The sequence below is a fragment of the Balaenoptera ricei genome, chromosome 4 (genome assembly GCF_028023285.1).
Source record: "Balaenoptera ricei isolate mBalRic1 chromosome 4, mBalRic1.hap2, whole genome shotgun sequence".
NCBI lineage: Eukaryota > Metazoa > Chordata > Mammalia > Artiodactyla > Balaenopteridae > Balaenoptera > Balaenoptera ricei.
In genome coordinates, this window is record NC_082642.1 from 83681259 (window position 1) to 83748867 (window position 67609).

At 37.8% G+C, this 67609-nt stretch overlaps 1 protein-coding gene across 1 annotated transcript; it reads right to left on the bottom strand.

Moving 5' to 3' along the window:
* Window positions 1–42463: 42463 nt before the first annotated feature.
* Window positions 42464–58110, bottom strand: CLDN1 (claudin 1). Its single transcript, XM_059920772.1, has 4 exons — window positions 57683–58110; window positions 49023–49187; window positions 46772–46856; window positions 42464–45059 (listed from the first exon to the last, which is right to left on the bottom strand). The coding sequence occupies exons 1-4, from the start codon at window positions 57903–57905 to the stop codon at window positions 44897–44899; spliced, it is 636 nt and encodes a 211-aa protein (XP_059776755.1). The 5' UTR covers window positions 57906–58110; the 3' UTR covers window positions 42464–44896.
* Between the last annotated feature and the right edge of the window lie 9499 nt (window positions 58111–67609).

Here is a 67609-nt window from a genome sequence, read left to right on the forward strand (position 1 = left end):
AGGGGTGAGGCCCAGCAATCAATCTGTGTTTTAACATGCCTGTCTTGCAGTTTATTCTGATGCAGCTTAAGTTTGAGAACAACACAGGTCTTATCTACTCCTCCAAGCAAGTGTATCCCAGAGGACGTAGACTAGTATTCCTTAGTGTGGGGACCATGAATTATCTACATCAGACTCCTGTTGGCTGTTTCTTGAAGCAGCATCTAGGGGCCCACCCTAGAGTTCTTTAATCAGAATCTTATAGGGGATGGGAAAGATGAGAGTGAAGTAGAAAACAGGGATCCAGTGTTTTCCTTTTTCTCTTTTTTTTAAGTATGTATACCCCAATTTCTCTTATGTATGCAGAAGTTTGAACACCACTGACTGATACAGACTCTGCAGACATTCTTTATTTGTATCACTGACATGGCAAATTCTGGTTCTGTGTGTCCAAAACAACTTTCTGATGAGAAATTGCCTTCTGATTTAGATCTACCTACAGCAGTGTTTCTCAGCCCTGGTTGCATTTTTGAAACACCTGGGGAGCTTTTAAAAAACACCAATGCCTAGTCCCCACCCAAGACCAATTAAATCAGAATCTCTGGGGGTGGTATTTTTTTAAGAGTCCCAGATAATTCTAAAATGCAGCTAGGCTTGGAAACCACTTGCTGGTCAAGGAAAACATTTTAGTTAGTTTAATGCTTCCTATCTCATTACAAATTATGAAAGTAATATTCTGGTTTTTATTTCATTGCTCTGTGTCTCTAAATCCACTCAAGTTCTGAGGATCACAGCTAAATAACAGATCCTGGAATGCAGTCATGTAATTGGGATATTCTCCTTTCCACACCACATGCTGGCATTACCTGTATTCTCCCTTCCATCCCTTGTAAGTCAATCTTCAGGGTTTTGTAAAGTTAATTATACTAGAGAAATGGTTGCCAATTTCTATCTTCAAAAATAAAGACCTTTTAATGTTGATGTAATCAAGCCTTTATATCTTACTTCCAATTCACAGGGAGTTGGGGGGATAGAAGAACAAAACAAATACCCATAAGGAAGGATTTAGACTAACCCAAAAGGTGAACATTTTATAGAATAACTTTCCTGTCTCTTCAAATAATCAATATTATGAAAAAACTAAATAAATAAAATTAAATAATATGATATTAGAAGAAAAAATATTGCAAATTGAAAGAGACTTAAGAGACATAACTATCAATGGCAATGTATGGGCCTTGATTGGATCCTAGTTAGATGAAACAGCTATAACTGAAATTATGGCAGTATTTGGAAGAATTTGAATATGATATGGGTATTAGATGGTGCTAAGAAATTATTCTTAATCTTGGTAGGTATGATGGTATTGTGCTTACGTAGGGAAATATCCTTATTTTTTAGAAATGCATAACAGGGACAAAATGCCACGCTATCTGTAATTTAAACTGCTTTAGTAAAAAAGAAAGATGATACAAATATAGCAAAATATTGACAATTGTCCAATCCAATCTGGGTTATAGACATATGAGTGTACATTATACTGTTTTCTTTTTTTTCATTTCTTGAAAGTTTTCATAATGAAAACTGGGGTTGCAAAAAGAAAAAAAAAAAGCATATAAAGGCAGTTTAGATAGTGGAGAAACCTCTGGAATGGGAATAATACCACCTGGGTCTGGTCTTAACTTTGAGTGGTACCCTCTCTGGGCCTCAGTTTTTCCTGTGCTGAAGGAGGGTGTTAGACCAGGGTCTTTCCTGCTGTAATCCTGGGGTAAATGTCCTCATGCACAATTTTATTAGAACCTGAAACAGTAACTGGCATTTCTAAAAGCAAGATATTGCCCCCAAATACGATTTAAAACCTCTCTGGGTAATAGCAATTGTGGATGGAGAGGTGCGTTTTTGTTGTTGTTGTTGTTGTTTGTTTGTTCGTTTTGGGTTTTTCTGTTTTTGGCAAAGATTTTCTGTTGCTAATATTTCAATAGTGAAGAGTTTACCATTTCTCTTTGAAGTTTATGGAAAACTCGAGTTCTGTAACCTACAGTAGAAAAGCCTCAGATCAAATTTTTTTTAAATTATTTTTTCTTTTTCTTCTAAATTAAAGTATAGTTGATTTACCATGTTGTAGTAGTTTCTGGTGTACAGCAAAGTGATTTAGTTTTATACATATATATATATATACATTCTTTTTCATATTCTTTTCCATTATGGCTTGTCACTGGATATTGAATATAGTTCCCTGTGTTACACTTGTTGTTTATCCATTCTATATATAATAGTTTGAATCTGCTAACCCCAAACTCCCACTCCATTTCTCCCTCACCTCCCTCCCCCTTGGCCACCACAGGTCTGTTCTCTATGTCTGTGAGTCTGTTTCTGTTTCGCAGATAAGTTTATTTGTGTCATATTTTAGATTCCACATATAAGTGATATCATATGGTATTTGTCTTTCTCTGTCTGACTTATTTCATTTAGTATGATGATCTCTGGTCCATTCATGTTGCTGCAAAGGGCATTATTTCCTTCTTCTTTATGGCTGAGTAATATTTCATTGTGTATATATACCACATCTTCTTTATCCATTCATCTGTTGATGGACATTTAGGTTGTTTCCATGTTTTGGCTATTGTAAATAGTGCTGCTATGCACATAGCGGTGCATGTATCAGATCAAAGTTCTTATGTGGAATTCTTAGTAGTGGAAAACACTCAGGGTGCAATCATGTCTAAAGTTGAAAAAAAAAAAAAAAACCTCAGCATTTTATTTTATTCCAGATTTGACTATGGAAAGGATACAATTCTACTGGGGCCAGTGTGCTCTATCAGGGAATCAAGAACAGGCTGTTCTAAAGACGTTCTCAAGGTATAAGCTTCCTCTAAAGTCGGAAAGTGTAATAAAAAAATATTTCAATGCCATTCATTTGAGCAAATCCTCACTGAGCCCCTCCTAAATGGTCTCACCTTAACTAATTGCATCTGCAATAACCCTATTTCCAAATAAAGTTACGTTCTGAAGTTTGGAGACTAGGACTTAAGCGTATGAATTCTGGGGGGGACACAGTTCAACTTTCTTTCTAAGAGGAGAATTGAATGAGATTCTATAATAAAGTGCTTTACAGAGGAACTAAGACATGATAGTTACTTAACAGGTATGAGTTTCCTTACTTTTGTATGATGAAACACTTATTGCTAATTTTTTCCCCAAACACTCCATTCTGTTTCTCTTTGCTATGATTCTTTCGTTCTTTACCTTTACCCTTCGCCTCCTATTATGACCTGTTGAGGCTAATTGCCTCTTCCACTCATTCCCAGAAGAATTTCTGAAACCTAGGATGGAGTTATGTAGGTCCCAAGCCGCACCTTTTATGGGAGAGTGCCCTAGGAATGAGCCCCAGACTATTTTTTCAAGGTCATCCTAATTCCTCCAGCTCTTCTTAAAAAGTGGAGATTGACCACCTTGACCCCAATCACGGAAGTGTCTCAGGGAGTCCCTGCCTAAAAGAGTAGTTGTGAATTCATTAAGACTTGGCCACAAGGAAACGCTCCTGACAAAAATGTCCCAGAGAGGTACCGTCAGAACTTTCTGAGAAAAGTTCATAAACGTGTCCAAGCATGAGGGGGTGGTTTGAGCAGCAGATGCCAGATTCTGAAGAAAGAACAGTTCTGATGGAACAAAAGTTCACTGGGGCAAACAAAGGAAGGGAAATACAACTGCATCTTTTTCAATTCAAGTTTGTCTAAAACCAAGATGTCAGAAGTGCCTCCTCTGGTCTTTAGCTAGTTATTCCTCACTTGGGAGGTTGAAATATGGTTATAACTCCTACAGCAATCTGACATGCCCTCTGGGGACTGTGAAATATTATTTACCAAGAGGATTGCTTTAAAACAACAGGCTTTAAAACTTCTATGGGTAGTTAGGAGTAGAACTTCTCTCAAAATCGCTGCACAGACTATACACTAAAATATGAAAATTAGAGTCCAGAGGCTGGGCAGATCACAGGCCTGCCTCTGATTTGCTGAATACGCCTGACACACATCAAATAGCCAGACAGAAGCATTTCATTATGAGTGACAGAATTCTCTTTTGCGTGTAATGCGTACAGGCTGCCCCAGGGCAGAGAGGCAGAGGTTAATTCTGGGGTAGATGTATTCGCAAGATAAGAGACAGACATTGAGAAACACGTACATTCCCTAAACCTAATCTCAGGCTGCTGTTTGAAAATATTGGGTCACTGGATTGGGAGTACCTTTTATAAGCCTGTGCTTAGGGTCTCGAAACCTGTGTGTCTACATCTCTAGATATCTGTGGATGGGACTGGGGGCATTGGAAAGGCAAGGAAAGCTCTTTTTGATGAAGGGATTCAGTGGGTGGAGTTGAAGTTGGAGGCTAACTCTCTTGGTGCAGGTGTGTGTGTGTGTGCATGTGTGCGTGCGTGTGTGTATGCTGACCTAGGCTTGGCTAGCTCAGCTGTTATCTGGGAGGGCAAAACAACAGCCTAATTCCCTAGCGCACCATCAGCTGGTGTTCCAGCCCCACAGTGCTGGTGGTCTTGGGGATCACGGCAGACCACCCACACAGAAAAGAAAAGAAAACAATATCTAGCCTCTCAAGCAGGTTTTGAACTTTTAATCTCAAAATATTCAGAAGCCGGAAATCTTTTACAGTTTATTATCATGAAGTCCCTGGAACAGGCATCAGCATTTTAGAAGGAGGGAACCTAAGTCAACATGAGGCATAATAATATCAATAGTGTATAGCAATAGCAATGGTAATTCATACTTTACATCCCTCTTTGAAGAATTTTTTTCCCATGGAGATTCCTTGCAGAAGAAAATGCCCTTGGTTTGGAGTGACCTGAGTTACTGTTTTGACTCTAGCATTAGCTCCATTACTTTGTGCAATTACCTTATCTGTGCAGTTAGCTTACCTGAGCCATATTGTCTCTTCAGCAAAAGTGAGGAGAGGGGCTTCCCTGGTGGTGCAGTGGTTGAGAATCTGCCTGCCAATGCAGGGGACACGGGTTCGAGCCCTGGTCTGGGAGGATCCCGCGTGCCGCGGAGGAACTAAGCCCGTGAGCCACAACTACTGAGCCTGCGCGTCTGGAGCCTGTGCTCCGCAACAAGAGAGGCCGCGCTAGTGAGAGTCCCGCGCACCGCGATGAAGAGTGGCCCCCGCTTGCCGCAACTAGAGAAAGCCCTCGCACAGAAACGAAGACCCAACACAGCCAAAAATAAATAAATATATAAATAAATTAATTAATTAAAAAAAAAAGAAATTATTAAAAAAAAAAAAGTGAGGAGAATACTGCCCACACAAGTCAGCCCTCATGACTGGCTAATCACACACACATATATGATATACACTCATATATGTATATATGATAAACTAAATAATTGGAAAAATAAATTGTACTATCAACTATCACTCTGCTTATTTTGCAAAAGCCATGAAGAATTTCATGAAAACAGAAGAGTTATATCCCACTTTGATTCAGCTTTTGAAAATTAAGACTCTCTACTTTAATGTATACTTTACCCAAAATACAACTGGATTTTCATAATCAGCATTAACAAAGCAACTAAATTGGTGTATTTCACTACACTAGAGCTTGGAAGAGTCACTAAAAAGTAATAGAAGATGGGCTAGCTGGAGAGGCAGGACCTATACACAAGAGTCAGGCAGGAAGGAATAATTAATGTGTAAACTCCTAATATCTTAATTCTGAAGGTCCCTCATGTATGATATTGGACTCATTTTTAGACCCTGAAGACACTATGGCCTCCTATGTCTCATCCCATAAGCACCTCCTTTTGTACATTTCAGAGAGTTTTTGAGGATTTATGGCTTCTACATTGCACTATCTTCCTCACTGATCAAGGTGATGATTTTTTTGCTGGCATTGTTCTCTTCAATAAACATTCCTCAGTGGCTCAGTGAGGTATACTAGTTCCCCTTGATCTAGGTTTGGAGAAAGCACTTATGGCAGGAATAGCCCAGGAGGATGGTAACAACATAGCTGCAGAGACTTTGGAACAGGGAGAAGAGATGCTATTTAGAAATTTGGGCAGCCTTTCTACAAAACAAGAAGTTCTGAGATTTTAAGTCTTCATGTATCCTCACTATCTCTAAACATAAATGTGGAAAATAGCAAAAACACTCCATGTTCCAATCGTGCCAAAAACTTGATTCAAGCCATCCTGTGCAGTGTCAAAATAGCCAAGTGCAACCCCCTTAAAGTATACAAGCTCCAGTAACCTTTGGTTGCAGTTGTCACCATGTGGCAGCACCCATGGTGTGCAATGAAACTAAAGATTTCCCACACCCTTCCCTCCCCCTTATACAAGTGTTTGAGAGGGAGGATGGAAGAGTGAAGTGGTCCTCCAACCTTAGTGATCCAAATGAAAGCTTGCTCCAAATGAAGATGCCTGGCCATATCTCCAGAAATTCCCATTCAGTACCCTTGGGGAAAGGTCCAGGAAACTGATTTATTGATACATACCTCAGGTAATCTAATGCAGGTGGTCTGGACACCACACTTTAAGAAATACTAACATAGGATCTAAGAGCTCAAGATTTCAAGTCAGAAAAATCTAGGTTTAAATTCCAGAGCCTGAAGTTCCTTGCTCTTTACCATTGGACGAGTTGTTCAACTGTTTAAGCCTTAGTTTTCTCAACTATAAAACTATGGGAGGTGGAGTACAAAGAACTTTTCTCAGTGACTGCCACATAGTAGGCATTAAATCAACTGCGGCTATTATTTGACATGACTCCATGCCTAACTAAACTCTGGCAACTCTTTAAAAGGTTTGACATCTTGAAGGATCCAAGTTTATTCTTGAGAGGAAGAAAATAATAGTGGAAACAAAAACTAAATTCTTCACAATGATGGTGAAGCACAACAGTACCATGAGTTTATGCCTTTTTTTTTCTAGTCAACTCCAAAAACCTGCATTGAAGTATAACGAGTCAATTTGGACATCAGGGCATGATACGTTCATCCTTGAGGAAATTGTCACATTGTAAGTCAAGTGCTGATAAAGGGTTTTGAGACAGTCATATGAGGGTATTGAAAAATATTTTGGTATTCATCATGGTTTGAAGTAGTAAACGTAGTCTTGGACTAGGGATCCAGGTGGCTGTTCTCCTGGTGATATGTGATAATAGCAGTTTGTCTTGTTCACAGGAATGTAAGAATCATGGAAATGCAAGAAAAAACAGTCTGAAAATTGTGCAACACTAAAATGATAGGATGGTTATGATGAGGCCTCTGCTCTAAAAACAAGAAAAGTTAACACACAAAATAAGTACTAGTCTCCTTCATAAAGAAAGCCCAGTATTATGGGCTGATCATAAGTAGAGTTGCATGCCACTGTTGTGCAACCAGAAGGCTAGATATCCACACGGTAAGAATGACGAAGAGCTGATTCAAGAATCAGACAGGAGGTCCAGATTAAATCATTTCAAGATTTGCTTCTGTGCAGATATTAGAAGATTTTAAGCAATACTCCATCTAATTAGACACTCAAAAAAAGAGAGAGGGAAAATTTATTCCAAATTTTGCCAGTTAAGCTGGCACAATTTCTAGAGAAAAATGTAAAGTAAAATAAGTATTTTTAAAAGCCTGTAGTTTTGAGGCAATAGCTCAATCAAGTAAGAAAACAAAACCAAATTACAGACCAGGTTGTTTACTAAGTGAAAACTCTGGCCTTCATTATTGTTGTGGGATTTGGATCTCCCAGAGCTATCCCACCTGGCTTGTTGAGCAATAAATACCTGTGGCACCGTGAGTCAGATCATGCATTAACTGGCAAGTTGAGAGAATCAGGACACAATCCTAAAATGACATCTTTCCACCTGTATGGGAACAACACTTGCTACCCCAAAGTGATACAGCTTAATGTGGATGGGAAAGGGGAAGGAAGAGGAGGCAAGAGGCCCAGGATTGGGAGCTACTCTGAGGAAGATATCATTTCTGTTGACAAACCTTCAAGAAATTAGGCTCCTCTTTCTGTGTTCTCTCTATACTTTGTATTTATCTGCCCTACATTTTATTTATTCATATAAATCGATCCTTCCAACTAGATTTGAGGTCCTAGAAAAAAAGATTGATATTTGATTTTATTTTTAGGCTCATTTTCTCAGTGCCTGTTTGGTGTATGCACAATGAGTATTTGTTGAATTATTTAAACTATCAAGTTCTAGGCTCTTTACATATATTGTCCCCAGTTAGTATAGCAGGAAGTTGCTTAATCTAGATAAGAAAATGGAATTCTATATTTTTCATAGGGTTATAATTGGGAATGGAAGATCAAGTGTCCCTAAGACATGCACAAGGAAAAGAAAAGAAGCAGATTCTATTCAGCTTCTGGGAGAGCCACAGACTCAAGAAAATAGGGCTGCAACCACTGATGCAAGGGCAGGGCCCTTTTGCTATCTGCCTTGGTTTTATGATCTGTACTGAGAATAACTGAGCAATGACTCATGGTTATTTGCCAGATGCCAGAGAGAGGTTGAAGCAGAGAACAAATCTTAACCTGGAGTCCCGGCACATTCCATGAAATGTCTTTCTGGGCTCCTTGCTGTGGGAATTGTTCAAGCAGAGGCTAGATACTTGCAGGGCAGGGATGCTGTAGGGGGAAACTTAGATGCAGAGTCAGGTAGAATTGAATCAGGTGGGCTTTTAGTCTGTACCTATTATACGTTTTTCCAACTATTTTAAAAATGCAAGCTATATCATTTATTGAGCATTGTGTTAGGTACTGAGCAAGGTACTTACTACATATATAATTATAGCCAACAGTTGCATAGAACTTACTATGTGATGAATAGAGTTCTTTGTGTATATGTATTTCATATACCTTCACACAAGCCTATGAAGTGGGTATTGTTTTAAGTTTCATCCTACAGATGAGGAAACTGAGGCACGTGTGGTTCAGCAACCTGCACAAGGATATTCAGCTAGTAAGTAGGAGAGTTGGGATTTTAACCCCTAGAGTCTGGTTTTTGACTCTACTCATATCCACCATACTATACTGCTGCTCTGAGGTTTAACTGGGTGACAATAGGATTGTTACTTTTTCTTTATAGATGAGAAACCGAGGTGTAAGATATATGTCGTGTGCCTTTGATCAACATGGGGTCCTCTGCAACTTCCCCATTGCCCCACTTGGTTCTAGTGCTGCTCACGCCAAGCCTGAGATCCTGCAAAAGCTTTTTATCTCTCCTTCCAACCTCTCACCCCTCCCACTCGCCCTTTAGATTGCTGCATGACGTCATTCAAGAATCTCCATTGTCTCCTTCTTATCTGTGGCATCATGTTTAAATATGTCAAACTTTTGTGACTTTTTGTAACCTGCCTCCCTTACCTTTTGCAAACTTATCTGTGACTCTTTAAAATATAGACTCTATTCCTATTAGACTTATAATTGTCCTACTCATATTTGTGAGTAGAAACAATAATACTAATATGTCCTTGTTAGGGAACATATTCAGTCTATATAGTCCTCAAATTTAAGTGTCTCTTTCTATCTCTCACCTACATTCATTTTGGCCCCATGTCCCTACACTTTCATCAATATACTCTTCTACTTGACATCACCATAGTCTTAGTTCAGACCCTCATCACCTTCAAATGAATTAATTATATATTTCCTGATTGTTCTGCTGCCAGTCTTGTCTCTCTAAAAGCCACTCTCCATAATGCTGATAAAAAAACCCTTTTAATTATACTAACTTTCTAGATAAACAAAACAAAACAAAACAAACAAAAATCATTTAGCCTAGTGGGCCTTGAAAGCCAGGCTGGGGATTGGATACAGAAAATTTTTATATAGAACATAATAATATTGGAAAAACTTATGCTTTCTTCTGGACAGTATGGCACAGGATTGTGTTATAAACCAAGCACAGGACATTGAAGATGCTTGAGAAAGGGCCAAAGAAGATTTTTGTTGCTATAGCTTCTTTTATTCCTCATTCCTGCTGTGATTCTGTCTCTGGAGAAGATTGGTTTGATAGGGAAAAGTCAAGGGAAACAGAAGAGAATACTGTGGGTGGCAGGGTGGTAGCACAAACAGAGCTGCAAAGCTGTGGCCCTAACCTGTCTCAGATGACCTTTAAATATCATGATGTGAGCTTCTGACTCTTACTGTAAGAGGATCCTACAGCCACCCATTTGCAGGAAAATTCAGATTTTGGAATACACTGAAAAATGAAGAAATCTTATCAATTCCCTTGATCTTATTTTTGATCTATTAAATCTTATTTCTGTTTCATTAAGGTCCTGTGGTTTCCTCATGGCTCCAGTACTTGTACCTTTCCTGCCAGATCATAATTTGAATCCCTCAACTCCATTTTCTCTTACTTCTCCTTTTGGTTTTAAAATTACAAGTTAAACCTTTTGAAAAATTTCCACAGTTCTTGGATATTCTGGGGTTGTTTTATTGTTGTTGTTTTTTTCTTTTCAGTTTGGGAAGTTTCTATTTATTGATCTATCTTCAAGCTCACTGATTCTTTCCTCAGCCATGTCCAGTCTACTGATATGCCCATCAAAGACATTCTTCATTTCCATTACAGCATTTTTTATTTCTAGTACAGTTAGCCATCCATAACTGCAGTTCTGCATCTGTGGATTCAACCAAGCATGAATAGATCAGCAGTTGGTTGAATCCACAAATGCAGAACCTGTGGATACAAAACCTGTGGATATGGGGGGCAAACTGTACTATGCCATTTCATACAAGGGACTTGAGCATCTGCAGATCTGGGTATCCATGGGGAGTCCTGAAACCAATCCCCATGGATACTGAGACATGACTGTTTTTACTTTTGAGTCTTTCTTAGAATTTCCATATTTCTGCTTACATTACCTATCTGTTCTTTCATGCTGTCTACTTTTTTCATTAAATTTCTAATATAGTAACCATAGTTATTTTAAATTCTCTGATACTTTCAAATCTGTGTTACATCTGAGCCTGTTCTGATACTTGCTTTGTTTCTTTAGCCTGTGCACTTCCTCATTGTGGCATGTAATTTTTTTTAAAGCTGGATATGACATATCACATAATAGGAATTAAGGTAAATAGGACTTTAGTGTAAGGATTTATGTTAATCTGCCTAAGAATTGGGTTGCTTTTAATATTTGCTGTAGTTGTAGGTGTCAGAGGCTTCCAATTCCCATACTGTCCTTGTTTTTGTCTCCTGCCCTGACTTTGGGTTTCCCTTAGTACTCTTTCTCTAAGACGGTCTGTCTTATAGCTCTTTCAGCTATAATCTGTTATAATGCTGGAAACTGTTGGTACAGTGGGAAAGTGTGGGGGACAGGAAGAATTCTATAATCCTATGATTAAATCTCAGTCTTTTAGTGTGTCTTTGTCTCTGGTGACGACCTTCACAATAGTTTCTTCAGTGATATAGCCCATCACTACCTCAGGTGATACAGGAAGGCTAGAGGGGACTGAAGTTGGAGACATGTCCTTCCCCAATTGGAATAAAGCTCTGGTAGTCTCTTTCCCTTGAGAGTAGGCCTTTGTCATGGAGAATACTGGTATATTTCACAATGATTATACCCTCCCTTCCCCCTTCCCCACCAGAGACATGAAACCATTTTCTTGGGTCTTTAATTTTATAATCTTATGGGATTCCTGGAGGTAAAACCCACATAACTGTGGGAATCTTTCTAAGACTGCAGCCCCCATTTTTCACATCCCCATGGTTGTCTGTACTCAGCCTCTAGCATTCATCAAAATCACCATTCAGCTTTTCCTATCAGTTTATAACTTTAATGCCTTTTCCTCTAGGTAAGTGGATCTCAGCTCTGTCTCTCTGAATTCATCTGTTTCTCTAGGGTGGTGGTTTGCCCTGCAATTTCACTTCTCTGATGGGTCAAAGAAAAGTCATTGATTTTCAATTTGTTCAACTTCTTCTTGTTGTAAGGACAGGAGTGATGACTTCTAAGCTCTTTACACTGTTGGCACTGAAGTCGGAAGTTGGCTGTGAAATGGTAAAAGAAAGAGACATATATATGCTGTACCTTATTCAACTTTGCCTTAAGCTTTATGCCCAGGAGAATAGAGTAGGAAGCTCAACAGATTGTAAAGTATTAGCGTTGAGTCAACAGAAAGGGACAAACTGTCCCAAACGTCAGGAAACTAGTATACTTAACAAAGTCAGTGAATATTCCTAAGTGTAATAATTACATAAATCATAGAAGAGATGTACAATACAAAGGCATAATAATGTTTTGCAATGTTAGATGTGCATTCCTGAATAAAATTACAATCTTATACCAAGCAGGTTATTATTCATGCTGCTTATAAATCTGAAACTTAAAAGGGAAACCTATAAATTTTCACCAAACAATAGTACTCACACAATTAATTCACATGTCTGCTGGTTCCCAAGCACCAGATTTTACACAGCTGCCTGGAATTTTGGCAGAGAACATCCCAGATGCTGCCAAGGTTGTGAAAGAGGAAATGAGTCTTAACCTAGCTAATTCCAAATTTTAGGAGGCAAGATTGTACGTTTCTGAGTGTTTAGCAAATGTAGAGTTAGGAGGTGAGAACAATGGGTGAGGAGGAGAACATTTCTATATGATTGAGACTAAATTCCTAATAAGTACTCATTAATAGAATGTAGGTTTAAGTTATAGTCCTATGTTCAATAATAAATCAAATAAATATTTTATATGGGTTTAATTGTGTGGTTCTGCCTTATATTTGCCTTCCTTTTCTACTGGCAAATTTTTCACAGTATAGCTATCTTTTTCCCACCCAAGCCATGCAAAACCTGACCATTTCCTTCAGTAATGTTGACTTTTGAAGTTCTATGTTTTTGTTTACATTAATATAAAGAGCTCCTCTGCCATTAAAATTTTACTACTTTTTTCAGGAAGATTAGAATGAACCTTGGGATAGTGGATTCGAATCAGAGATACCAGTATAAACTCCTGGTTTTCATGCAGACACACAAATAGATACAGAAATGAAAATAGATGTGTGTATACACTTGGTCAGTTTATATACATATATTTCTAAGATGTTAACATCAGGGAATGCTGAATGGAGTTATGTGGGAAGTCTATTTACTATTTTTGCAACTTTCCTGTAAGTCTAAAATTATTTCAATATAAATAAAGGAAAAGAGAAGAGCTGTAAGAGTCCATATGACATATAAAAATGTTTAAACAAACGAAAAAACTTGCTATAACTTTAAAGCCTAAGTCAGCGTGACCTTCACCAACATCCCCAGAAGTCATCTGTCCTTCTCCCTATAAGTCTAGAGGCTTGAACCTCTATGATACAATTTCAGAGATATTTTTTCTTATTCCTAATGGGATGAGTTAAGAAAGAGGTTAGATGTGAAGGAGAAACCTGGTAACGCTCTAACAAGTAACTCCTCATTCCTTCCCTGCCGCATTCATGCACTAGAATTCCATTAGGAATCCAAATGAGTCTCAGAGCAAGTATGCTAGTGGTCATTCTTTCCCAGCAGCTGTGGAGCAGAGAAACCTGGCTGTAGTTGTAGGAGATGCACAAACCTGGCTTGAGGCAGGAATTTAGGAGTGGATTTTAAAGGGAGCTCATGCTCCCAGGAAAGAATTTTTTTTCTCAGCATAAAAGAAGAATCAATCACACAGAAATTGTAAATATCTCAAAACTCTTACACTCAGACTTTAAGTTCAGTAAATAATTGTGATGTTTATCCTGGGAAAGGAACATATTATATAGCAAAGGAGTCTGGATCGAGAATCGAGAAAAACCCTTGTAACTCCAATCAGGTCTATAATACCAGATGTGGGCATGCTACAATCCCCCTGTATGCCTATTTCTAATAATTATAAATACCCTTTTCCTGAAAGGAAGATGTATCTACATTGCTGTCTATAGCTATAATGTGTTAATTTTTCACTGTTTAAGGGTTTTCCATTGTATAACTCTACCACAATTTATTTGTCCTTTATTGATGGACATTTGCCTATCATAAATTGTGTCACAATTAATATTCTTGTACCTGTAGCCTATTGCACACATGCAATAATTTCTTAAATCCTAGTTTTTGTTAGATTTTATGGAAATAAATAAAGACCAACTAAATGAGAAAAGCAAAACTTGTTTACCGAGAACTTGCTACAGCAAAGGTGTCAGTCATTGTCACTTGCATTTTGACAAAGATTCAAAGGCAGGCAGAGGAGTGGGAAAGTTTTACAGTAGAAAAAAAGGAAAGGCTACAGGTGTACCATGATTAGAGGCTGTTGGTGTGGGGAAGCTATAGGGGTGCATATTTGACTTTCTCTTGTTGATCCTAAGTTGGAATTGGGGAGTATTAGGGAAGCTGTCAGTTAATAATCAAGTCCTGATCATTTGGGGTCAATTATTACAAGAATTACTGTTCAGCTTACTGGATTGTTACTAGAGAAGAAATCTGGCTTCCTAAAAGTCCTAATTATAGAAGGCTGGCTTCCTGGACTGTTTCTTGTAGATAAAAAGTTGATTTTCTGGGCAGGTTGCTGCAGGTAGTGGGTCAGAGTTCTATTTTTATATATGGTCTGACCATTGTCTATTTGTATATTCAGTCTCTCACTTTTGTGATTTCTGTCAAGTTATCTAGTTTTCTTGAGCTTCAGGGCATAATAATAAAAAATAAATTTCATATTTTAGTCAAAGCATAATAATATGTTGAATACCTACCTCGCTCTTTGACATGTATAAGTATTCTCTCTTCTTTACATCTCTTTTAATTCAATAGATGCTTGAGTGTCTATCAGTGAACTTCAAGCAGCATTGCCTGAAGTGTAGATGTTATAAAAAAATTCAAACATCAAAGTGTTGGAATAGTTATCTTGATATTCTTTCTAATTCCAAGCATCCATGGAAGTGCTCCCAGTTGTAGCATCTTTGTGTTCTTTGTAAAGATAAAGATCCTTGGGTAAGGGCCAAGGACCTTGTGCAAGGTCATATAGCTAGTAAGTAGAACTGAGATTGAAATCTTGTTCTGATTCCAAATTATATGCATAATTTTTTTCTTTCCTGTATATAAATATCTCCCAATACTTTAGATATTTTCCTAACTCATCAGACCACAGGAATACTTGTAAGGTTATAATGTATTAATAGAAATCCAACAGAGAATCATGAGCAATAATAAGCAATTTGAGTACAGTGATAGCTAAAAATGATTTCACAACTGAATTGTTGCCAGCAATGATGAACATTCATTTTTCTAATGAGTTGCCTTTAACCTTATAACAGATAAAAATAGAGAATTCAAGTTATTTTATATTTTGTATTTTATTTTGAGTATTACTTAACATGAAAATCCTATTTTATACATATCCATTGTAGTAAAGAGAAGATGAACCACCCAGTAATAAGCTGATAGTCTTGAATTAGGATATTCTAAACATTATTAATGCTTACATCTTGGAAAGATTATCACTTTTTTAAAACAAAGGCTGTGGTTGTTTAATTTATTTTGAGGAAATCTGAATTTTTGCTTATTTCACTCAGTCATAGTTTGAGAACCTCAAGATTTTGTTTTGTTTTGTTTTCTCCTCTTAGCCACAGAATCTGTTTTTGTATAACTTAGTTATTCAAAATAAACATGTAAGACATTGCATTTTAAATAATGAAAGGATACAAAATATGTTTGATATTTCTTAACATAATATTAAAATTAAATTATGGAAGGAGATATTTCTTTCATTATTTTTTCATAAGAACACCTATTAGCATTTTCTCAAGGACCTTTTAGGAAATACTCTTGTGTTAAAGCTACAGGGACTAAACACTCAGCATAAGTGACAATTAGGATGCATTGAAAATTTCCAAATTTGACATGCTTTTTATAGCTGACTTCACTCTCTTTTTATCCTACCAGCTGTTACTGAGAAGTTGGATTTTTTAAATAGCACTAAACTATAAAGAAAGAGGCATTCAATGTTTGAAATATTCCAACCGGGACATCAGCTTGTTTATACCTCCAACATAGAGTAGTGCTGAAGTTAGCTGATACTTATCACGGAGGGTTTTCTCCACCACGACTTTTAGAAAATAATTTTGTGCATGTCTGATCCATGGAAATTATATGGCATGGAATTATGGAATCCTTTCTACAGCTTAGTAAAACTTGCCACCTTGTTACTGGCCTTTCAGAAAAGTCTAGGCCAGCTTCTGTCCAGCCCCCGTGGAATCAGGCTGGCTCATTCCAGTCACCTCCCTAAAAAGCCTGGCAAACGCTGCAGCTCAGAAAGGTTTTATTCTGTTTGCAAGAGACACGTTTACAACATAAGGATATAGAAAGAATGAAAGCAGACGGATAGAGACAAATATACCAGGCAAATAATAACCAAAAGAAAACCAGTGTAGCTATTGTAATATCAGACAAGATTTTTAACAAAAGAATTTCTAGAAATAAATAGGGTCACCTCAAAATGATTAAATACTTAATTTATAAAGAAGATATAATTCTAAATTGTCTGCAAATAATAATGCAGACAACTAATAACACAGACTCAAACTACATACGATAAAATAAAAGTTACATAAAAAACAACAAAAGTCAATTTCTCAATGAATATTTGAAAAATATAAATGAAAACTTGATCTAATTGACATATAAAATACTATACTCCAAACTTTAGAATATACATTTTTTTTCAATTACTGAAGGAGCATTTACAATAATTGACCAATGCTATACCATAAGGCAAATCTCAGCACATTTCAATGGACTGAGATCACAGTGTGTGTCTTTTAACAAAAACACAATTAAAATAGAAATTAATGATTTTAAAAAAGAGAGATAGAATAAAAAGTTTTACTTTTTAAAAATTAAGGTATGAACTCTAAAATAGCCTATGGATCAATGAAATAACAATGGAAGTTAGAACATGTGTTTAACTGGATGCTAACACAAGTATGACATTTCAAAACCTACAGATTGCAGGGTAAGCTGTTCTTAGAGGAAAATTTTTATCTTTAAATTCATATTTGAGGAAAGAAATGAGACAGAAAAACTCAATCTTAGCTCATCTACCTCAAGAAGTTTTTTTTTTAATAACAGCAAATTAAATTCAAATAAAATAGAATGAAAGACATAGAGAATATAGATACCAATGAAATAAACAAATATCCTATAGAGAAGCTCCAAAAAAAAAGTCAAATGTTGATTGCTGGAAAAGGCAAATAAAACTGTAAATTCTTGGTGAAATTATCAAGAGAAGAAAAAGGCAAGAAGGGGGCTTCCCTGGTGGCGCAGTGGTTGAGAATCTGCCTGCTAATGCAGGGGACACGGGTTCGAGCCCTGGTCTGGGAAGATCCCGCATGCCACGGAGCAGCTGGGCCCGTGAGCCACAACTGCTGAGCCTGCGCGTCTGGAGCCTGTGCCCCGCAACGGGAGGGGCCGCGATAGTGAGAGGCCCGCGCACCGCGATGAAGAGCGGTCCCCGCACCGCGATGAAAGAGTGGCCCCCGCTTGCCGCAACTAGAGAAAGCCCTCGCACGAACCGAAGACCCAGCACAGCCAAAAATAAATAAATAAATAAATAAATAAATAAATAAAGTAGCTATAAAATTAAAAACAAAACAAACAAACAAAAAAGACCTTTAAAAAAAAAAAAAAAAAAAGGCAAGAAGGAAAATAGATTTGTTTCACTTTAATGATTGTAAAGATGGAGTGCGGGTAGAATGAAGAAAAGAGATTGTACTTTGCAAAGCAGCTGTTTATAAATGATCCACTTTTATCCACAGGGATTTACAATACCAGCTGGATTTTCCTTATGAGACTACTTATAAAACTCTCAATTGCTGATTTAAAAAAATAGGTATTGTATCTTCCTCTAACGTGCTAGCACAATGCAGAACATAGCCTCTTTTCCTCCTTGAAGTTCTATACAAAGACAGACAGAAATTCCTCAACTCTATCGGTGAGTGGAACCAAAACACTTGAATTTCTCTCTATGTTTACAATAGGCAAGAGAATGTGATTTGAGTTATTTGTTCTGACATGTCTTGTGGCTTATAATGAAACCAAGCAAATATGAAAACACACTTGGTATGAATATGTTTACTTTTGCACCCAAAGAATTTAAAGCATAAGAAACAATGATTCCTGAAATCTTTTAGTAATAACCTAAGTATCTGTACTTTAAGTAGAGGAATTGGATAGATCTTATGCTTGGATTTTGAGTGTCGTTACGTCTTTTGTCTAAATATTCTAGAATCTGAAACTGGGCAGCAAAATATATGGAAAGATATAAAAATACAATAGTAAACACTGCTGTCAAAGATTTCCTTATTGGCTATCAAATCAGGTGTACATTGTTCATTCTGGTGTTCTAAACATTCCACAAAATATTCCCAATCCCTTTCTCCCTCTTAGTTACTACTACTACTTACAAGAATCCTAAGCACAATCAGACTATTCCATGCTCCCCACAAATATCTCTGACATTCCTGGGATATCTTTGCTCAGACAGTTCATGATGAAACCATATTATCTTTCAAGTCTCCTCCATAATCTCTTTTCTTAATTCCCTAACAAGATGTGATCTTTCAACTCTGCAACATCATAATACCTTTCTTATATTTCTTGGGTAACTGTTTTTTTTTTTAAATTGGACATCATCATTTGAGAACTTGTCTAATTTTTAATTTCTTAAGGGCTGGACTGTGTCTTCAAGATATTTATATCTTTATTATCATGACTTTCACTGAATTGAATCAAGTTGTTTGTAACTAAAAAGATAGTAAATGAGAAGTGAGAAAATGGGAGATGATGAGGAAAAAAACATTGAAAAAACATGTGGCTGGTTGAGAGGGTGGAGTTTGCTTGGTGTGGAGGAGGGAGAATGAGAAAGAAAAATTTAGTGTTTTTTTGGCTGCTCTCATGTATATCAAATCACAAAGGGGAATTGAAAGAACCTGAATTTTGGAGGCAGAAGACCTCGGTTTGAACAACATATCTTCTTGAAAACTTGGTTTCTATATTTGCAGAAGAGGACTAATAATTTATTCCTTGTTTGATTCTGTACATATGACCTTAATGAAATAATTACATATTCAGTTATTTATTATAGAAAGCTTGATTCTCATTTTATGCTTCATACTCGACAGAGGAATATTTTTGATATGGCGGGAGACATTTTCTAATAAAAGTCATACAACGTAAGTAGACATATTATGAATAAAAATGATAATGAGAAGAGAATAACTAACATATATCAAACTCCTTAGGTACCAAACATTGTGGTAATGATTTCACACAAATATGTCATTAATCCTTACAATAATTTGATTGTTATTCCTGCTGTAGAGAGGAAGAAACTGAGGCACTGGGAATTCAAGTTACCCAAGTTTACACTGCTGGTCAGTGTTGGAGTCAGGACTCAAATCCAGATCTCTCAAACTCAGAGGTCATGCTCTAACCACTCTCCTGTATTACCACACCAGAAGCAACACTGAGATTAATTTACTTGTACCTAGAAAAGTTATGGCGAAAGCACGTCTTGGACAAATCATTTCTTCCTCTGAAAACCTCAGCTTGAAATGAAGATAGGTAGTGGTAGAATCAGAGCCTCAATTAAAAAAGACTGTTTTCCCCTCATAAGTATCAAATTATAAACATTGTGGTGAATCTAACTGAATACAGTTTGGGGCCTTTTTGCTTCTTTCTAATTTAGTTGTAATGAGCTTACAGCAAATTAAGTCTGTAAGGAAGGGAGACCTAGCCAGACCCAAAGTATGCTTTCCATGGGATATAAATCAAATCCTGTATATTTAAAAATTATGCTGTGGTTCAAAGTGTTTGGACTGTACAGGGATTTTTGACCACCAGCATTGTTGAGAAACCGCTAAGACTGCAGAAAGGGAATTGTGTGCACTGCAGAGAAATCTGGCAATTAAAGATGAAGCATATACTGGTACCCTTAGCTCAGTAATTGTACAATCACAGAACAAAAAAGGAGTCTCCTCCCTGGAGACTTTCATCTTAACAGCATTTGTGTATTGCTGCATCTGTACCTACCCTCATGTCATCTGTCTAGCCAAGGGCAGATGCTCCCACCAATTATCATATTCAAAAAGAAAGAGTTAAACAGCTAGAGAGAACCCACATGATAGACAATCATTAGTGGTCTATTTGCGGAGGAAACAATTCATATCACGGTTTTTATTTATTTGTTTGTTTTTGGTGTATGTTGCCAATTTTTCCTTCTAAACAGTCCTTATTCAGTGTCAGCGGTGTGCTTGTATTCTTAGCTCTTGCAAAGAACATTCAGCAACAATCTATGATAATAGCTTTGTTATTTTGTGCCCCTAGAATTAATCTTGGTCTTCAGTAGGAGAGCAGTGCTGAGCCCTAAACTTCCTTGGTTATAGCTGTATAATTTTTTTCTGTGACAATTTCCTGTCTGGTAAGAGTCAGCTGACAGTTAACAATTGATGAAGTGGACTAAAAGTCAACAGGTAACAGCAAAGTAACCCAGAGTTAGTAACAGCTGGAATTCTCTAACACACCAAGGCTGGAGGGACCAAGGAAGGAGGTGGTAAACCTGTGCTTGGGGTCCAGGGTCTCCTAGCAGAAGCTGGAACCATGGGGGCTGGTAGCTAAAACCCAGAAGTGATGGAGATAGTGCCAGAGATGCTTCACAAAGTAGGGCAGGAAAGAGGGAAATATTAATAGCTGGTGTCTCCCTTCCTATATCCTCCCATTTCCTGCCACTGTCTACCATCAGCAAAAAGCCTACAGACTCATAACCTGGTTATCACAGTCTGCAAGCGTTAGACTCCTTACAATGTCAAGCAGCACATGGGAAGAGGGAGGGATTGATCTGAGGATAATAGGCCCAGGACTGGCAAGGGACATGGAAATAGATGGAAGGGAGGGATCTTTTTGGAGACATTGAAATAGTTCAGTGGCTTAGACTAGGATAGCGGCAGAGAAAATGGAGAGAAACAGATGATTTGAGGTGTATTTAGGAAAAAAAAAAAAAAACCCTCAGCATGACTTAGTGACAGATTAGGTTTGAGAATTAAGGGAAAAGAAAGTACTGTGAACAACTTCAACCCTTTTCATAGATTGGGTTAGTTTTGTAGTTTCTGCAGAACAATAAGGCTGATACTTAAAATAATCCCTGAGTGATTAACCAAACTGTTCCTCCAATTATTAATAAGTAAGAAAGGGTAGTCAGCAATTGGCTAGAAGTTAGACAACAGAGAAGGAAGGAGATTGGCTGCTGCCATGGGTTGCCATGGTTATTGTTGTTGGTTATTGCTATCAGGAAGCAAAGGAGAGAACAGAAAGTTATATAACCAAGGAACAGAGGATTTATGGAATAACTCAGCTTCTTGATATCACTTGAGGCTGAAAAGGAGTATTGTTTTACAGTATTTAGTTACAAAGACTAACTCACTAGAGAAACGAGACAGCTACTGTAGTAAGCAGTTACGGTAATAACTGCCAGATGTGTGTGTGTGTATGTGTGTTAAGTACTTGAAAAATACTTTGAGGATATCTACAAAGTGACAATTAGCCAGTCCAAAAACAAGGCTTTAAATTCAACATATCAGAACAAAGGTGGAGACTAAGGTGTGGTATAGAGGAAGTCATGAGCCAAAACAAACGGCTGCTGACTTGTCCCATGCAGTTGCCCCTGCATTTAAGCGGGGTGAAGTGGAGAGGGCAAGAGGGCTCAATAGTCACTAGACCTTCCCTTGGCAGCCGTTGCCTGTAAACCATCAGCACAGAGCCAGAACCTTGACACCAGATGCTTCTGTTACCATTAGTTTATAACATTTTAACTTTAGTAACAATGTGAGAAAAAGATAGCAAAATCAATTGTATTAAAAATAATCCAACTCGGGCTTCCCTGGTGGCGCAGTGGTTGAGAATCTGCCTGCCAATGCAGGGGACACGGGTTCGAGCCCTGGTCTGGGAGGATCCCACATGCCGCGGAGTGACTAGGCCCGTGAGCCACAACTACTGAGCCTGCGCGTCTGGAGCCTGTGCTCCGCAACAAGAGAGGCCGCGATAGTGAGAGGCCCGCGCACCGCGATGAGGAGTGGCCCCCGCTTGCCGCAACTGGAGAAAGCCCTCGCACGGAAACGAAGACCCAACACAGCCAAAAATAAATAAAGTAATTAATTACAAAAAATAATTACAAAAAATAATAATAATCCAACTCTATAATGATAAAGTATCTCTGCAGCCCAATAAAGCAACATTACCTAAGTGCTTACCATATGTATGGCTTTGTGCTAGTTCCTGAAAGGACTACAGAGAAATATAGGGCACACTTCAGCACAATCACAAGATCCTTTCATTTTTAATTTTAGTAACACAATTAATTAGCTCTAGCAATACTGAATTCCAAACAAATTCACTTTCCTGGTACATATTGACATTTCGCATACACTAAAACCTCTAACTAAATTTGTGGGGAAAAAGTTTACTTCAAGAACCAGAAAAAGTTAATATATAGGATTTGAATAGATAATTGAAATGTGAATATTATCAAACTAGTGTGGAATGAGAATTTGATATAGACTGAAGAGTTATTAAACAGGTTATATCAAAGAAGCCCCCAAATGTCATCTTGACCTACATACAATCTCTGAAAACTGACAAGAAAACTATTAGAAGCTACATTCCTGTACAAAGAGTAAAAAAAATAATCGAAGGACTAATAAAATAACAGTGCAGAAAAGAAAAAGTATCGAATGTTCTGCACAGGAAAATAATTGAAAACCAGTTAGGAAACAATCAGATGACTTGCCAGAGCTGGGGACCTGAAGAGCAGGGTGCAAATAACATTATAGAAAATATATAATGGCAAATTGACCAAACTATTGAGATTGATTGAGCAATCCCGTTTTTTGGTAGTTATCCAAGGAATTGAAATCAGGATCTCAAAGAGATAGATGCGCTACCATGTTTATTGTAGCATTATTCATAATACTCAAGATAGAAACAACCAAAATGTCCATCAGTGGGTGAATTGATAAAGAACGTATGGTGTGTACATAAAATGGAATATCTTGCATTTTGTGTTTTTTATTAATTTTTTATTGGAGTATAGTTGATTTACAATATTGTGTTAATTTCTGCTGTACAGAAATGTGAATCAGCCATACATAGACATGTATCCACTCTCTTCTAGACTCCATTCCCATATAGGTCATTACAGAGCACCCAATAGAGTTTCCTGTGCTATACAGTAGGTTCTTATTAGTTATCTTTTATATGTAGAAGTGTGTATATATATGTCAATCCCAATCTCCCAATTTATCCCCCCCACTTTCCCCCTTGGTAACCATAAGTTTGTTTTCTACACCTGTAACTCAATTTCTGTTTTGTAAATAGGTTCATTTGTACCATTTTTTTAGATTCCACATACAAGCAATATCATATGATATTTGTCTTTCTCTGACTTACTTCACTGAGTATGACAATCTCTACGTCCATCCATGCTGCTGCAAATGGCATTATTTTGTTCTTTTTTATGGCTGAGTAATATTCCATGGTTTATATGTACCACATCTTCTTTATCCATTCCTCCATCGATGGACATTTAGGTTGCTTCCATGTCCTGGATATTGTAAATAGTGCTGCAATGAACACTGGGATACATGTATCCTTTCAAATTATGGTTTTCTCCGAATATATGCCCAGGAATGGGATTGCTGGATCAATTTTAGTTTTTTAAGGAATGGTAGCTCTATTTTTAGTTTTTTAAGGAACCTCCATGCTGTTCCTGTATTGGTAATGGCTGTACCAATTTACATTCCCACCAACAGTGTAGGAGGGTTCCCTTTTCTCTACACTCTCTCCAGCATTTATTGTTTGTAGATTTTTTGATGATGGAGTTTCTAACTGGTGTGAGGTGATAACCTCATTGTATCAAAGCTATCCTGCATTTTGAATCAATATTTTATCCATGAATGATTGTGTAATATTATGCACTGATCGTTTGTAAAATATTAGTTCACTAAGTTATACAGATTTTCCAAATGAATGGTACTATCATTCCACAATATTAACAAATCAACTTTGTTAACATCACCAATCTCAAAAAGAAAAATCTTTAAAAATTTTTTTATTGAGGTATAATTTACAATGTTGTGTTACTTTCTGGTGTATAGCAAAGTGATTCAGTTATAATGGACATTTAGATTGCTTCCATGTTTTAACTATTGTAAATAGTGCTACTATGAGCATTGGGGTACATGTATCTTTTCTATTAGAATTTTCTCTGGTATATGCTCAGGGGTGGGATTTCTGGATCATATGTCAACTCTATTTTTAGTTTTGTAAGGAACCTCCATTGCTGCTTTCCATAGTGGCTGCACTAATTTACATTGCCACTAACAGTGTAGGAGGGTTGCCTTTTCTCCACACCCTCTCCAGCATTTATTATTTGTAGACTTTTTAATGATGGCCATTCTGACTAGTGTAAGGTGATATCTCATTATAGTTTTGAGTTGCATTTCTCTAATAATTAACGATGTTGAGCAGCTTTTCATGTGCTTATTGGCCATCTGTATGTCTTCTTTGGAAAAATGTTTATTTAGGTCTTCTGTCCATTTTTTGATTAGGTTGTGGGGTTTTTGTTGTTGTTGTTGTTATTGAGTTGTATGAGTCATTTGTATATTTTGGAAATTAAGCCCTTGTCGGTCACATCCTAAAAATCTTTAAGCACTAGAAAGTTATCAAGTTCATAATGGCAGATACACGTTTTCCAAGTTGCAAATAGATATACATTTTCATTTGAAAGTGCAAATTTTTACCATTGGCAACAAATATTCTCAGTTGTTTTCCTTGGAGTGACAGCCTCACTTCTTTTATTTTCAAGAAAATGTTTGCCTAATACCCAAGGTTTATTAACCATAGTTTGTCTTTCAATCAGCTTTTCAAGTAAAAATGGTGTTCCATGAAAAAAGCAGCTGGTTCAGTTCGCAACTCAAATAATCATACAAGTGCTTTTCCTTGAAACAGCTATCACACTTCGGTATGACAGGGAAGTACTTTATGCATATGTCTCATTTTGTCACAGGGAATATTGACAAAGCCTGTAGTCAAGGGCTGTGATCTAATAAAATTAATAATTCTTAGTGTTTCATGAAGGACATTCTTTGATGAATTAGTTACACTGATGTGGCAGAGAAGAATATTATATAATAATTACAAATACACTTTGGTGTCAAAACCTTGATTCATGTTTAGATACCGGAAGTTTCACCAGCCAGTGCTTTTTCACCATCAGTGGAAATGGCACATAATATCTGAGTAGTATTATAAAAATAGTTTTGATTTCAGAAAAGTCCTGAATAAGTCTCAGTGTTCCCCAGAAGATTGAACATCAAACTTTGAAAACCACTAAATTTGGGTGATTTTGCTGCAGAACTGGAAAAAACTAATTTTATGACTCCCTTTATCACATTGACAAGACCCAATCCATTTGTCCAAATATCCAATCTCATATCTGAGATACCCATGAAGGGTAAATGTTTATATTAATACTGAAGTTATCAAATTGCCTAGATAATTGAATAAAAATATTTTATCTGATTATGGTACTATTATTTAAGTGGAATGTCTTCAAGTACCTGATTACCTTTTACTAGAAACATATATTTGCAAAATATTTTATAAAAACTCTATTTGAATGATCAATAACTCAAAATTTTATACTAATTCCAAGAAGTCTCACCTTTTACTTTCACTTCTAAGTGAGAACTTTCACTGGATAAATAGCGAAGAATTCTAGAAGATAAAACTATACCCCATTTTTTCCCCATATCATTATCAAGAAAAGAGTAACTAATAGTGGGTAATGTCACTGAGTGACTACCAGGACCAGGAAGTATAACTATTTATTTAATACTAACAACAACCCAGTGAATTAGTTAGTTATTATTCCCAAGTAAAGCTGAGGAAATTGAGTCTTAGAGAGAGTTAATGACCTCACCAATGTCACAGAAGTAGTAAGTGAAAGACAACTTAATCATGAAGCTATTTAAGTGTCAGTGTGAATCCCTGACTGGTTAGAGTCAAGAAAGCTCATGTTAAAGTAGGTGGCTCCTCATTTTTGGAACTGTTAAGTGGCTTTACTATTCATCAGCACTGATAAGCCTCTCACATAATCTAGTCCTGGTATAAATTCATGACAAAAGAATCTCTCTTGGGAGATTCTCAGTCTCTCTTTGCTATGATCTGTGAGCTGAATCACAGTTACAGAAAGCCTGACAACATGGCCCCAAGGTCTGGAGGCTTGGCAGAGAAAACAGGACCTGATGTTGAGCTTCAGAAATTATAACAGATTTTACACTTGGTTAGGATTGAGACTGAAAGAGGATCTGGAAGTTAGTTCTTTGGGGGACTTAACAGGAAAAATTCTCTAGTGATAAATGGAATATAACCTCTGAAAGATACTCCAGAAGATGGAGCTTATTTGGGAGATGTATGTGACTTATGATATCTGTGGCCCTGTATCAGTGAGAATCTTGTCTTTGGAGGTAGAAGGGATGACCACTTGTCTAGGATGCTAGAAAAAGGATTCAGCCTAGGCTGGGTTGTCCCATTTGACTTCTAGGACCTTATTTAGTCCTGGGTGGAAGAGAATTTTGAACAAAGGAAAAACATTGCCTTTGTCCTCACCATTTTCATTTCCACAGCTCCTTTCCTGTCAGTCAATTCATCCTTGGAGTTCTACAAATGTGTAACTAAGGAGGTATTTCATCTTTTATTCTACATCTCTGCCACCTTACAATGAGTGTGAAAAAATCAGAAATAAAGAATTCTCCTTTTTTTAAGAAGCTGTGAAACACACTGTATGACAATGTTAAAGTAAAAGAAGAAAAGTTTATTATTAATTAATCAAGAAGTTTTTGATTGTCTGCTGTGAGCCAGGCACGGTTATTGAAACTGGAGATACAGCAGTGAACAAAACAGAAAAATTCTCCACTTTCATGGAGCTTATGTTCCACTGGAGAGATGAAAGATATGCACATAAACAAAGAAACCCCAAATATGTATAATATATAAAATAGATATTATTATATTTATAGAAATATGTAATATGCACATTGTATATTTAGATATATATGTCATGATAAGAATTATAAATAAAAAGCAGGTAAGATGTTAGAGAGTGATGAGGGGTTGGGTTATATGTTGTTTTATTTAGGTTGGTCAGGGAGGATTTTTGGACAGGGTGACATTTGAGCAAAAATCTGAATGCAGTGAGGGAATAAACCATGTGAGTATCTGGGGGAGGAGCTGTCTACTCAAACGGTATGACAAATGCAAATGTCCTCAATTGGGAATGTGATTTTCGTAACTGAGAAATAGCAAGGAGATCACTGTGGCTGACAAAAAATGAGCCAGGGAGAGGAGATGATATCAGACAGGTAACTGAGGGTCAGATAATATGTAGGGCCTTACAGGCAATGGGTCAAGGTGTGGGATTTGAATTTTATTCTGAGTGAGATGTAAAAGCCTTGGATGGTTTTGAGCAGAAGAGTGACGTCATATGAATTGGGTTTTAAATAATCAACTGTTGTGTGGAAATTAGACTGTGAGTGAACAAGGATTGAAGCCCAGTGACCAATGAAAAAGTCTAATGAAATATCAGTAATCCAAATGAGAGATTATGTGACTTGGAGGAAGGTGGTGAGAAGTGATTAGATATGAGATAACTTTTGAACTACAGCTGACAGGATTTGATAATGGATGGATGGAGTGCATGAGATAAATAATAAGGCCACTGATATTGTCAAGGCTTTGTCCAGAGCACTGCAGAAACAGAGCTGTAGTTAAACTGAGGAGACAGAGACCTTCTCAAGTTTCTGTTTTGTTTGCTTTGTATCAAGAATTTGGTTTTTCCCTTTTGTAGTTTGAGATTCCTGTTAGACATCCTATTATTGGGTCAGTAGCTGTGTATCAAGTCTGGAGTTCTTGGAATACATTGAGACTGGAGTTTTAAATTTGAGATGGCTTTAGTTGAGAGGGAAATAACAGCAAATCATGAAGGAGAACTAAAGGAAGCTGCATATTGCTTTGAGAGTTGTTTCCTGTTAAGATTTACCCCAGTCTGGGGGATTGTTTAGCCAGGGCAGTTTTTCAGCTGAAAACACTGCCCTCTAAGATACTTGAAGTTTCAAACCATGTCTCACCATCTTTACAAAGCGAAGTGCTGGCCTTATGACTGTGCCAGAGTAGATATCGGTTCACTTTAAAAAAACAAAGTCGCGGGCTTCCCTGGTGGCGCATTGGTTGGGAATCTGCCTGCCAATGCAGGGGACACGGGTTCGAGCCCTGGTCTGGGAAGATCCCGCATGCCGCAGAGCGGCTGGGCCCGTGAGCCACGACTATTGAGCCTGCGCGTCTGGAACCTGTGCTCCGCAATGGGAGAGGCCGCGACAGTGAGAGGCCCGCGCACTGCGATGAAGAGTGGCCCCTGCTTGCCGGAACTGGAGAAAGCCCTCGCACAGAAACGAAGACCCAACACACCCAAAAATAAATAAATAAATTAAAAAAAAAAAAAAAAAAAACAAAGTCGCTAGTATTAGGTAAGTGTTCAGCACATACTATACATAGATTATTGTGATCACTTAATTCATAATCTTGGCTGAATGAGAGGCTGATTGGTATAAAAGGACAATGCATTAATAGTTAAAGTGAAAACATGTGCTTCAAAATTTCAACATAGAATGTAAATTAATTTAATTTTTTAAAATTTTCTGAACAACACATGCTTTTAGTTTGTTTTTTTAAAATTGTTTAATTTTTCTTTTTACATCTTTATTGGAGTATAATTGCTTTACAATGTGTTAGTTTCTGCTGTATAACAAAGTGAATCAGCTACATGTATACATATATCCCCATATCCCCTCCCTCTTGAGCCTCCTTCCCACCCTCCCTATATCACCCCTCTTAGGTGGTCACAAAGCACCAAGCTCATCTCTCTGTGCTATGAAACTGCTTCTCACTAGCTATCTATTTTACATTTGGTAGTGTATACATGCCTATGCTACTCTCTCACTTCTTCCCAGCTTCCCTTTTCCTGACCATGTCCTCAAGTCCATTTTCTACATCTTTGTCATTATTCCTGTCCTGCCACTAGGTTCATCAGAACCATTTTGTTTTTTTTTTTTAGATTCCATATATATGTGTTAGCATACAGTATTTGTTTTTCTCTTTCTGACTTACTTCACTCTGTATGAGAGACTCTAGGTCCATCTACCTCACTACAAATAACTCAATTTCATTTCCTTTTATGGCCGAGTAATATTCCATTGTATATATGTGCCACATCTTCTTTATCCATTCATCTGTTGATGGATGCTTAGGTTGCTTCCAAGTCTGGCTATTGTAAATAGTGCTGCAATGAATATTATGGTGCATGTCTCTTTTTGAATTATGGTTTTCTCAGGGTATATGCCCAGTAGTGGGATTGCTGGGCCGTATGGTAGTTCCATTTTTAGTTAAGGAACATCCATACTGTTCTCCATAGTGGCTGTATCAATTTACATTCCCACCAACAGTGCAGGAGGGTTCCCTTTTCACTACATCCTCTCCAGCATTTAATGTTTGTAGATTTTTTGATGATGGCCATTCTGACTGGTGTGAGGTGATACCTCATTGTGGTTTTGATTTGCATTTCTTTAATGATTAGTGATGTTGAGCATCCTTTCATGTGTTTGTTGGCAATCTGTATATCTTCTTTGGAGAAATGTCTATTTAGGTCTTCTGCCCATTTTTAGACTGGATTGTTTGTTTTTTTGATATTGAGCTGCATGAGCTGTTCGTATATTTTGGAGATTAATCCTTTGTCAGTTGCTTCGTTGGCAAATATTTTCTCCCATTCTGAAGGTTGTCTTTTCATCTTGTTTACGGTTTCCTTTGCTGTGCAAAAGCTTTTAACTTTCATTAGGTCTCATTTGTTTATTTTTGTTTTTATTTTCATTTCTCAAGGAGGTGGGTCAAAAAGGATCTTGCTGTAATTTATGTCATAGAGCGTTCTGCTATGTTTTCCTCTAAGAGTTTTACAGTGTCTGGCCTTACATTTAGGTCTTTAATCCATTTTGAGTTTATTTTTGTGTATGGTGTTAGGAAGTGTTCTAATTTCATTCTTTTATACGTAGCTGTCTAGTTTTCCCAATCTCAAGAAACAAGAAAAATCTCAAATAAACAACCTAACCTTACACTTAAAGCAATTAGAGAAAGAAGAACAAAAAACCCCAAGTTAGCAGAAGGAAAGAAATCATAAAGATCAGATCAGAAATAAATGAAAAAGAAATGAAGGAAAAAATAGCAAAGATCAATAAAACTAAAAGCTGGTTCTTTGTGAAGATAAACAAAATTGATAAACCATTAGCCAGACTCAACAAGAAAAGAAGAGAGAAGACTCAAATCAATAGAATTAGAAATGAAAAAGAAGTAACAAATAACACTGCAGAAATACAAAAGATCATGAGAGACTACTGTAAGCAACTATATGCCAATAAAATGGACAACCTGGAAGAAATGGACAAATTCTTAGAAAAGTACAACCTTCTCAGACTGAACAAGGAAGAAATAGAAAATATGAACAGACAAATCACAAGCACTGAAATTGAAACTGTGATTAAAAATCTTCCAACAAACAAAAGCCCAGGACCAGATGGCTTCACAGGTGAATTCTATCAAACACTTAAAGAAGAGTTAACACCTACCCTTTTCAAACTCTTCCAAAATATAGCAGAGGGAGGAACACTCCCAAACTCATTCTACAAGGCCACCATCACCCTGATACCAAAACCAGACAAAGACGTCATAAGAAAAGAAAACTACAGGCCAATATCACTGATGAACATAGATGCAAAAATCCTCAACAAAATACTAGCAAACAGAATCCAACAGCACATTAAAAGGATCATACACCATGATCAAGTGGAGTTTATCCCAGGAATGCAAGGATTCTTCAGTATTTGCAAATCAGTCATTGTGTTACACCATATTAACAAATTGAAGGATAAAAACCATATGATAATCTCCATAGATGCAGAAAAATCTTTCAACAAAATTGTTGTTTTTTTTTTTTAAAGAAAGAGAGTTCAAAAGCCATCATAGTAAAAACAAGTTTCAACACACCCTGTTGAAATTGGTGAATAAATAAGCTACTTCAAGAGTTAAATAATGCCAATTTCATACAAATGATATATTCAATAAATATTACTTTTATCTCTTAATTTAAAAAAATCTCTAATGTCCATCTGAAGAACATATTTTTTTTTTTTTTGGCTGTGTTGGGTCTTCGTTTCTGTGCCAAGGCTTTCTCTAGTTGCGGCAAGCGGGGGCCACTCTTCATCGTGGTGCGCGGACCTCTCACTATCGCGGCCTCTCTTGTTGCGGAGCACAGGCTCCAGATGTGCAGGCTCAGTAACTGTGGCTCACGGGCCCAGTTGCTCTGCGGCATGTGGGATCTTCCCAGACCAGGGATCGAACCCGTGTCCCCTGCATTGGCAGGGGGATTCTCAACCACTGAACCACCAGGGAAGCCCTGAAGAACATATTTTTAATCTAATTTTATCCCAAGAAGAAAGTCATTTGTTCTTACAGATTCAGGATTTACTCACATTGTTCCTATCATAATAAATAGTTTAATATAAACCATAAAGCACATTGCTTATAAAAATGGATTAGAGTTTTTGAAAATATCTTTAAACAAATCATTAAAAAGTAATAAATATGAGAATTAAAACATAAAGTCTATCAGAAAATTTCATGTTTTCTCTTCTCCAGTAAAATCAAAATATGATGTGGAGGCTACTCTTTTCTAGCTTTATTTTAATCATCTTCTGATATATTTTTAAAACATGGGAATCCAATAGAGGTGATTGTCTCAGATCTTGAAAATTATAAAAATTAAGAAAACTCCCCTACAATCTTTTACAGTACTCTACACAAGACACATTCATGTTTGTATGTAAATAATAGAAGGTATCAAATATCTACTGTGTTCCAGGTACTGAGCTAGACATTTTCTTATAATTTTCTGACAGTCCCATGATTGAACTCGTGGGGTTTGTCAGGTCCACAGTAGTGCACAGAAACAATGATTGGGTTACATTCACCAGGTTGCAGGGAATTAAAAGATTTATGACTTGCAATAAACTGTGGGAGGAAAGGCATGAATGTTACAAGACTTATGAGGAAAAACAAATCTTTATAAAAGCAATTTTTCTTTCTCTAGCAAACCTATAGCTTAAGTTAGATTTAGAGGATTAATTCTGATATTTTCTTTAGAGGATTTGTTTTTTTCCTTTTTTTTCTGAGCTGGACTCCCCTACAGTGAGGTAGCAGTTTAAATTTAAAAAGATTAAATAACCCAGGAACTTCATCTCAACCTACTTAATTTCCTAGGATTCCTGGCTTGAACACTAGGCTGTTTTATAAACGTACAACAACCTAAGATCGTGGGAGGGTTTGAATCTATTTGTGCAGCAGCTAAGCAATAGAGTGTGAAAAGACCAGGATTTGGACTCGGAATATCCAAAGTTAAGTCTTGGCTTCAACGTAATTTTGTGAGTTTGGTTAAAACTCTTCCTTTTTCCAGATCTCAATTTACCTATTCGTATACGAGGAGTTTGAGGATTATACTCGTCAGGACTTTTTCAGAAGCAAATGTCAGAAATTCAAGTCGAAGTGCATTAAGAAAATAAGAAATTTATTGATGCACATAACTGAAAAGTCCAGAGTTACAACTAGCTCTAGGTATGGCTGGATCTAGGGGCTGGAATTATGTTGTCAGGTTCTGTTTTTCTACATCTTGCTGCCCTACTTTCCTCAAAGAGTTGGCTTTATTTATTCATTTATTTTTGGCTCTAGGTTTTACTCTTTTCATCTAGCAACTTTTAGAAAAAGAGGGTTTCCTTTCCTAATAATAATTACAATAAAAGGATGGAATCTTTTTAGTCCAACTTGTTTCATATGCTCTGCCTTAAACTAATCACAATTTATGTGTTTAACTAACTTATTTACTAATTATTATTTGAGCTCTACAATGGGATAGGTACTATGGTCCTAGACATCTGTGATACAATGATGAACAAACATAAAAATATGTAAGTATATAAATACCCCACCTCCAGAGTGGGACAGCTAGGCAGTACACTAATACATGAATAAATATATAATTTTCTGCCATGCTTGTCATGTTTTAAGGAAAAATAAAGCAGGACAAGGGACTAGAGAGTGATAGGGCCTATTTTGTATATGGTGATCAGACAAGTCTTTTCTGATACAGTGATATTTGTGATTCTTCTGGGAGAAAAGTGACTCTGGAAGAAAACAATAAATTCAAGAAGCTTGTTTATTCTGTCACGGAATAGCAAGGAGTCTAGAGTGGATGGAGCAGGATGATTTAGGAGGAGAGTGGTAAGGTTTGAGGATAGGAAGGTGGTGTCAGGTTTTATCCTAAGTTAGAAATTCTGGAGGATTGAGAACAGTAGAGAGACAGGAGAATTATCTAACCTATGTCTTCAAAGGATGACTCCTGTTAGCATTTGGAGAATAGACTGTAAGACACAGGACTGGAAGCAAGGGATCATTTGGGAGGTTATTCCACTGGTATTGGTAGGAGATGCTTGTGGCTTAAACTAGAGTAGCAGGTGGAGAGAAATGGTCAGATTAAGGACAAATTTTGAAGGTAGAGTTGACAGGATTCACTGATGGATTTAAAAATCATCCTTCAAGAGAAAGACCAAGAATCATAAGACAGGAAGAATTCATCAGACACTCCAGTCTTCCTCGGCATGTACTGTAAATATACAATTGGATATGCACGTCTAAGGGATTCTTGGCTATTTTTCTGTATATTCTATAATAACATTTGTAATGATATTTACAGCTCTGGCATGAATATGGAATATACTGATGTTCCTTTCCATTGGAAGTGGATGTTAGGGTAGGCCATTTGAACCACACCTATTGAGAGTCATGTAGGATATTTCTCTGAAACAAACCTTCCTGCTGTTACTAAGGGAGAGTAAATACTGGACATAAAAAAAGTCACAGAAGATGTCTAGTGTAAAAAGATGTTTAGTGTAAAATTATCGTAAACTGTAGAGCTTTTACCATACCTTCCTGTTAATTCTCAGAAAAAAAAAAAAAAGTTGTTTTAATCTTTGTAGATAGCGAAGCACCTACCCAGATTCCTTAATCTGAAATTTGAATCTTTGCATATGCATCATCTCCATTACACTTTCTCTTCGCTTCAAGTACACTGGGTCACTTCCCATAACTTACACATTTTGTTCACTGCACTGCTCGATCCCTACACCTCTGCACACTCTGCTCTCTACTGGGGATGCTTTTCTTTCTTTTGCCCACCTGGTAGATTCTTGACCATTCCTCAATGTTTCCCTCTCTATCAGCTTTCTCAGACTAAGTCTCCTCCAGCCTCTGGGCTCCACTTAGTACTTTAAAATCAATAGTTTCACCTCTATTATAACACGGTCATGATATGTACATCCGTTGGCTTCTCAAGGATACATATCTCAAATTGACATTGCTGAATCACAGTGAAAGATCAACTTTTACTAGGCATTTTAAAATTGGCTCTCTATAGCAGTTTATCAATTTACACTTATAAATGAGGGTGAGCACTCCTTTCTTCATATCTAAGCCAACCCTTGGTATATTTTGATTTTAAGATTTTTACCAATCTGAAGAATACGAAATTAATCATTTTTCCTGATTATTAGTGGTCATTCAAGGTTCTTAACCACAAACCTGATTTGTATCCTATTTGATTTATTTTTATGTTTCTTTTTATCCATTATTTCTGTTTTTGTGGCCTGGGCTATACACTGCACAGCCTATAGGGGGCATCATTCATGTAGACTACTGTGAGAATGGTGTCAGTTTGGGTTTTTGCAAAAAAATGGCCCTGAGGCAAAGACTATGTTTTACTCATCTTTCTACAGCAATTCTGTTTGGTTCAAGATTTGGCACAGAGTAAACACTAAATAAATGTTGCATTGAATAGAGGATAGTTTCACTGAACATTTCAGCAAAATTGCTTTGTTTCTAACATCTTATGAAGAAGTAAAATATGTAGTAATCTGGCTGCATCTAGACATTATTTTTATTGTATTTATATTTTCTGTTTTATCCTTTTTTTTTTTTTAAGAAGGCACATTATCAGAAAATGTGCATGTCTGTATGATACATTATGATAACTTGGCTTCTCAATTCTGTAACATGGGACTCTCAATGCTGAGTCTATATATTATTCTGGAAGACAGACAATGAGGTAGGTTAACATACAAAATCAGAGAAAGACTCTACCCAATCAACTGTGCACTTGAAATTGTCAAGATAAAGGCTTCAATTTCCCCAAAAGAATTATGCCTGAGAACCACAATCCTTTACATTTGTTCAATATTTTTGGTTTACAAAGGACATTCACGTATATCATGTCATTTGACTTCCACTAAAATCCAATGGGTTAAGTTGGACACATATTATTACTGAAGCTAAGAGATATTAGCAACTTGGTCAAGGTGTTGTAGCTAATGAAGCAGGCAAAATCTGATTTTCATGGGCAGCAATGTGCCCATCTGTGATACTACACATCCCAACTTCACTCATTGCTAGATGCGACCACAGAAACACCATTTCATCCAGTGAGACATAAAAGTGGAAATTGGCTGAGAATTTCTTTGTTTTATAATGTATTTCTTTATTGTCTTTTCTAATACACTATTTGCTGCAAACCAAATAATATGTATGTAATATATGTAAGTTTTGAAGAATAATAATTATATAATGAACGCCTGGGAACCCACTCACTACCTAACCCAAGGAGTAGAACATAACCAACAACACTTATATGCCTGTAAGTTCTTCACCTATCCAACCACTGTTTTCTTCCAGAAGTAACATTGTATTGAATTCTGTGTTTATCATTTCTGTTTTTCCATAGTTTTGTCTCTTATGTATAATGCCTTAACAATATATTTTTTAGTTTTGCTAGTTTTGAGTTTTATAAAAATGATATTATGCTCAGTGTGTTCCTCTGGGACTTTCTTTTTTTCACTCAAAATTATTTCTTAAAAACATCCATTTTATGTACAACTATATTCTATCTATTTTTACTGCCATAAGATATTCCATTGTGTGAATATACCACAAATTATTTACCATTCCCCTACCAATGGACATTTGAAAGGATTCCAATTTTCTCGCTATTACAATTACTACAGTTGTTATTCTTATATATGTATCCTTGTATATATGTAAGTGTTTCTCCAGTAGTGAATTTTTATATGAATTTGGGTGTTTAAATTTACAGTATAATGCAATATTTCAAAATTTGTTGGACCAATTGAGAGAGACCTACCACCATTGATCCACATTCCCTTCAACACTTGTATTATTAGACTTTTTAAATGTTGTCAATCTAGAGAATATGATTGGGTCTAAATTTGCATTTTTATTAATTTTATTAATAATCTTTTATTATTAAGGTTATTAATAAGGTTGAGCATATTTTCATACTTTTAATGACTTTGATTCATTTATCTTTTGTGAAATGACTTTGCATGACTTTTGCTTATCTTTCTATTGAGTTGTGTTTTTTAATTGATTTATTGGGGTTTCTTTCAGATTCTGGATATTAAATCTTTGTTTATTATATACTATGTGGTGGTTATCTCCTCCCCATTATAGATTGTCTTTTTATGTTCCTATTATGTCTTTGATGAACAGAAGTTCTTCAGTTTAATGTAGTTGTATATATCCTTTTTTAAAAATATGGTTTGCTTTTTGTGTCTTATTTAATAATCAAAAAAAAAATCCTGTAATTCATGGTAAAGAATTCATTCTATTTTTTTATTCTGACATTTTTTAAGTTTTTGTTTTCATATTCAAGTTTTTAACCCATATGGAATTGACTTTTGTATATGATAGGAGTTAGAGATTATTTTTCCCCCACATGGATACCCAATTTCCACACAACGTATATTGAAGCATCCCTCATATCTCCACTGATCTGCAATACTGTCATGTCTTGTATCACGGTTTTACATCTGCAATACTGTCATGTCTTGTATCACGGTTTTACATATGCTCGAGCTATTTTGAACTGTTCATCCCACTGTTCCCATCTCACTGTTAAGTTAGTTTTTCCTTCCACTGGGGATTTCTGAGAAAGTTTTGATTTTCTGATATACGTGCTATTACTTTCTACCTTTCTCTTTCTTCCTCTTTTTCTTCTTCATCTTTGTATGTTGAATAAGGTAATGAGGGTGAAGGAAGAGTAGCAGTCTTGAAGCCATAACGTAGCTATGAGAATGGAAGCCACATACTAAGAATGATAAAGTATGAAGATAGAATATACCTGGTTATTTGGCTGTATTACAGATTCTTCATGCCATATTTGGATTACCTACCTCTGGATGACTTGTTATATGAAACAAACAAAACTCTATTTGGTTAATTCTCTGTAGTTTTATGTGAAATTCAGGAGGTGCGTTATTTACGTTTCTCTTCAAATAAGAATCTGCCATAGTGGGGACAGTTTGCCAATGGCTTTCAGCTGCACTGCTTCCGGCTGAAGCCACACTTTTGCTGGACAGGTCCCAGATAATGACTAAGTGCAGCAGGGGTGCTAGAGCCTGTCCATTTCTGCCCAGTGCAGGACTCTTCTATGGACATCCTTTAAACCACAGCTCCCCATGGACTGGCCCCAAGACTTTCTCAGAGCTGCACATAAGGTTGAGGCTTTTCCTGCAGAATTATCCTCCCTTCCCTCTCTCCTTTCACAAGTGTTAGACCAGGCTGTGTTGACTAACTATGGCCCATGGACCAAATTTGGACCACATCCTTTTTTTTTTTTTTTTTTTGTATGCTCTGTAAGCAAAGAATAGTTTTTGCATTTTAGACAGTTGTAAAACAACCAAAAAGCAAAAGCAAAGAAGAATATGTAACAGAGACTATATGTATCCCATAAAGTCTAAAATATTTACTATCTGGCCCTTTACAGAAAATTTGCCAACCCCTGTAAAGGCTTTCCTGTCTATTCCTGCTTTCCTTACCCTTGCTCTTCAGGAATTGAAGGAATTAGCAGGAATTAGCATTCCACCTCTTGCAATTCTAACCCTGTCTTGACATTCTGCTTCCCAGAATACTTGAACTGAGACATTTGGTCTCTGCTACTACATTAAATTATTAAAATGTAATCATTAAAAAGTAGATTAGTAAAGGGCAGAATCAGGACCAAAATCCAGGGCAGGCCTATGACTCTAATACACCAGACTTCTTTGAGGATACTTTTGAGAACACTAGAATGAAAAATTTGGGAGATAATAAAATATTCAATAATGGGTAAAATAGATTTGGTTTCTACTTTTATCGACTTTTTAACCTAGTGATTATAGGTATCAACTTAAATGTCCAAAGATTGGGACATACTTTCAACTTGGTAAGTCATATGAAACTAATGTTTGACTTCTCTCTTCTTTTGAAAACACTTTCTCCACTCTAGATTTCCATACTCCTGCCTTTTCCCACTGTCTACTGGTCATCTCTACTTGGATGTGCAATAAGCATCTTAAACTTAACATGTCCAAAATAAAACCTCTGATTTTCTCTTCATACCTACTCTCCTGTAGTCTTCCCTCTCTGGTTTTTGGCAGCTCCATCCTATCAATTGCTTGGGCCAAAAATCTTGGAGTCATCTTTGACTCTTATTTTAACATGACATCTCACATCCAGTCAATCAGCAAAACTGGCCGGCTCTACTTTAGAATGTTATCCAGATTATAACCACTTCTTACGGCCCACTGCTATCACCAAGCCACCTCTTGCCAGAATTATTGGTAATATCCTTCTATCTGAACTCACTGCTTTTCTCCTTGCCCTCCTATAGTCTATTCTCAACGCAACAGAAAAAAATACATCTTAATTTAGATCTTGTGCCTTCTCTGCTCAAAACCTAACACTGTTTGTTCCCTTTACTTAATAGTAGATGAAGTCCTTACAATGGTCCACCATGCCCTATACGGTTTAGATTCCCCTTCTTTTCAAGCCTTCATCTCCTATTACTCTCTTCTAGCTTAAAGCATTCCAACTACACTGGCTTCCTTACTCTTTTTTGAACATTTTATACATAATTCCACTTTTGAACATTTAAACCTGCTTTTTTTTGGAATGTTCTTTCCCCTAGATAATTGATTTGCTTCTTATTCTCCTTGATATTGTTTCTTAAACATCAACGTTTCATTGAGGACTTCCATGACCTTATTATTTTAAATTGTTACCCTCTTCCAACCTTCCCAGTCTTGCCTACTTTAGTTTTTATCTATATGGTTTATCACCAACTAATATACTATATATTTACCATGTCTATTTTACTGTCTATATTCCCATATAGAATGTAAGTTCTAGGAGCAAAGGGTTTTTTGTCTGTTTCATTCATGGTGGCTACGTTGCACAAATCCAGGGCCACCATTTCCTTTGTGGCAGAAAATACTTGGCGAATATTAGCTTCTTAAAAATATTACTGAATGAATGAATGAATGTTTATGAACTCTGCATGGTAACAGTATATTACTATACACTTGAATGGAAAACAAAAAAGAAATCAAAATTAGTTTTACTATGTGATACTATGAAAAAAAAGTAAAAAATAACAACAAACTCCAAAGCTGATCTTTGGGAAAGAAAAGGCAGCTAGAGAAGATCACATCAAATTATTAATAGTTTTGCTTTTGAATAATATGGCTATTACAATCTTTAAAATAATTATTTCTACTTTTCTATATTTTTCTACTTTATTATTAATACATTTTCATTTTATTATCGGGAAAAATAAATATTGTGGTAAAAAATAATTTTCAAAAATATATTCCTTTTTCCTTGCTGTATTAGAGGTCATTTTTCTTTCATGTATTCCACTCTCATCTCTAAGGAAATATTCTCTGCTACCCCTGACCCTTGTTTCAGATGTCTGCTTATTTCAGGTCTCTTATAGGCTGTTGGACTTTTTATAGTTAGGCAGCAGCAATAGACACCTGGGGAAAGCACAACGTTAATGGAAACAGGAAACTTAATGGACAAAAATGATTAAAAGGTAAAAAGCCCCGTTGGGAGAAGAAAGTGCTCTGGTCCAGGTCATCTCACTTAAGAAATACTTGTCCAGTTTTCAAACTTTATCTTTCCCCAACTGGTTAGAGTGTGTGTGTGTGTGTGTGTGTGTGTGTGCTTACTTTTTCTTCTTGGGGAAACAGAGAATAAAAGCAATAAATCATGGAAATTATTACATAAATAAAATCAAATCACAGAAATGTTATTCAATTAAAAATAAATGTAGCAAGATTATACTTTGGCTAAGGACTTTCCTGAAATTTTCATATAACAAAGGAAAATAACTCAGCGATTATAATACGATAAACACTTATACTCTTGAGCTAATATTATTTGTTAAACAGAAGGCTGTTCTTTAAACGAGAATTTGCTTTGTATTAATGACTATTATTGGTGGTGACTTAAAAAATAATAGAAAATGACAAGAAAGAAGGTTATTTACCAAAGAAATATGACAACAGTTTCTGAAGACCATCTCCGTTTAACTCCTTCCTTCCTCTCACCAAAACAAACAAACAAAAAAACCCCTAAAACCAGAAAATAGAACCATAATGTTAGAGAAAGGGTAAATAAACAACCTTTCATCTATGAAGTGCCTGGATGTGGTTTATATAGAAAATTTTTTGAGCAAGCTTGGTCCTGAGAGATGACATAGCCCAGTGACGTGCAATTCAGAACGTGCAGTGGAATCCCGTGGGAAACTCATACCTGATACCTTCCTCTCAGAGATTCTGATTCCCCTAACCTGGGTTTAAATCCTTGGAATTGGGAAGTTGCAAAAACCTCCAATGTTCATGCTTCCATGTTGTTATAGATAAGAACCAATGCATGGGGCCAAGCTCTTCCTTTTACAAATGAGAAAATAGTGGATGGAGATCTCCAGAGCTCACAATGGCTGATCAATGGCAGAGCCCAGTGCTAGATTTCAAATTCATTTTTCTTCCCACTTAAAACTCTTCACCCTCCTGGGGCCCAGGAGAGGGTCTTATTTATTTTCTATATCCTTTATCCTTGTCAACATTTAATGGCACTGGCCCATGGTAGGTGTTCAGTAAATATTAATTGAATAAAGTCATATCTCTTGTCTAATTGCTGATATTGGCCATGTGGGAAAAACCTGTCAATGGAAGATGGGTATTAAAAATACCATGAGTTCTGCAGAGTTTCAGAGCATTGAGAACGTTTCTCACTGTGTTTTTAAACTCAACAGTCTGTCCCCACATAATCCTGGAACCTGCAGTGACTTCTGCCAGTTTCCATGGTACCAGCTAATTATAGAGATTTTAGGGCAGGTTGGGGGTACCTGGGGTATAGCTGGGGTGGGGGAGGAGGAGACTGCAGAAATCTTATACCTGAGCCACAAAGGAAGGAAGAAAACCCATTACCAGATTTTACTAGGATTAACAACAGGCTTTAAAATGTTGGAATGTGGGAATGGTATGGAGTTTTCCCTGGACCTGGGCACGGATCCACATAGAAAGTACTAATTGATGAGTAGGAGAAACGACATGGTTTGCAGGACAATGGCATCCATAAGGAGGGGCTCACACAGAGGGGGTGTCTACTTGGTATGACTGACAATCCAGGTTTTCTCTTAAGAGTACTTGTCAGGAGCACTTAGGAATTGTATTACCTCTCAAACTTCATGGGCCTGGACCCCTCCTCAGAAACTTAAATTCTGTAGAAAGAGTGGGGATTCTGATGCATCTGCTTAATTTAAAGGGACTGAGAATAATCTTAGTCTCTCACCCTTAAGGCTAATGCCCACATAGAGCTCCACATAGAGCTGCAATCCTTTGTTTACAAGCCTGTCTCTTTAATATGTAAATTGCTTACGGAGAGGTTACAACTAATGCTTTATCAATTATTGATATTTTCAGATAACAGGTGAATGAGTTTCATCACTTGCTTTCCTAAGAAGTAGTTTTGGTAATAATCATTACAAAAACAATAATGGATTTCTGGCTGTCTTTCTCTCTTCCAACTTGTGAGAAACACAACTGCCTTAAGCTTTCACGATGATTTACAGTTGGTGATTTTATCCCTTAGTCATTTATTGTAGCATGCCCCCTTTCTATGGATGAGGAAAATGAAGTAACGTCTCCTGACATTCTCTTGTATCACCACCCTTGACGAGGAAAAGCACAGTTGGAGAGAAATAGGGCATTCCAGTGGGTGGAGCCACTCAAATAGTTGACAGGTGGTGCAGAGGCAACATAGCTCTTTCCCAGTAACACATGGTGAGTCAGATCCTATCCCAAGCCATCTCTTCTTCCAAGCACAGCAATCTTGAAATAAATGATTTAAAAAAACCCCAAAAAACAAGGATTTATTTTATATTAAAAAAAACACAATTTATTGAAAAAGAGTAACACTTTATACAATTCCCATTACAAAACCCCAAAATACCTATTTGTCTGTTTCCAGGTATGGTAGCAGAGTACAAAAATATCAAAATTAGATAAATTTTGGTGTAACCATTCTGTTGGCCATTTTGGACTATAGATTTCAGACTTTAGCAACTAGTAACCACATGTATTTATACTTGCCCATCACTAGGATCTATGTAGGTAGCAGTTCTTTGAATTATACATTCTAGGAGCACAGACTTTCAGGTTTGGAAGACACACTAAAATTTACTAGGTTCAAATCATATGATGGAGTCCTTTGGATAATATCCCCTATACGGTTTCACTATGAGTTACATTCCCAAACTACCTAATTTAGCAGTGTTAGCTGCCAGCTAATAGCAACACCTCTGATGACATTGCAGAACAGATATCCACCTTGTATACCTTTGCAAGTTACTAAAAGAAAAAAAATCTTCCATTCTTTGGTTTGCCAACATGTACCCTGTTCCACCCATTACATCTGCAAACTTGTCCTAGGTCAAGTCCGCATTCCTGAAAGGAGAAAAGCTTAGCCACAAAAAGCATCAGGCCATAGTGACTGAAGAAAATTAAGACTGCCCCAGAATCCTTTTCACTTAGTAATCTGAAATTCACTTTAGTGTCTCATCACTTGAGAGGTTGGTTAAAGCAAGAAACCTATTGCTTACAAATTGTCTCTTTTCAGTCATTTGAAAAGTAATCCAAAACCTATGCACTTAAATTCCTTAATTCTTTCCCCTAGTATAATACTTTTTACCTCACAAAATCACACTTACATGTATCCCATCTCACTGGATCCCCACAAAAGCCCTGAGAGGTAGGCAGGTCAGGAAGTACAATCCTCTTTTTATAAGTGAAGCAGTAAATCTAGGGCAACCAAGTGCCCTGCCCAAACTCACACTGTAATTGATAGCACCAAGACTCACATCAGGTCTCCAGACACCGAAGTCAACACCCTTCCCATTACATCATCTTGCTCGAGTGAAGGAGCATTTTCCACAGACTGGAAAACTAAGGGCAATTGTTAAAACGGAACAGAGCACCAACAGCATGGTGGCCACCGTTGAAAGGAAGGAAACAGGTCTGTGGAGAAAGGAAGGTGCCGAGCAATGAGATGCCTGTGTCTAGGTTTGGTTCAATGACTTCTTAACAGACAATTTAGCAAACAGAGACACTACTTAGGCATACTTCATGTTCAAAGAATGAGCATAATATCAACTAATTAATACTTACACCACTCTAGCAGCTGGTTAAGTATCATTATCTCAATTTGACAGATGGGAAAAGAGGAGAAAAATTAAGTGACTTGCTTACAGCTACAGAGAGAATATCTGTCATCAGGTTGTCACTACAGAAGGTCTAGCACTTCATTCAGACAAAAAGGCCATCCTTCTCTGGGACGAGGTAAACTATATGAGAAAACAATACAGTTTGAGGAAGGGGACAAGAAAAAGGTAGTTTGGGAGGATATACAACTGTGAATAAGTAGGTCAAAAAATTCAATCAATAGAATTGTGTCACAACACTTGGGAAAGCAGCACACAGCTCCTCAAGGGGACAAATATTTTCAAAGCAAACAAGTGTGTTACAGGTCAGAGTACAGGGAGCATATGGGAAGGTCAACAGGAATATACCATCTGGTCACACAGAAAGATCTGCTCCCAAAACTCTGGTCTGTAAGAGATTCTTATTGACTTTAGGAATTAAACTGTAGGCATATAAATGTGTTATCAGAATCTAGAGTTAAGCCCAATCTCACAAAAAACAAAGTCATGAAGAATGACTGAATGGTGACAGAGTAAGTGCTATAAGATCATGGTAAAAAAAATATGATACAAACATATGAAAAGGGCACATGTGAAGAACTGAAATAATTCATACTTGGTAAAGTAGGTCAGGTCTTCTGTGAAAGACATTAAAAGCTGATGAAGGAGGGTAAATGATATTTGACATATTATATATGTATACATAAAGAAAGAAGAGAAGAATACCAAATAAACTACTTATTTAATCAATATAAATATATTTTTCTTCTTTTAGATATATTTTAAGAATGCTGGTACCAACATAATGAGGTTTTACTACCTAACTTTTTTATAGAAAAATATGTACATGTACATACCTATATATATTTAAGGAATGCCCTCTCCCCACATTTGAGATGATGACTCAGTGGGAAGCAGTAATACAAATAGAAAAGGCTTCCCTCTTATATTGAGGAAAGGAGATAAAATAAGACTAAGTCATTTTTAGCAATGGGTATTTAACAAAATATGTTTTTTTGGTAATACCACAGTTCAGACTACAATAGTCAAAATCTAACATCTTAATGCCAATGACAGTATTTCAATGTTCATTTTCTGATTGTTCCAACAGGGTTGTCTCCTTTTGCTTCTGTGTCACACGTAGTCTTTCCCACTGGAAGGTGCAGGTTTTGGATAGGGCCTTGGTGTTGGGTAAGATGTTGTTTTCCGGGGACAGGAGCAGCAAAGTAGGGCACCTCCCAGAAGGCAGAGGGAAGCAGCAGCCCAGCCAGTGAAGAGAGCCTGACCAAATTCATACCTAAAAAGAAGGGAAAATGTATTTGCTTAATCAGTGAATCACTGGAAACTTCTCTAATATAATTAAAGAATGAAATCAATATCATACTCATTATATTTTTTCCACTGAAAAAAAAATCCCCCATGATCCCTTTAAGTTTTGTGAAGTACTTTAAGGTTTGTGGACACACACACGAGAATGTTCACATTGCAGTTGTTGACAATTTGCAATAGTAGATCAGGCAATGTGGCATGCAACACCAGGTTAATTATACAAATAGTTCCAGAGACTTTTCCATGCGTAGGAGACTTGTAAAGCATGTTTATATACTTTGGAAGTCAGGTTTGGACCACGGTTCTTAGGCTAAAACTTAACAAGTCATGCTATCACCATGTAGCAATCAAATTCTACAAAGAAACTGCTAGAGGGTGTTGGAGACTATTAGAGTTTTCAATAGTCAATCACTGATAAACACTGAAATCCGAAATTTATGGTTTTGCGAAAAAGACTTCTAAGCAGCTCATAGATCATTCTAGGTTAAGTTCATCCAGGTGGATGTATGAAGCCATACTTTTGGGGAGAAGATCTGTGACTGATGGTGGACAATAAGGAGAGAGAAGGGCTGGATCTAGAGTTATAAGGCCTGAGTTTGAATTCTGATGCAAACTCTCAACTGCTAAATTGTGGGCCAGTAACTCCTCTTCTCAACCTCAGCTGCTGCTTCTCTTAAAGCAGGATGACTCCATCTGCCTCACTGGACTGCTTTCAGGATCATGTGAGACAATGTAAATAAGCGTACAGTGCCTAGCAATTTATAAAGTGCTTTCATATCCATTACTGGTAAAATTTTAGCCTACTGAGCTCCAGCAGATTCTGTCTTTACAGTGTAGATCTTATGGGATGGGTTCCAACACAATCACTGCAGTATGTGTTCTCCTCTATGTGGGTGATTTCACACAAAGAAGCACACCTTATCTCTCCACCACTGGGATTTTTCATCCATTCATCTTAGCACTCAACAAACAATAATTACATCTTAACATTCTGACTCAGAATATAGTTATTCAGCTTTAAAGATGTGAACACAGTGAGACAAAGAGCGTGTCTCTGATCAAAGCGTGTCATTACGTGAGAGCCAAGAGTCAGCTCTTTAACTTCCACAACCTGCAATATTAAGAAGGATGACCTTTCTAAAGTTATTTTTATGGTTGTGATGAAACACAACATTTCAAAGTGCTAACTTGTCTTTTTCATAAATAAATTGTTTTTTCATAAACAGGATTAAACCATTAGAAATGACGTATTATTTGTTAACCTCTACAAGAGTACTATTTTTTCAATCAGTCATAAACTGTGTTTAGTTACAAATAATCACAAGTGTTAAAAGTTTCAGAATACACTTCAAAAATAAAAGTTCAAATATGTTGGTATCTTTATTAACATTAAAAACAGTTTTTAAATATGAAAAAAGGGCCAGCACACACTTGGAAAGTATATAGCTTAGAACTTTTCTACTTTGAAGTTCATTTTGTTATCAATACAGGCTGTTAAAGCAATTATCAGACTATTTTTAACATGAGTCACAGGCCATTCAAATTATTTCCAAGTTTGACAGAAGTTCCATAAAATTCTGGATAGCAAATCTGGGAAGCTACGGCACTAGTTGGACTTTGCAGAACATTAAAAGGGTATTTTCTCAGAGAACAAACTATTTTAGGAGTGAACAGCATTACCTGGCATTGACCGGGGTCATGGGGTCATAGAATTCTTGAACAATTCTATTGCCATACCATGCTGTGGCAACTAAAATAGCCAGACCTACAGAAATTCAAAACAAAAGACTGTTAATCACTATGGAACACTGAGCATAAATATACGGCTCATTAACTTTACAAGTATTTTATAAGAATTAAATCTCATCAATAGTGCTGACATTTTTAATTTAATCCATTTTAATTCAGACGACTTTAATTTAGGGAGATTAGAGGTTCAGACGTGATTTATTCTAAGTATTCTCTTAAGACAGACAAAAATATTAGGTTGGAGTTAGGCATAGTTTATAATGTTCATGTCATTTTTTTCACTTAGAGTTGAAGGTCACTGGCACAAACAACATTCTGTTGGAAATATTCAGCAGGTTCATGTCATTTAAGATCTCTTTCAAATATATTGTTATACATCAGTGTGTTAGACTACTTTTGGTAAAACCAAAGTCCTTATTAGTAAAGCTAGTCACTTACAATACAAAAGGGAAGATGAAAACCCTTCTACATTCTTCTTGACCAAAACTCAAAATTCACATTTCTGAAGGATCAAAATGAAAGTAAATAGCTAGATTGCAGGAACGAGTAGGACCTGTCTCAGAGTGCACTAGATCACCTAAATTCCTACAGCCTCACTGGCCAGATGTGCCAGGTCTTGCCATGAGATTCGCTGAAGTGCCACATCAGATCAATATGTGCTGAACACTCAATTTCTCATGCCTTTCACATTTCAGTAAGGCCAGAGAAACCACTTAGTCAAAATAACCCACTCTATCATTTGTAAGAAGTATACAACACCTTGATTTTTCTTATCCAAAGAAATTAAATAACTTCTTTTTATAGCCATTCTAAAAATCCATCAATTTAGACAGATTAAATATTTCTGTGCTACCCCCTCTGCTCCCTTCCTCCTACAAAAAAAGTGGTCCAACCTAATTGCCTCTAATGCTTGAGAGAAAACACCATTGCTTTGGCTGCTCAAGTAGACCATGCAAATGCTGTGGAACTTGCAAGCCTCACTCCCTAGGAAGTCCCTGAGACTGGGGAAGTGATGGACGGGAGTTACAAGAAGGCAAGCGGAGGAAGGGTCCTACACAGTAAGTGCATTCACAGCCTTTGATGTAAAATCAAACTGTTGGGAATAAAATGCTATCCAGGAGTAATCTGAATAAACTTTAACCAAACCTTTAGCAAAGCCACAGGCACTCTTCCTTCATTATTGATGAAATCCACATACTTTTGTTAAAGAGAAAATGAGAAAAAAGTCTAATTCTAGTGTTTCCTAGTGGTAGATTATATCACTGGTGTTGTTTTCAAAAACAATAGACTACTACATACTACTATTACTATATATATATACACACACTATATATATAATAGTCCATTTCAAAACAATAGACAACTACTATATATAATAGTCTATTGTTTTATATATAAACACAATCTTATTTAATATAAACCTTATTATTAGGCTTTACAAGTGACCTGTCCATGTCTTCTTCTGGCTTTCATTTTCTCAAAGGTCACATATCAACACTTGAATAAAGCAATACATACACATTTATTTTCTATGGAAAATGTAATCTCACTCTTTTGTCAAGGTTTTTTTCCAAGACCTTTCTCTATTGTTTTCTTTCTTAACTCATTTACTCTTATTCCCCACCATTCCAACATTTCGCCTCCATTCCAACTGACCTTTCTCTTCACTAATCTATGGGTAAACCTGTTTATTCTGGAGTCAGGTCTGCCCACGTGGAATGATGTCCTCATTTTCCTCCAATAATCCCAGTCTCATTCGTTCCTCCCACACCTGTATGATTGACACATTCTTTATGTTCTCTCTCACCATTCCCCATCTTTCCCACGTAGTATCGGAAGAGACACTACAGAAATTTTCTGAATTACATAGAATTGTCCCTCAGTGTTTGCTAGATAGAAAAATCTCTCTTCACCTGGGGAGAATGGTTCTAACAACCGGTTGGCACCTGAAACCTCAAGGAATAAACCTGTCCACTGTGAATACAGATTTTCATTTGGTTCCTGTTTGAGAATGTGAAACTCAAATGGACTTAAGGTTCTTACGTCTTCTGATTTTAAAGGAACTGAATTCAATCGATTCAAGTGCAACAAATCCACCATAATCTAAGGAAACCAAAAACTATACCTTAACCCATGTCAGAGAGAGTTTAATAAGGTCTAAGGGGGACAGGGCCTCTCTTACCTGAAATAAGAAAGATCACGCCCCCAATGACAGCCATCCGCATCTTCTGTACCTCGTTGTCTTCCAGGCACTTCATACACTTCATGCCGACAGTGGCCACAAAGATGGCTACTAGTCCCAGCAGGATGCCAATCACCATCAAGGCGCGGGTTGCTTGCAGAGTGCCTGGCAGAAAACATCTTAGAACATGTAAAAATCATGCCTAAACCAACAAGAGAAGAGTGGTAGAAGACCAAGTATATTTCAATGTTGTATGGAAGAGAGAAAATCTAACCAGGAATCAGGAGACCCTGGTTCTAGGGATGTCTCTGCAGGTAACCAACATAGTTTATTCTCCAGAAAAACAAATACCTGGCTGAACGATGAATAAGAATTCCTCCAGCTCTAACAGTTTATGTTTTCAACATTAAATTCAAAATCCTCTGAAAAAATAATTAATGATTTGGTTGAATAGGTTTAGCTGAACTAATACATTTTTAATCCTTACTAATGGAGTTTTTAATTCTGAAATAACAAGCATATGTGTTATCCTTAATGTTAAAACATTTATAATTAAAATGGTTTACAATATATCTTGGTAATAGTCAATAGCTTTATACTCCACTCATCAAGCTGCAGAAAATCTGGGTGGGTGAACTTGGAAGACAACAAGTGAATTTCTCATAGATTGTCATGGCTGGAGCAACACGTGTATCTCCAGTGATGGCGGTAGGGTGGGAGATACGAATACCATTTTCTTAGAACAAAACATAATAGCCTTTGAGATGTTATTTTGGAACATAGTTGGTTTATATTCGGAGATAACACCAGTTTTTAAAACTATTTAAACTGCTATATTGTAAAATAGCAGATAATTCAATGTAGTATTTCTCAGGATTCCACTAATTTTCTAATTTCCTGTTATTGTCATTGGTATACTAAATCACAGTCAAATCGATAGGGCCAAGTTTGAGATTATGCCAGTAAGTATCTTAAAGAGTAAAAAGGTGATACCATCACTGTGGCATAAAGACACACAGACTTTCAAAGAAAAAAGAGCTGAAACTAAGCTGGTTAGATGAGTTTGATTAATTCTATCTTTATTTTCTCCTTCAAATAAAGATCATTATCTCTTTAACAGTGTTAACAGGTGACAAGTCTTTTTGCATATATAAATATTTACATTGTAACTGAGCATGCTATCTTGGGTGAGCTACTTATTATTCTTTGGGACCATCTTGTTATTATGTAAAGTGTGAATGATGGTTATCTCTAACTGAGAAGTTGGAACAATTGACTTCTTGATGGTCTTCAAAAGTGGCTGACATCATGGAAAGGTTTTATATCTCACTCTCTAATTTAGACCTAGGCTCAGGTCAGTATTTTCAGGGTTGAGAACCTAGGCTACAAATCATAATTAAGACTAAAGATTTCTAAAATATCATTCAATTTTAAATTAATTTTTCCATCCTTGCCATAACCAGGCAATCTATGATAAAATCATAGTAACCACTTTTTGAAAGTATCAAAGGCATTTTTTTAACTGCATTTGAGAGATATTTTGGAAGCCAAGATAGATTTTTACTTGATTCAATTAAAATCAAATCATAGGCACTTCCATGCTCCCCTCATAGATCTACTTCCCCATAAATGCGTGTGGGCAAGTGTGCACTGTACCCACACACTTATTGTAAGATTCCAGGGTGGTACAAGAACTCCTGAATCAAAACACAGGTTTCATGGACCATGGGTTTGTGAAACTTCTTCCTTGGAATCACAAACCATACTGTGGCATGAAGAGGAAAGTACTAAGGACTCCACAGTTATGGTGTGTCCTTCCTTTTGGTTTACCAACAGTTTTTGCAAAGACAGTCATTACCTAGAAGGAAAATTAAAAGTAAAATAACTAAGCTCTTATACATCACACAGATTTCAGATTTGGTCCTAAGTTTCACTTAGAAGGAAAGCATTTCAGGCAAAGGAACACTGGAAGAGGAGATACTGAAAGTCACAATGATCCATGTAGAGGACGGGGGACCACCTGTCCGTTTGCCGAGGACTCTCTCAGTTTTAAAACTACAAGTCCTGACTCCTGAGAAGGTCTTCAATCCTGGACAAACTGGCAAAGCTAGTCACTACTGGAGTATGGCAGGATGTAAAAGTAAAATGAGGTGGGTTAGCAAGGTAGGCAGAAGGCATTTATCATGTAAGACTTTGCAAGCTAGGGGAAGGGGTTTGGAGTTTATTCTAAGTGTGATCAGAGGTCACTGGAGGGTCTTAAAGAAGAGGTGACAAGATTTTTACCCTCTGTCTTCATATGATAGCCCTTCAAGTAGGTATAGCCTCTTACATCTCTCAACCACCTTTTGTTTGTTTGTCCATTAAGCTCAGTTTTCCAACCCTTTATTCACCACTGTGGTTGCTTTCTCTGATCTCTAAGTTTTCTACTTTGTTTGAGTTGTAGGGCCCCAAACCAGACCCAGCTTCTATAATCATTCCGATCTGTGCTTCATGTGAAAACAGCAGGCCACCAGCCCAGCAGGTCTAAGCACTTGGATCACAAGGTACTCTTCACGAGGAGTCTGCTGGGCCTCAATCTCCTGAGTCAGGCTTGTATAAAACCACCCAGGCAGGGAGCGTGCATGGATCAACCACTCCAAGGCTCCACCTGCACTCGCCTGGAATTATCTCATTTTCACTGTCTTCATCTCTAAGTTTGTTCCCCTTTCAGTTCTCAAAGAAAGCACATTTAATTCATGCCCCATTTTACTCTTTCCACTACTTTTACAAAATTTCTAAGGGGGAAGGGACAGATGTTTTGTTCTGTGTGCTACAAACCCTAGTATGTTTCATTTCTTTATAGAACAATGTATCATTTTCATAACGCACAAAAAATTATGGAGAAAATGGGGGAAAAAAACCCAGGGGGGGGTTTTCCATGATACTCAGGAATCATGTAAACCATATAGAGCAAGGGAATCATGTCTTGTTTTGAAAAATCTGACAAAGCAATAGTGTTATTTTGTGAAGCAATTTTTTTTTTTCATTTACGTCCTGGTATCCACTGACTTAGGAAATGTCACAAAATCTCATCTTGCATCACTGGAGACGTCTGGATGAATTCTTAACTACAGTGATATGTGTGGGGGATATGTAAAAATACAAAAAAAAGGCTGAGAATCGTAACAGCATGAAAACTCACTAGTTGGGCATATGTAATGCTGAATTACAAATCAAAGTAAGCAAGTGTTGTATTACAAGTTATGAGGGTTTTATGTGCAGATAGAATCTAAACTGCACAGTTTTAAGGTGGAACCAGATGAATCCTTCAAATTAACGTCTTATGGAAGCCTTTTAAGTCAGAGATCTAAAATATGTAACTGTGAGCTCCTTGATGACTTGGCCAAATATTTGTTCATATTTCCATCCAAAGCATTAAGAACAGTACCTGGCAAGCTTCACGGATTATTCAATCTGTGTTCAGTGATTTTAAATTTGAACACGTCTTTATCCTTTAAAAATTCTACTATGATAGGTAAAACTACTCTTCTGTGTTAAGCTTAATCTTTGAAATAATACTGAGAAACACCTTCCTAGAAAGCCTCAGCATACTAAAATCTTGCTACATAAAGCCAGATCTAGTTTAGATCATTAAAAGCTAGAAACTCATCTAGGGAGAAAAAATTCATACTTTTTGTTTAACCCAATATAATTTTTAAAAATTTTCTAAATTTCTAAATTATGCATCTAATTAGCTTCCAAGATGAAGTTTTTCTTCTGGTGGAACAATGATCAGTAGGGCAGAGAAGTTGAGAAATATTTGAAAGCTGCAAAATATTTTAGACTAGAGAGATACAGTCTTGAACTATTATCTCTGAGTTGACCTGATTGGCTCAGATCTAGAAGCAAATATGTTCCTTTCTGGCCCATTAAATTTGCAGATACCTCTACAATATTATTATCACCGACTAAAGTTGTCTTTGGAGAAAATGGTTAGCAAACATTCAAAAAGTTACACTATTGCTCCTCATCATTATCAGCAGTACACGGAGAAGGCAGTCTTTTAATTATATTATGCTTAGCTAGACTGATAATCTTGAGATTAAAGACTTCTTAAGGAGTTCTTACCACTTGCAACCTGAAAGTATAATTTGAAAACATACTTACAAAGATCTCTACTTATGAGACAAGAAATGAGTTAGAAGTTACTGATCTACTACAGTGAAGTTAATCAACATAAGCGTAGAAAGACAAGCATAGACAAGTCAGTGGAAGTTTTTTTTCTAAAGCTTTTCTAAAGTTTTACTATACAAGCAGCAGAATCTCCTTTAACTACGTGACATTGCTCATGCTGTTTACTAGCCATATTACTATATTTTTACCCTATGATTATATATCATAAACAAAGTAGATTTTAATTACATCTCTATCCTCACACAGTCTCTCTTTGCATCAGTAGTTCCTTAATAAGTATTAGGCAAATAAATAAACTGACCACTGGCTGACTAGAACAAAAATCCTCTTCTCTCCTCTGCAATTAAATGAACTCATCACAGAGTGTCACAGAACTATACTCCCATGACTTCTTCCCTTATTAAATTGTTCACTTTTGCTCAAGTTCAAAGTTTCTCAAGAGTCCTCATTGTTAGCATTTCCATTTGATTGACGTATGCACTGGTGGCCGTTGGGTGTGACCTTAGGACTCCAGCACAGTCAATAACTGTGGTCTGGGATGAGGCAGGGCCCACCCCTTTTCAGGACGTGCCAAGCAGTTTTGCTACCTTGTTTGTTTCTTAGAGAAATTGCCCCATAATTAAATGTACGCTTCTATGTTACCTCTGTGCCTCTTACTCATCACTCCAATCAAGGAAACCTAAACTATGCCCCTTGCCTGTTTCTGCTCCATCACTGCAGTTATTAACAAAGAATGTTGGCACTGGGAGGAATCAACACTTGCATCTTACCAATCTTCTTAGCTGCATTTCTAGGAACAAGGATAGGACCTGGCTCATGCTTGTCGAATGGATGAATGAGTCATGGATTCAGCTCCGCATTCCTCCCACTCTGCCCTATTTCATAAGCGGGGAAACTACAGCCCAGAGAGATTGAGTGGGTCACCATTATAAACATGGTTAGTTAGTGCAAGACCAGGGTAAGAATTGAGTACTCAAGCCTGGCTTTGGGTTTTGACTTTCATCATTCCAAAAGTCAGAACTAATTCTTGAAACGGATCTGAACACAAATGGCCCCTTAAACACCCTTGGTTCAGCAGGCATAACGCAGTCTAGGGAAGTGTAAGCAGGTGCCCTCCTCTCTGCCTGTGCTTCAAAGACTGTCCAAGTCAGTGATTTTGTTCTTTGATTGAGCCTAACATCATGGTGAGAGTGCTGGGAAACTTCACCGACAACCAATACTTATTAAAGCGCACCAACACACATGTGGATTCATGCAAAGCAAGCTGAACAGCCTAGAGGAACTTGTAAACAAATTACAGAATCCCAAGGCTAGATGAGACTTAGAGAAAGTCTAGCCTAACCTCCCATTTGTCTGGGACTTGGATTTTTCCCTACAACATTCCTTCAAAACGCCTACTTATTCCTGTTTTCACACCTCCCACCATGAAACCTCCTGGGGCAACCCACTCTTTGGACAGCTCTAGCTATTAAAGTCAAGCCAGAAGAAGCAATTAACTAAGCACATGAAATAGGCACTAGCTTGCCAAAAGTTCGAGAATTGGATCAAAACAAGGCAAGATGCACAGTTTAATCAAGAAAAGTCGACTGCAACTCTATCTGACACTCTTTTTTGTATATTCCAGCTATCAGTCATCAATGTCAATAAACATCCATACTTGGATGGAAGTGAAACTGTCTCAACCATAGTAAAACCGCAATCCACGGTGTAAGATTTGTTTCCCCAGGAAGTTCCCAGTTACATTTTCATAAACTGCTTTGCAAGAACCACCTAAAGAAGGCTGGCTGTATCTCCTTTCCTATATTGGCTTATGCACACCGTATCCCTACAGACACTGTCATGTGCTTTTTACAGCTGAAACTAATTAGAGAAAGGGAACAAGGGATTTTAACATCATCTAGTGCTACAACCTTGATAAATCCCGGAATCTCGGCCCTAAGTTGCCAAATGGGCTCCACTGGCAAAAAGAACAAGGTACAATTTCAAGAAACTTCTAGCTAAGCTTTTTACCTAAAAGCACTTTGTGGAACACAACTTGTTACAAGGAACACTGCTTAAATGTACAGATAATCCTGTTCACCTCTAGATGTCACAGAACTATACCAAAACCAGCCAATGAATCACCTCCCCAGCTCTCTACATCAGGTGGGTGTGCACACAACTGTCCAGGTAGGGAAACGGAGACAGGTAGGTTCTCTGGCCTCCATCCAAAGACATCTAGTTAGTTACTGGCAGGTTGGAGAGGGTCCAAGTGAGTCAAGTTTCCTTCTTCTGAGAATCAGTTTTGAGAGAAAGGCCTCAGCCCCACCTTCGATAAACTCTGGCTTTAACGAAAATGAAAAGAGAGGTCTGATCTGGAGTTAAAAAAAATTCATCAGGAAGAAATCTCCAAACTGTGTATGGGGGTAGAGGGAAGGTATTGTTTAGATCTTCTGCCACAGCTTTAAAAACTGTAACAGCTATATTAATTAGGAATAAATGAAAATAAAACATTTTAACACATTATCATGAGTAGGGATGACCTGTTTGAGTATTGACAACATGGATCAATCTGATTTCATTTGGTCCTTTAAGGCAGTTAACAGGAAACCTATTTAAACGTGTAGAAAATGAACTATTTTGATCAGAGGAATCAGAGACCTCTCTGGAATCGCCCTTAGAACGGTCTCCATCTGCCAATTCCTCAACATGACATGCCTGATACAATTCCTTACATGTATTTATCCATCCATGGGTAGATTCAATGATTCTATAAAGGTGTGTACCTAATATACTCCTTATGTTTGGCATAAAAGAATCCTAATACGGCAACTTTGAAAAGCTGAAATGACAACACTAAAAACTACCGTATGTACACTGACTCACCAAATTCCAGAGGTACTCAAGCGGTTTAAACAGATTTGGCACAGATTTAACAACTCTAAAGTATATAGCTTTTGACAAAACCACATGCAGGAGGGGGACAAAACAACTGAAGTAAAGTTGAGCGACGACAACACTGCTTACCATCAGCACACAAAGGGGACTTGTGGGCAGGCTTGTCTGTCTAGGCAAAGACTAAGGAAGCTTTTCTTCAGTTCAGTCCAAGTGCATGACAGACACAAGGTTCGGGACAACTAATGTAATATCTCAAGGAAGATACTCTAGCCATGAATTGTTATTACCTAAGTAAGTGGGAATTTAATGAATTTCTGACAAGGCACTCAAAAGCTTTTATTAAAAAAAAAAAATGAAAGGAAAAAATTCCTGTCGTCTTTCCACCATCTTTAGGACTATTTCTCTCTACATAATCCTTTCTAACCCGACAGAGATAAGAAGCCAATATCCATGACACAGAAATTCCTTTGTGGAAGGCAGAAACTCAAGAGAAGACCCGCCCTCACTCTCCTGAATGCTGCACTCATCAGCTGTGTCTCCTTTGTGGCATTTGTCTTCAGGGGCTCCATTCTTCCCTTCAGATTATGAAGGGAGGTTATTTAGAACTTCTTTTTGTTGTCATCCTTTTTCCACCTGCCACCCACCTTCACTTTCCAAAATAACGTTATACAATCTGCCTCCTCTGAACACTCTTGGCCTGAAAGCTAAACCCTCTGGAGAATCTTAAGAGGCTTCTTCAAGGGACTTCCCTGGTTGTCCAGTGGGTAAGACTCTGTGGTCCCAACGCAGGGGGCCATGGTTCGATCCCTGGTCAGAGAACTAGACGCCGCATGCATGCCGCAACTAATAAGTACTCATGCCACAACTAGGAGCCGGCATGTCGCAACGAAGACCCCTCGTGCCGAGACTAAGACCTGGAGCAGCCAAAAAAAAAAAAGTTAAAGTTGCTCCTTTATTTGAAAAAAAAAGGAGTCACGGAAGGGGATGCATAGGGGTTTCCTCACACTTACTGGATCTTAAAAGTCAAAAGAATCAAAAGATTCAAACTCAAGTGAGTAGAAGACACTAGGTTGAGACATTCCATGTAGGAATGTGATTTTTCCTATGAAAACCCACAGTAAAGATAGATTGAGAAAAAAAAAAATCCTATCTAATAACTTTGGGATTATCTATTTAATTTTACAAACTGGAGAAGCTACCAGGCTCCAAACTTTTCAAGGCATATCATTTTCTGGACCCAACCCTGCAGTTCTTCAATTTTCACAGAATCTGAGAATGCCCAGGAGAGGCCTAAGAGCTCAAGTTCGAGTCTGGCCTTCACTCGCTCCATCACCACCCCAGTCGTGGGCATGTAAGATGAAACCACACCTACAGAAAAGTGTCACCCAGGGTGTCAGAGGAAAAACAAGAGCTTAGGCCTGGGCCTCCCCTTCCCCAAGCCACAGGTCTCTCTCACTTCCTCACGGCAGAGCACGTGATCAGAAGACTTGATCCACTGAAGGTTGATAGACATCACACAACAGGGTCGTTCGGTAGCTACTACTCCAAAACGGAGCCACTGGGGGGTTGGGTCCCTGGGTCACAGCTGCGGGAGTAGGGAGTGCACTCACTGTTCAGATTCAGCAAGGAGTCGAAGACTTTGCACTGGATCTGCCCGGTGCTCTGCGACACGCAGGACATCCAAAGCCCCTCGTAGATGGCCTGGGCCGTCACGATGTTGTCGCCAGCGTAGGAGCAAATCCTCCACTGGGGCAGCGCCGTGCTGACGATGGAGCCAATCCAGCCCAGGAAAGCCAGGATGAAGCCCAGCAGCTGCAGCCCCGCGTTGGCCATGGCTCGCTCGGGCTCCCGCACCGGCTCGGGGGCGGCCGTTGCACAAGCGGGAGTTTGCAGGTGCGCCCCGGGACTCCCGGGGGTGGCGGAGCTGCGCGGAGGAAGTTACTGCGGGGAGCCCTGCTCCCTGCGTCACCGCTGGAGAAGCTCTGGGTCCGGGTCCGGGTTGGCGCTGGAGTTGGTAGGCGAGAAGCCGCGGCTACTTCGGGGCCGGGACTGAGACGCCGAGCCGCTGGGCGCCGCGATTTAAAGCAGCCCCGCCCCCGGTCTGCCCGACCGCCGCGCAGCGCCCCCTGGCGGTTTCGGGGCGGCTTACGGGGAAGCGAGAGGGAGCGTGGGAGCTCGCGATGGCCCACGCGGCCGGGGCCGGAAGGCCCCGCCCCCTAAGTGGGGACAGGCCGAGGAGGAGCAGGTACGCCGAGTGTTTCCGAGCTCACGTCCTCTCTTTTCTCCCCTAGCTCTTTTCCTCTGTTAGCCTTCCCAGGCTTTCCATTCATTCAATCTACGTTTATCCAAACATGACTCCGTATGTCTAAACACTAAAAATGCATGAAGATGAAAAATAGATACCCTAAGGGGCGCAGTTTCATTTTCAACTTTTTTCCACTATCTGATTAAAAGACATTTCCTATCTCTCTCCACCCCTCTTTCCTCCCTCACACACACTTACCTCCCTTCGGTTCGGCCTCCTCCTCCTCCTTTCCTCCCTCTGCCCCCTTCTTCCCGTCAAGATCTCTCCTAGAATCATCTTTTTGCAAGGGTTGTAAGCAATCTTTATACTTTATTGATTGGGAAACTGAGACCCAGAGAAGAAACGTGATTTCCATAAGATCACACAGCAAGTTAGTAGCATATGCAGTACTTGGTTCTCAGCCCACTCTGCTTTCTAACTGCTTCTCAGCTTGACCCAAATGTATGTCCTTTGATCTATTATCATCCTTATGAAAATGCAGCCTACCCTGTCCCACCCCTACACGTGTATACACACACACACACACACACACACACACACACACACATACACCCCCCAGCCTCTTCCCCACAGCAGTTTGTCTTAGAGCAGTGATTCAGTCTCAGAGGGACCCGGCCAATCGGCCTCTACTCCTCCAAAGTGTGTTTCCTTAATGAATTATCAGGTGCTATTCCTCACAGGTGACAGCGTCCCAAAAGTCCCCACCCCCAGCAGAAAGAGGCCCGGACTGGGTGGGATTAGGAAGTTCAGGTTCTGACTCCGTTTTTGCAGTGACTGGCTATGGTCAACACCTCAGGTTTTAGTCTAGTTCAGCCTTTGGTTTCCCTGTATGGGTCTCTAAAGCTTCCTTCTTAATAGTTACTCAGAAGTGTACCTCAGGTGTTGTGGTCTGGAATAATTAAAATGTTTTCCCGGCTGCTTTGTGTGTGTGGTGCCAGAGTGTTGGAAGGAGAAGCTTCTATGGTTTTAGTAAGAACGGAAACGCCTGGGAGGCAGAGGTAAACATGCTAAGGAGAAAACAAGATATGCTTTGATATTTACTACGGCAACTGCCAGTTTGTAACAAGGAGGGAACAATTTAAAAAGAAAAATGTTAATAGTGTGAATGAGAGGAGTGAAAACAACTCTACCCCTTGGGGGATTTTGGTAACGGGGGAGGCTATACACATGTGGGGCAAGAGGGAACATGGGAATCTCTGCACCTTTTGCTCAATTTTGCTGTGAACCTAAAACTGCACTAAAAAAAAAAGTCTATAAAAAAGCGAAAAAGAAAAACACCCAAAACCCTACCACCCTCACTTCCACCTGGCTGTATCCAGATATCTTCTGAAGGTTTAAATCCAAAGGATAAGTCTGCACAGAGATTTGGGGACTAGCAATGAATAGGGTAATACATGAGCTGGATGAAGAGATTTAATTTGGAGTAAGCAAGATTAAAACAAGTGGGTGATGTCCCTTATCTGAAAGCCACCTCAGACCCCAGGAAGGCTCTCAGGCAGCTCTGTAGGGCAGGACCACATCCAGGTTGAGTCCTCAGAGTCTGGGCCCACAGTTAGCAGTTCCTTCTATGTCCAGATGAATGTTCTGTGGGGTCCTGTAGTTGTAGATGAAGAGGTGTCAATCACATCTGATTTATTTGTTCCCCAGGACTATTAAGCTCAGAGGAGGTTCTCATAATATACTATAGGACGACACCACCACCATGTGAGTCAAATAGTCCTGTCTTTTTGTTCCAGTCAGTTCAGAATTAAAACTATGAGACTAAGAATGATAGAAGAGAGTAGAGACAAAGAAACGATCCCAAGAGGAAGCATGGCAGATTCTCAGAAACGGGGAATGATGAGCATAGGAAAGCCGTTGGGAGACAAATGTTTCACTTAGTGACAATGCATGTTACTGTTGACTTTTCAGGCTTTCTCAGGTCGTAAAAGCAGAATGGATGAACACATTTCTAAGTAAACAATTGGCTGTATAATTATTTAGGGCTTGAGAGAGGAATCAGTACAAATGTGAAAGTTTAACATAAATTCTAGTATTAGAACATGAAGGTTACCAATACTAAAAACCATTGGTGCTTGCCTGTCATAACTACTATTTAAAACAGTCCTTTGAGTCCCCTTGGAGTTTTTGAGAAAGTAACGAGGTGTTAAGTGGTTTAAAGCACAAACTTTTGAATCCTGGTTCTATCACTTACTAGTAGAGTAACTTTGGAAAATTTATGCAACATACTTGAGCCTTAGATTTTTCCTCTTTCAAATGAGTCAGTAAAACTCTACTTCATCGTGCTGTGATGGTTAAGCAAGTTAATATGTGTGCATTACTTAAAACAGTAGTTAGTACATAGTAAGCACATGAAATGGTGGTTATTATATCAAGCAGAACAGATATATTTAATTTACTAACCCTGCCATTTACAAATGATCCTCACATTTTTCCAGAAAAACTCTTTTTCTTGCCTTGATTATGTTAGAATCCCACTTAATGTCATCGTTAAATCATGGTGACAGGATAGGAACTGTTTCTAGCAGGCAGATATTTTATATTCAGAAATCGAAAAGGCAGTAATGCGAGGGATGGGGGGCTTTAGATGAGATTTCTGGGCCCTTTCTCCTGGCCCTCGACAGTGTTCCCCTCCAAGTCCTGTGTAGTGTCCTTTCCGAGAAGGGATGAGCCAAGAGCAGAGGAAGGATGGAGACACGGTACCGCATGACTGCAGATCAGCATGTCTCTTCAGAAAGTTAGGTGGGAAAATCCTTAGTTTATGATTTGTATTAAGTCTCTGTCTAGTTATCATGTGGACATAAATTTCCCCCTTAGTCCCTCCCATCAGCTCCCAGCCTAGCAGACCTATCTCTTCAGAAAAGAGAGAGAAAAAAAGATGGAATTTTGCCGTAAAATCTACTCTTTGAATCATAATAATTTACTTTGAAGCAAGCTGGTGAAGGACTGTTCACTTACTTTATCCGTTTGCTTATGTTCTGTTTGGGGGAAGGTTTCCTTTTAAATGTCAGAGATGTTAGAGACACCCCACTAATTTGACCATCAAAAATCAAGGTCAAATTATGATATTTTACTTTTAATCTCTTTAATGTAACACTAACTGTATGAGGCAAGGTTCTCCGGAGAAACAGAACCAATAGGAGATATAGATAGATAGATAGATTCCTGTATTAAACATGATGTTAGACAAGTTATATGCATATAATATAAAATAATATGTTACATATTATATGTATATACATAGAGAAGGAGAGATTTATTTTAAATAATTCTTTATTTATTCTTTATTTATTCTAACTATTCTTTATTTTAAAGAGTTGGCTCATGAAATTGTGAGAGCTGCCAAGTCTGAAATTTGTAGAGTAGGCCAGCAGGCTGGAGACTCAGTAAGAGTTGATGTTGCAAGCTTGAGTTTAAAATCTTGCAGGCTTGAGAATTCTTTTTTTTTTTCAGAAACTTCAGTCTTTATTCTTAAGGCTTTCAACTGATTAGACGAGGCCCACCCACATTATGGAGAGTAATCTGCTTTACTCAAAGTCTAGTGATTTAAATGTTAATCACATCTAAAAAAATACCTTAACAGCAACATCTAGACTGGTGTTTGACCAAACAACTGACCACTGTAGCCTAGCCATATGGAGACATAAAATTAATCAATACACTAACTAATGCTTACTGATCATTTAGATTCTAAGAGCTTTATCTGTATGAATTCACTTAGTACTTAAAACAGCCAGTGAGTTAGGTATTGATCACAGCAGATGAGGAAACTGAGGCCCAGATAAGCAAAGTAGTTTGCCCCAAGTTACACAGCTGGTAAAGGGCAGACTTGGCATCCAAACTCAGTGGATCTGGCTTCTGAGGCAGAGAGCTTATGTGGTGGCCTGTGCTAACCTGAAGCACATGTTTATCTTACCCTCTTCGCGAGTCTCCAAACCACCTGTACAGGGACATCCATAGACTGAGCCCTCAACAAGTCCTCAGACCAGAGTCATATCAGAGTGAATAGTAGGTGCTCAGGAAGTGTTGGGTAATTAAGTGAATGTGTGAACAGATGAGTGGAGATGACTCTTGTATGCCTGTATGTGATTTAAAATATTTATGCTTAGCCACTCAGCTGGCACATATTGATTGCTTAGTAAGTCTTATCTCTTATAATGGTTGGTGTGGGAGGAAGACAATGAGGATCTGAACCAGTACTTAACAGTGAGAATGGAGAGTGGGGAGAAGTGAGAAATTTTGCAATGGGAGAAGCTGCCTTATTGTGCCATAAAATGAAGTATAAGTACATAATTAAAATCCCATAACCCACTGAAAAATAACCACAACTAGCTGAAATTAATTTTCCAAAGATGTGTATGTGCTTTTACCTTCTAATTAAAAACTAAACTCTCAAAAAAGTCTGCCGCTGTTTCAGCCCTCCCCTGCATCCCATTTTTTGTCCCACCTGTGAAAGCCTTAGAAAAGATTACTTATTCTATGAAAGTTGCACAAGGTAGAGGTTAAAGCAGGTGGAACCAAAATCAGTGAGTAAACAGGAGAAATACAAAGAGGACAAAGAACACGACATTGCAAGAGCCCCACAGTTGGGAGTGAATTTGAAGTGATTTTCTGTTACTCTGCCCTGTAATATCAGACACATGTGGGATCAATGCCACTGGATGTGTGCAGTTTGCTGGTTGGATACCTTTGACCTTATTGCCGGCAGAGGCCAAACCTGCTGGAATTTGGCTGCAAAAAGTTGTTATCTTCCCCGCAATAACTGTCTTCCTCTACCTCCTTGATATTAATGGTGACTGCCACCACATTCCCACAGACTTCATTAAATATTTACCAAGTACATAATCTACTAAACAGGGTTCAAGTACTTTAGCAGGCAGAGACTTGTTTTCTGACTTGCTACATTATCTTGGCAGGATAGGGGAGAAACATTTAATTATAAATCAAACACTAACTGTGCTGTCCAGTTTATTAGCCCCTATTCACATGTGGCTATTTACATTTTAATTAAAATTAAATAAAAAAATTCAGTTTCTCTGGCATACTTGCCACATTTCAAGAGCTCAGTGTAGTGAAGGGCTATACACTGGACAATACAGATGTGGGATATTCCATTATCTCAAATTCTTCTACTGTTTAGCACTGTACTAGAGTGTTCTGGTCACACTTCTACAATCGCTTTGACCAAATGCACAGGTTCTACATCTAAAAATGTTCTTTTTATATTCCTTTAAAAATGAGTATATTCATTTCCTGTGGATACTGTAACAAATTACCACTAACGTAGTGGCTTAAAATTACACATTTATTATCCTACAGTTCTGTAGTTCAGAAGACTGCAGTGGGTCTCACTGGGCTAAAATTAAGATGTCTGCAGAGCTTCCTTACCTTTCTGTAGGCTCTGTTCCTTTTTTTTGTAGATTCGGGATGCCACCTGCATTCCTTGACTTCTGGCTCTCTTCTTCCATCTTCAGAGTTGGCAACTTTGGCCTAAGTCCTTTTCTCACTGCCAACTCTCTTCTCTCTTTTTTGCCTCTCTCTTGCACTTATAAAGACCTTTATGATAACATTGGTGGCATTGGGATAATCCAAAATAATCTCCACAACTCAAGGTCAGTTGATTAGCAACCTTAATTCCATCTACAGCCTTAATTCTTCTACCATTGCCATGAAATATGACATATTCCAGGTCTGGGGAATTAAGGTTCAGATATCTTTGGGAGGGGCTATTATTCTACCTACATTAATGAGTAAATGTTTTATAAAGTACAGTGATTCTCCTGGAAAAGAGAGGCAATGTAACTATATTATAGACAATTATTTATATGTCTCTGATTTAACAAAAACTCTAATTACATATAATGAAATAATTTAATTAAATGATAGTTACTTATAAGAAAAATAAGATATTAATAAATATTATATGCACCAGACACTAAGTTCTAAGATTCTAAGAGCTTTACATTTATGAACTCATGAATGAATGAGTGAATAGAGACATTAATAGCACCTTAATAGTAGTGTGGGATAAATGGAGACAGAGAATATTAATCAGGAAAATGGGGTTCTCTTCCTAGCATAGTCACCTACTCACTTGTGCAATTTCTCTGGATTCAAGTTGTTCACAAAGATAAAAGTAGAAGACCAGATAAAACTATCTCTACGGTCCTTTCCAACTCTTAAAATTTTCCTTTTTGTATTAAGTTAGAAGAAATAAGACTGAAAACAAAAGATAATATTGAGCAATGCAGAGTTGCCCCATTTTACTTCAAAATAAAATAGTAGGTACAGGAAAACTAAACAGAGATGATTTAATCATAGATAATATAGCATGTTTTTATTTTTGTTACTGATAAGATATACTATGATTGAAGAGGTAAAGAAATTGGGTAAAAATAGTCACACTGAGCTTGGGAATTGTGGTTGCATTGACTTTGCTTTACTAAGGATCAAGATTAGAAGGAAGATCACCAAGACAGCACTTGTATTTCCAGTTGGTTTAGACTGACATTATTAGTCTGAAACATGTTTAAACACATTTTCATTTCCTTGCTTTATTTTAATCAGAGTGCTTAGAAAAACAGATGACTATTATTGCCATTAGAAGAGCTAAACTCCTGTCAAAAGCTATCAGACGATGCAAATAAACCTTTGCACTCAACAAAGTTCATAAACAACCAAGACTCCCCGTGCTGAAGCATTAACATGTGTGGCATGCAACAGCTCACTGAAAGATCACCCCAAAGAATAAGATAAAAGCTTTTTCTCCATACAATTCTTCAAGAGAAGCTTTTTTTTTAAATAAATTTATTTATTTATTTATTTATTTATTTTTTTTTTTTGGCTGCGTTGGGTCTTCGTTGCTGCACGCGGGCTTTCTCTAGTTGCAGTGAGCGGGGGCTACTCTTCATTGCCATGCACGAGCTCCTCACTACCGTGGCTTCTCGTTGCAGAGCACAGGCTCTAGGTGCACGGGCCTCAGTAGTTGTGGCACACGGGCTCAGTAGTTGTGGCTCGAGGGATCTAGAGCGCAGGCTCAGTAGTTGTGGCACACAGGCTTAGTTGCTCTGCGGCATGTGGGATCTTCCCGGACCAGGGCTTGAACCCGTGTGCCCTGCATTGGTAGGCAGATTCTTAACCACTGCGCCACCAGGGAAGCCCAAGAGAAGCTTTTTTAATTAAATAAATTTTGGGTTTGAGAACCCTGAAGAGCCATAATTTTCAGATCAAGGTGTTTTAAAACTATTTTGTCTAAAGGCTGTTCGTCTAGAGATTAATCAGATTCTTAGAAATTTTTGTGCCAAAGATACTCATATATTAACAAATTAGCAGTGCTGAGTACCTTAAACACATTAACTTAAATGTATCCTTACTCAAGAACTATAGATAATATTACATATACTAGAAATTGGAAATGTTCTCTGATCCAAATTGAAAGCTAATCAGATAAAACCACCCTAAGTCTACCTCTATCTCTATCTCCTTATCTCTTTCTATATAAGCTATCTATTATCTGTCTATCTGTGATATTCTGTCAAATATTGTGCAACCCATTGAACATGCCACACTTATTAAAATTCCATTTTATTGTAATTTTCAATTCTTCATTTGATTCTAAAAAGAAAAATCTGCTCCCTTTCCCGGAAATTTTATGGTTTGTCACTGTCTCTTACACTCGTTCACTCATTCAATCATTTATCCATCTTTCATATTCTTCAAGGACCTATTATTTGCCAGGCACTGGAAATATAATGATGAAAGGCTCATATTACAGTGCAGGTGACAGGAACCTGACCAAATCATTATAACACCCTATGGTGAGTCCTATGAAAAATGTAGGTCAAGGGTTATAAAAACAGAGTGGAGGGGCATCTAAAATTTGAGACAGGAATAAGAGGCCAGAGATGACATTAAAAAAGGTGTTACTTAAAACTGACCCTTGAAGGATATGAATGAATCATTCATTATTTCTACCATTCATTCACTCGTTGCTATTCTGTGGCAGAGCAATTGAAAAACAAAGCCATCTCTCTTCTCAAGTAATTTAAGATCTATTTGAGAAACCGACTCATAAGAACTAGAGTAGAGTGATTGTTGTTAGGATAAACTCTGTGTGTGTGTGTGTGTGTGTGTGTGTGTGTGTGTGTGTGGTCCAGTAGGGGGAAGTTGTGGTAGGGGGGCAGGAAGATGTAATGAGATTGGGAAGGGGAATATCAGGCAAGAAGAAAAGTATTTCAGAAATAAAAGTCTGAGAAATGTTGTCCAGGGCATATGTTATATCAGGTAAATAGCCATGAAGTATAAAGCTTCAAGGGAGGCAAGGAAGAGAGACTGTGAAGAGCCTGCCATGCTGAGGACTGTGGCTTAATCTTTTAGGTTATGTGGGAGCCCCAAGTGACTTTATGCAGAAGCACAGGACCTTTTCTGTGTGCTCTTCTGCATCTGTTATGCAACCATCTCTACCCTGCTCTGTGTCCTAAGAATTGTATCTTTATAGTTGCATCTGTGGTCTCTCTTGCCCTCTGACTTTGATCAAAGAGAAGCACCTTTAGGAAATCAGAAAGCTGGAGGGGAGGGGGACTGGTGTTGCCAGAATGTTACACTCATTCCCCAGATGCTGCAGGTGTTGGCTACTGACAACTTATATTTTAGCAGTAATGGGGAGAGCCTTTAGCTAGTGGGCACTGCCTTACCAGGAGATGCCTAGAAAGTTATGCAATCCTCCACTTTACCAGTGGTCAGTTATCAGTGGTCGACTAATACAAGGATATAACAACCCAGCATCCTTGGATATAAGTAGTGCAACCTCTATAAACAATTGAGACTTCAGAGCTCTTCATGGGTTCAGGTTGAGGATGAATGTCTCTTGAAACCATATCTTTGTCTAGCTTCTTCCTTGCCCTGTCCTCTTTTCCTCCCCTCTTTAAAGGTTTATCCTGAGAGCATTCCCTGAATAAATCACTTGTTTTAGATTCTCTGCCTCAGATTCTGCTTCTAGGGAACCCAATTTAAGACAGTTCGTACCAGAAATGGTCCTATAAAGCAAACTCTAAAGATGTAATTCTGGAGTTGGATCATATACCAGCTGAATGGCAATGAAGACCCTGTCCCTAATGACAAGCAGTGTGTTGATAGTTCCTTGGATGTCATAGTAGTACAATTGCTAAGTTGATGGAAGTGCACTAGCTTTTACAGTGTCTCTGACATTTGAAAGATAGAGGGAAAATCATAA

Coding starts and splice junctions, on each gene's coding strand:
- CLDN1 (XM_059920772.1), bottom strand. CDS start 57,905: ATGGCCAACGCGGGGCTGCAGCTGCTGGGCTTCATCCTGGCTTTCCTG. Junction 49,188..57,682: donor CTCCTTGCTGAATCTGAACA/GTGAGTGCACTC, acceptor GTTTTCTGCCAG/GCACTCTGCAAGCAACCCGC. Junction 46,857..49,022: donor CGTGATCTTTCTTATTTCAG/GTAAGAGAGGCC, acceptor GAATTTCTGTAG/GTCTGGCTATTTTAGTTGCC.